This window comes from Oryza brachyantha, chromosome 12, assembly GCF_000231095.2.
Source record: "Oryza brachyantha chromosome 12, ObraRS2, whole genome shotgun sequence".
Classification (NCBI taxonomy): domain Eukaryota; kingdom Viridiplantae; phylum Streptophyta; class Magnoliopsida; order Poales; family Poaceae; genus Oryza; species Oryza brachyantha.
The window spans coordinates 2177182-2249270 of record NC_023174.2 but is presented as its reverse complement, the minus strand read 5'-3'; the positions used below and the strand labels follow the sequence as shown (position 1 = coordinate 2249270).

At 39.0% G+C, this 72089-nt stretch overlaps 7 protein-coding genes across 8 annotated transcripts in view; 3 read left to right on the top strand and 4 right to left on the bottom strand.

Annotated features, from left to right (window-relative positions):
• Positions 1-1313, top strand: part of LOC102705969 (transcription repressor OFP8-like) — a 1351-nt gene extending 38 nt beyond the window's left edge. The window contains exon 1 of the mRNA XM_040529658.1: positions 1-1313. This exon is cut by the window's left edge and continues 38 nt beyond it. Coding sequence (XP_040385592.1) covers positions 31-834 — 804 coding nt within the window. The 5' untranslated portion in view covers positions 1-30 and the 3' untranslated portion in view covers positions 835-1313.
• Positions 1314-9692: 8379 nt separating this feature from the next.
• LOC107305352 (transcription repressor OFP13-like) lies at positions 9693-11343 on the bottom strand. Its single transcript, XM_015842735.2, has 2 exons — positions 10159-11343; positions 9693-9740 (listed from the first exon to the last, which is right to left on the bottom strand). The coding sequence occupies exons 1-2, from the start codon at positions 11224-11226 to the stop codon at positions 9693-9695; spliced, it is 1116 nt and encodes a 371-aa protein (XP_015698221.2). The 5' UTR covers positions 11227-11343.
• Positions 11344-27552: 16209 nt separating this feature from the next.
• Positions 27553-29604, bottom strand: LOC102709513 (protein GL2-INTERACTING REPRESSOR 2-like). Its single transcript, XM_015843068.1, has 2 exons — positions 28555-29604; positions 27553-28387 (listed from the first exon to the last, which is right to left on the bottom strand). The coding sequence occupies exon 2, from the start codon at positions 28363-28365 to the stop codon at positions 28009-28011; it is 357 nt and encodes a 118-aa protein (XP_015698554.1). The 5' UTR covers positions 28366-28387; positions 28555-29604; the 3' UTR covers positions 27553-28008.
• A 5042-nt stretch (positions 29605-34646) lies between these two features.
• Positions 34647-39256, top strand: LOC102705683 (MTOR-associated protein MEAK7). Its single transcript, XM_015842923.2, has 8 exons — positions 34647-34850; positions 34958-35072; positions 35160-35267; positions 36006-36091; positions 36294-36532; positions 37704-37893; positions 38211-38394; positions 38493-39256. The coding sequence occupies exons 1-8, from the start codon at positions 34780-34782 to the stop codon at positions 38796-38798; spliced, it is 1299 nt and encodes a 432-aa protein (XP_015698409.1). The 5' UTR covers positions 34647-34779; the 3' UTR covers positions 38799-39256.
• A 12583-nt stretch (positions 39257-51839) lies between these two features.
• Positions 51840-53910, top strand: LOC102709227 (B3 domain-containing protein Os11g0156000-like). Its single transcript, XM_040529318.1, has 3 exons — positions 51840-52902; positions 53017-53209; positions 53358-53910. The coding sequence occupies exons 1-3, from the start codon at positions 52278-52280 to the stop codon at positions 53365-53367; spliced, it is 828 nt and encodes a 275-aa protein (XP_040385252.1). The 5' UTR covers positions 51840-52277; the 3' UTR covers positions 53368-53910.
• On the bottom strand, positions 53094-60103 carry LOC102708945 (pentatricopeptide repeat-containing protein At5g04780, mitochondrial). 2 transcript variants are annotated; one of them, XR_005812912.1, is made up of 4 exons: positions 60019-60103; positions 57283-59670; positions 56815-56986; positions 53094-53181 (listed from the first exon to the last, which is right to left on the bottom strand). XR_005812912.1 is itself a non-coding variant. In XM_040529317.1 (2 exons), the coding sequence occupies exon 2, from the start codon at positions 59393-59395 to the stop codon at positions 57503-57505; it is 1893 nt and encodes a 630-aa protein (XP_040385251.1). In that variant the 5' UTR covers positions 59396-59670; positions 60019-60103; the 3' UTR covers positions 57203-57502. The 2 variants fall into 2 exon arrangements, 1 of the variants encoding a protein (XP_040385251.1); XM_040529317.1 differs by lacking the exons at positions 53094-53181; positions 56815-56986 and having other exon boundaries at positions 57203-59670.
• A 9455-nt stretch (positions 60104-69558) lies between these two features.
• LOC102705397 (cationic amino acid transporter 6, chloroplastic-like) overlaps positions 69559-72089 on the bottom strand; it is a 7706-nt gene continuing 5175 nt past the window's right edge. The window contains exon 5 of the mRNA XM_040529531.1: positions 69559-70370. Within this exon, the coding sequence (XP_040385465.1) occupies positions 69823-70370 (548 nt within the window). The 3' untranslated portion in view covers positions 69559-69822. The remainder of the gene's footprint in view (positions 70371-72089) is intronic.

Genomic DNA, 72089 nt, shown 5'->3' with positions numbered 1-72089 from the left:
CCTAGCTCCGCCACTAGGTCCTAGCTAGCTATGTCGTCGGCGAGGGCGCGGCGGAGCGGCGGCGGCGGAGGAGCAGGAGGAAGGCATTTTCCGGTGGGCGGGCGGTGGCGCCACGTGCCAGTCGTTGACACCGGCTGTGGCTGCCGGCCTCGCCGGCCGAGGCAGCTGCTGATGAGCTTGCCGTCGTTCCTCCGGCCATCCCTGAAGCCGCCGGTGCCGAGGAGCACGAGCTCTCACTCGTCGTCCTTCTTCCCGTCGTCGGCTTCCACCGCTTCGTTCTCGTCTTCCTCCGCCGCCACCTACACCACCACCTACTCGTCGTCCTCCAACCAGTACCCCTACTACTACCCGAGCGGCGGCTCCCACGTCGCCGGCTACAAGAAGTACCACAACCAGCACCAGCAGGAGGCGGCGCCGGTGACGACGACGACCCACGGGAAGCAGCAGCAGCAGCGGGCGGCGGCGCCGGGGATGGCGGCGGCGAGGAGGAGGGCAAGCAGGAAGAAGAGGTACGAGAAGATGGAGGCGGCGGCGGACGCGGAGGAGGAGGACGTCGGCGTGGCGGTGGAGAAGGAGTCGTCGGACCCGCGCGCCGACTTCCGGGAGAGCATGGTGCAGATGGTGGTGGAGATGGGGCTCTGCGGCTGGGACGACCTCCGCTGCATGCTCCGCCGCCTGCTCGCCCTCAACGCGCCGCGCCACCACGCCGCCATCCTCACCGCCTTCGCCGAGGTCTGCGCGCAGCTCGCCGCGCCTCCTCCGGCGGCTCCCGCGTCTCCGCCGCCACCGCCGCCGCCGCCGCCGGCGTATCACTACCACTACTACCACTACTGACGTGTACGGCGGATCGAGCGCCACGTGTACGGCCCTGGAAGTCTCGAGATCCTGGCACCACCTGGTGTACGCGCGCAGGCTGGTTACCGGGTGGTGATAGGATCTCGAAGGAAAAAAAAATTATAATATATGGTTTAGCTAGCTAAAAAAAGATTAATTAGTATTACTAGCTAGCTTAGTAATAATCTTTGTGTTTTTATTTCTTGCTTCTCTGGATGTAGTTGCTAGCTTTGTTGCTGTGCTAGCTTCAGTGTGCTCTCCTGTTTGTGTGTTTGTGTGCATTCTGGCCTTTGGTTTTGCATGAAGGTCCAGAAGTAGTAGTTGTTGGTCAAGCTACAATATTAGTGCTAGAAGTAGAGATCTAGCTGTTTACTTCATGGCAATGGAACTATAATTTATATTTAGCAATTACAGTAGTTAGTATGATTTGTAGTCCTGCTGTGATGATGTGATGCATGTGTTTAAACTAGCTCCTTAATAACTCCAATCGTAAAAGTCCAGATATATATATATATATATATATACTACTATTGTAGTCATGTATGGTGCCTGACGCTGAAATGAGGTATTAGGGTAGGGAGAATAGCATGCTATAAGCCAGTTATAAACATATTTTAAAAAGATAAGATAAGAGAGAGATGGACTATTAATTTGTAGCTAGCTGTAGCACAGACTTCAAGACACAGTGTATGTATGACATGTGAGACTATGTATTAATATTTTATAGGTAACTATTGTATAAATTGATTATAGATGAATTGGAGCTAGTAGTTAGCTGTTCTATTGTATTGAACTTGCTCTTAGTTAAGGTACATTCATCTGAAAGAGAAGATCGAGGAGAAACTCTGTATCTACAGCCAGAACCTACCAGTAATCGTCAACTACAATTGGTCTTCCCATTAAGATCCGTATCCTAATTAAACGAGCTCACACCTTTCCTTAAAAAAACAATTTCTGGCTATATAAATTTGAACATAGGCAATTTTTAGATTCGCAACTCCAAATTTATTTTGTCGGGGCGATTATTTGGTTTTTTCTAGCATATTTACAAACAAGAAATAATTTATGAATAAAAAACTTTTATATACGTATTTTCTTAACGATCTAAACGACAAGACTAAAAAATAAACTTTGTTGAAAAACCTGCCAATAGCAACTTTAAATTTGTCTTAAAATTTTAATTCTAACTTATAAATATATTAAGATGCGAAAAGATAAAGATATCTAAGAGCATCCTAACTGCTCTTTTATCCTATCATCTATTCTAAAAATAAAGGATGGAGGGTAAAAATAGTGCTCCAACAGAACATCTATTACATCCTCTATTTTTAGATGTTCTCTATATCTCCATCATCTAAAACTCAATTGTCCCCACTTTGGTCACTATAAAACATAAAAACAAATGCATGAGAGTTACATGTATCAATAAAATATAATAGACTAGAATATAAATACTCTAATATGGATAATCTGCTGAAGCACATAAATATATAGAGGATAAAACTATTTTAGATGACCATCCAAACTAAGATATATCCAAACTAAGATATAGAGAATCAAATTTAGATGGGCTGTTGAGGATGCTCTAACCATGGAGACAGAGTATATAGAGAGAAGACAGAGAAAGGACAGACCTTGGCAAGCCCTAGCTAGTGCTGCATCAATCATTTTGCTAAAAAGAAGAAGGATAAAAAAACGCGCGCACGCATGCATTGCATGCACGCATTTGGGCATGCATGCATCGGCTTTTGAGGAGTCCCAAGATTTATCGAGCGAGCAAGCTCTCCTTTTCTTAATTGAAACCCCGTGCTCTCCTAGCTTTCTCGCTGCAAACAAAAGCATGATACACTACAAAGCTCGAAATCCCCCGTGCTTTCTTTAGTTAGTTATCTGATTCTTTTATAAATGTTTTATGATCCAAAAAGAAAGAATTTTTCGGTTTTCGTGTCCAACGTTTGACCATCCGTCTTATTTGAAAATTTTTTAGAAAATTAGAAAAAAAATTAGCCACACGTAAAGTACTATTCATGATTTATCATCTAATAAAAACAAAAATATCAATCGTAAAAAAATTTGAATAAGACGAAGAGTCAAAAAATTGAAGGTAAAAAATGAAAAATCGGTTTATTTTGGGACGGAGAGAGTAAACGATGAAATTAAACACCGTATAATTGAGAATCTACTTTATAAATATAAGATGCTTAACTTCTATATAATTTTTTTAAAAAAACACACCATTTAACTATTCAAAACAGATGCTATCTTATAAAAAAGAGAATAATTTGCGTTATGAAGATGTACATAAAAATATTTTATGACTATTGTGATACATATTTAATAGTATAAATAATAAAATTAAATACTATAAAGCTAAAAATATATTTTAACTATATGTTAGAAACTTTTTAAAAATAAATGTTTAACATTTTATAAAATGCACATAAAAAACCGAGAAAATAAACCTGTGTAAAAGATCACTGAACACGGCTTGTACTATGATAAGATATACATGCATAGGTGGCGTGCTTGCATGTATATATTGGCATTGGCGTTGGCATGATGAGTTATCCGTTCAAATTGGAAAAAAATTTAGGAGGAAGGTTACATCGACGCATACGGTTATATATTTGTATATCAAGAGTAGTCTAATTACAAAACAAATTTTAGATTCTGTGTAGAAACTGCGAAATGAATTTTTTAAGTCTAATTAATCTGTCATTACCACATGTTGGTTACCGTAGCACTTATAGCTAATCATGTACTAATTAGACTCAAAAGATTCGTCTCATGATTTTTCGCATAACTGCGTAATTTGTTTTAATGTTCATATATATTAAATGCTTTATTTAGGTATCGAAAAATTTGATACGATGTTTTTTAAAAAAGTTTTTGGAAACTGAATCGGGCCGGTTTCAGATAGCAGTGTTATCGATAGACCACACCTGCCAGTTGCCCTACACAGTTTAGCAAACACCAGCACACCTGCAGGCCTGCAGCAGTTACCAGTTAGCCAGTAGTAGGGGAAAGTGTTTTCATGCATCCCTCTGCTCTACGTCCTCCTTATGTCACATAAATAGTTATTTAAAAACTAAACATTTTTATAAGATAATTAATGTGTGATATATCACTCCAACCCCCCAAAAATATAAATTTATTCAACTTTAATAAGTATAACAAATATAATTATGATAGAGTGTATACTAGTTTTAGTTTAGTTTTTTTTTCATTTTACAACTTGTAGATCGAAATCGAATTTGAATTTGTTCGTGAAGTAATACACATCTTATAGTAATAGTAATACATCTTATTATATTTTTTAAAATATTTTTATAACTATTTTTTCGAACGCGTAAAAGATTTGCATGTTAATATATTAGAAAAAAAAGTGTTTTGATACACGACGCTTACAGACTTGATAGGCTTAAGACACAAACCTGGGAGGTACAGTCATATAGACAGGACGATTAAACCAGACACGTGACTAAGAAACAAAGCAGCGCCGGCGGAGGGGGTGTTTTGGACAAAAATCCACGTAGAAGTAGCAGTAGTACACGCCAGCTAGCAGTAGTAAAAATGCCAGCCACCAACTCGCAATTGCTCACATCTACTCGATCGACCAGCGCTGTTGGATCTCTCTTTTATTTATGACTCTGACCTGTTCGTTCGTCTCATCGGCTGGCTCCTCCTGCTTTAGAGCAAGTTCAAATGCTATAGTCAGCTCTAATTAATCTATAATCAATTTAATAGTTAATTTATATAATAGTTACATATAAAATATCAATACATAGTCTCACATATCATACACACATTTTGTCTTAGAGCCCGTGTATAGCTGGCTACAAATTAGTAGCTCACCTTCATTCTCTCTCCCCTCTTATCTCTTTAAGGGCCTGTTTGGAGAGCTTTTTTTATTGTAGCTTTTCCTAGAAGCTGTTTTTGTCAGAAACTACCCCAAATGGTCCACAACTTTTGAGAATCTGTAGTTACAGATTCTGGAAAATAAACTAAGAATCCAGAATCTGGAGAAGCTGGGTTTAGTAACTTTTCCAGATTCTCAGAAGTTGACTACCAAGCAGCTGCTTCTCAGAATCTAAAGCTCTCCCAAACATACCCTAAAATATACTTACAGCTGACTTATAGGCTACTACTGTACATGCTCTTATCGTCTTCTTTCTGAGAGAGAACCACATGGAGCCTCTGCTTTAATTAAGTAGTTTTGCAAGTAAAATTAAAGGCATGACCATTATGAGATTTGAGATCGTCGGCCATTTGCTTCAGCTCGCGTATATGTGTTTTTAGATAATCCCGTCTCCAAAACAGAATTAGTTTTTTCCTTTCTTTTTAAGATGAAGCTAACTCTTCTCTTTCTATTTCTTTTTTCAAAAAAGACCGGCTATACTCCTTTCTTCTTTATTACTACCTTCATTTTATATTATAAGACTTTTTAGCCTTACCTAAATTCATTTATTAATGAATGTATATAATTTATATATGTGTCTAGATTTATTAGCATCCATATAATCAAGACAATACTAGAAAGTCTTCCATTACGAATACGAAATAGAGAGAGTACGGAAGACGAGGGACAACTGCCAAAATAACACACACAAAGCGTCAGATCTTTCGGCGTTGATCAGACGCCGGTTTAGCTAAATTTACAAAAAAAACTTATATTTTTCTTTTATTTTACAAAGCATAATATAGATGCAGACGTTTATAACACAAAGTATTTCTTAAAAAAACCCATCATTTTCATTTTTTGATTAATACTCCGTAAAACATAATTATAAATTAATAAACACATCCATCCAAACTACGTCCTATTTCTACGACCACTTTTGAGGAAGGGAGTGGGTATAATTTGAAAATAGCGAATTCATCATGGATGTCCAGTTGTCCATGAGTCTAAATTATTTAACCTCGAATGAACATGTGAAGAAACCTATCCAGCAGTCCTATACTCAAATCGCAGCCCATCTATTCTTTTTAGAGCTTTTTTATTATTATTGAAAAAGTACATTAAGGTATTATATTCTTAATATAAAAATTTAGGGTTTCTTTATCATTCCTAAAAAGTACTTTAAGGTACCAAAAATTTCAAGATACAATATACCTCCAGGTACTAAACTTTCACATAAAAAATGTGATATCTTGAGATACTTTTTCAAAAATAATAAAAAAACTCAAAAATGTAGTACTTTTAGGGTACAATGTATGTTAAGGTACCAAAAAATTATACTAAAATTTTTGGTATAAAAATTTTACACTAAAATTTTTGATACCTCAAGATACTTTATAAGTATGGTAAAAAAAACTTCAATTCATCCTCTTACTCAGGACAGGTTACACATATTTCTTTTTAATTTCCTTTTATTTTGCATATATTGGGTCAGCAGGCTGTAGATAGGCCATATATATAACACATAAGCCCATCAGAGGCCCAATTAATAAACAAACTGGTTGTTGCATTGCATGCCTGCAGGCAGGTTTTCTACAGAAACTGCTCCTCGAGAGGTGAGAAAAGTCACTGCCTGCCTCTGCCTGCAGTGCAGTAATGAAGATTAAGCCTGCATGGATTAATTAATGCACAATTAGTTAAACTAAACACATGCGAGCATGCTTACCGAGGACGATAATTAGGACAAGCACGCGGATAATTAAAAGCCGCACACCTCGTTTTAGAGCCTTCGCCAAATCGAGTAGACCAATACTCGAGCAGTATACTACTGCTAGTAGGTATCGTCCATGCAAGAATCTTTTCCCATAAATTGCTCGAGGATCGAGAAATGTTTATCCTCCCACCGACTTTTTTTTTTTTTGCTTGGACTAGTCTTAATGGGTTGTACGTGCGTATCAGTATAAAAGAATAAAAGAGAATATTTATATAAAATTGTGAGGAGAGAGAGGAAAGTAGTTTTATGGCTATGAGAGCAGTGCCAATGAAAGAAACCGACACATTTGCCATAGTATAAGAAATTATTTATAGAATTTTTACAATAAAGGTGTATTCGAGTAATTGTTTTCTCTTTCTCTCTCTTAACTCTATTTCGGTCCACCAATTATTAGCATGATACGTGCCCCTAGAAACTAGTGGTTTCTTCCTAATGTTGAATTCATGGTTTTTGGTGCATTGGGCGAAGAGAAGACTTGGTTTTTACTCTTTTTCTTCATTAATTACGTTTTCATGTCATCATTTTACTTACGTGGCAAGTTATTTAACGATGATAGAAACCACCATTAATACACCATTGGGACTGCCCTGAAACGTTTTGATACTGCTACCAAGTCCTCGGTAACACAGTGAAACTCGCATTGAGAAGCTTGAGGTGTTTTATGCAATTAAACACTGTCTGGATGCAATTAAACTTTCAGTTGTAATTAAATGTTTTATTTAAATTTAGAATTGATACACTGAAACGTTGCACTGTGAGTAGTTGTTTCATACATCGCTTTCTCGAGTTGGCTGTTTTGGAAACTGTATAGTGAAACTAGACATTGAGACTGGTCTTATGCTTACGTTTATAACCTAAATTTAAATATACAGTTATGTATAGACACACATATATAGTGTTATGTATATATCAATATAAGACCATTTAGATTTTTAGGTTAAAGTTAAGGTAAAAAGAGTTGTAACTAGTTGAGATGAAAAGGTAAGTGCGGATGTTTTTATGATAAATTTTAAATTATAGGGGCTCATTCGTTTTAGAGAAAAAAGATAGGACTTTCAAGGAAAAAGTTCTATGACTGTGATTCGGTTTGCAGTAATGAAATATATGAAAATCAAACTAAAATTTTTCATCCTTATAAGGTATAGAGAGAAAATATAGTAAATTTTACGTCCAACAAACGTCTTAGAAAAATTTCTTCACCCCTAGCGACCATGATTGTGAACCCTCGCAAATTCTAACACTGCGCTTGCTAGCAATGTTAGCTATGACTAGGTTCACAATTTTGAAACTTTGTACTAGATATCAAATATTATGATCCGAGTGAGTACTCCGTAAGTCCTGCTACTAGCAATTACTAACTCTATTTCATAATATAATGTAAGATGTTTGACTTTTTTAGTTACAATGTTTAACCATTCGTCTTATACAAAAATTTAATATAAATATAAAAATGATAAGTCGTGATTAAAGTTCTTTTGATAATAAAGTGAGTAACAAGCAAAATAAATGATATTTTCATAATTTTTAGAATAAGATAAATAGTCAAACATTGCAAGTAAAAAAGTTAAACATCTTATATTATGAAACGGAGGGAGCAGTAGCTAAGGTTGATTTTGAAATACAACTCGAAATTTCAGGTATACTGGTGGTTCCCAGTAGGGTGCACGTGTCTTCAAAATTAATTTAGCAAATTTAGTGCATATATTTTCAAATGTCAGAGGTATCGTTTGAAATTTCTGAAATTTGATCCGGAATTATTTAACATTTAGATATGAGTACATTGCTAGAGCAGTAGCAAAATTTAAGGCGCTATCAATTAAGTGGGCTGTGGGAGTATTTTGTATAGTATGTACGTATGCTTGCACATAAATTCAGGCACATGCAACTACCCAGCCCTCTCCATTAAATATGCCTCAAGATTTGCCCCACACCTACCTATCGGTGTGTGTATTAAATTGTTTAAATCTGAAAAAAAGAAGCATAATTATGTAGTTAAGCTATTCTCTTCCTCTTTAAATTTTCGTCTTAGCAGTTCTAGTTAGGGCATTCCTAACCCAATGACTAGAATAATGTCCATAACAGTAAATAAGTTGTCATCTAGGATAAAAGATAATGTGGCAAGTGAATAAATGAGGAAAGAGAATGAAACCATGTCTTGCATGAGACATGTTTCTACACAACATTCAAGATATCATGATATCATGTGAGATAAGTAACATTAAATTGAAGTATGAAATAATGATGTTTGTATTGGAAGAGTAGTGTCTAGTTCTAGTTTCTTTATGATGTGGAGTTTATGGAAATTACATCTAATGTTATGGGTTAGGAATGCCATTAGATGCCAAAAGATGTACAATACGCATGTGCTTAATCATCATTGACATATTTTTGCTTTATCTTATTTATAGTTAAAATTTAAAATTTTAATCTTAAATTTTAAATTTAGAGTTAATGTTGAGGTTTTTTTCTAGTTCGTTTTTAAGCATTGGCTAGATTGTTAAGAATACGTATAAAATTTTATTCATAAATTATTTTTTATTTGTAAATATGCTATTTGGCTTTTTAATCGAAAAGGCCCAACAATCATCCTAGGTTAATGTTTTTCTATAGTTATGTGTGTTAAGAGCAAATAATCGTTAGCAATTTCAGTTCGAAATTTCAGGCATCCTTACGAATGTAGTAAAAAATTATTAAATATTCTTTTAAAAAGTCGGCTGCCTCATCTTTCGACCTTTACTTATGTTTATAAAAATCAAAACTTAAATTTTCAACCTTTAATTTAAAGTCGATTTTGAGAGTTTTTTATCGTAGTTTATTTTCCAGTTTTTTCTTTTTGACCGCTATAAACACATATATAAAAGTTTTATTTACAAATTATTCTTCATTTGCAAATATGTGGTTTGACCTTTTTCTTTAAAACCTAAAAAGAAAAAAAAGATGATCCATGTTCTGAACTTCCGGTGCCCCAGCATAAATATAATATGCAAAATGAAGTTGCAAACCCTAGAGCAAATTATGTACTGGGGCTATATATTTTTATGTATGGAAAATTGAGATACTTTGAAGGGATATATTATGTGTTCAGAATATTATAAATGGTTTGGGAATTTATAAACTCAACACCTGTGCATTTGAATTGCACATGGATTTGAATAGTCAAATTCACGTTGTCCTAAAAGTCAATTACTAACGTGGGTGCTCCAAATTTGGATCCCATACCCTGATCCAACCTGGCTGAAAGAAACATGGCAAAGAAAATTAATAAGAGGACCAGCACTATTCTTCAACTCCATCATCATTTCGCAATTAAGCAATTAAGCTAGTATAGTGAGCATGATACATCACCATTATGCAAAATCAACATTGCGGAGGAGAGTATCAATCACTAGCTAATTCTGATACAAACCTAAAAATCCAAAGGAAAAAAGAAAATATATTTTGCGTCTCTAACCTTTCACGAGTTATTCTGACTTCTCGTGAAAGTTTAGGGACGAAAAATAGATAATTTTTTTTGCGATATCTAAATAATCTAATTTAATCACCTTGCTGTCTTCTGGCCGATCTCGTCATGGTCATGGTCAGATGCGGCGCAGCACGAGGAGGAAGACGAGCAAGGAGCTTCGTCGCCGCCGCCGCCGCCGCATTGCTCCACTGATGCTGTCACCGCCGCCGGCGTGGCGGCGGCGGCGGCGGCGGCGGCGGCGACAGTGACGACATGGACGGCATTGCTGCTGGTGGTGCTCGTGCTCGCGGATGCGCTGCTGGTGGTAGCACTCACAGTGCTGCTGCTGCTGCAGCAGCAGCTGGTGTCACTCGTCGTCGTTGTCGTGGTGGTGGTAGTTGCTGTGGTGGTGGACTCCGGCGAGGAGGAGGAGGAGGCGAGGCCGAGGAGGAGGTCGACGAAGGCGCCGACGATGAGCGGGTGGTTGTGCTTGCCGTTGACGCGGAGGTACCAGAGGAGGAGCTCCTCCAGCTCGTCCCAGTCGCGGAGGCCGTGCGCCGCCACCATCTCCTCCATGGACGCCCGGAAGTCCCGGTACGGGTCCGAGGAGTCCACCGCCACCGCCACGCTCTCCTCCACCAGCTGCGACTTGTCGGGGATGTGCGCCGCCGGCGGCATCGGGAGGCTGTCGTCGTCGGAGTCGGACAGCGCCGCCGCTGCTTTCTCCTCCTCCTCCGGTAGTGGTGGTGGCGGTGGTGCCACTGCCCTCGCGGTGGCAAGGATGGAGTTGGTCGCCGGCCGGCCGGGCCCGGTGTCGTCGAAGAAGAAGCGGTCGGTGGACGTCCGGCGGCCGAGGCTGCGAATGACCGCCTCGGACCACTCCTCGTCCGCCGCCGTCGTCGTCGAGAAGCCGTCATCCTCCTCCTCCACCACCACCACCTCGTCGTCCTCACCAAAGAACTCGCATCCGCCGCCGTCCTCGGCGGAGTCGTCGAGGTAGACGGAGTTGACCGTCTTGTACATCTCCCCGCACTTCCTCGGCAACCTCCCCCTCCCCGTCGCCACCGACGACCTGCCTCCTCCCCTTCCCGCCGCTGCCGCCGCCGTGCTGCACGGCTCCTCGTAGTCGTAGCACCCACGGAACGACGCCGTCTGCGGCTGGGCCGCGCAGGAAGACGACCACTGCCGCCAAGGCGGCGACGGCGAGCCGGCGGCGACGAAGGAGGAATCGGCGGCGGCCAGCCTGGAGAAGAGGGAGGTGAGGCCTTTCTTGCCCATTGGATGCGGTGGTTGAGGCGATGGATGGATGGAAGAAGCTGTGAAAATGAAATGCAACAAGTGCAATTAAGGAGAGTGGTGGTGGGAAGACGACGAAGAAGACGGAGGGAGGATGGGTCCGTGGGTCATTGCTCCTGTCTATGTACTCCCTCCCCATTTTTATACTGGCCGTTGAATTTTTATACACATTTAATTATTTGTTTATTTAAAAAAATTATATAATTATTAATTATTTATATATTATTTTATTTATTATTAAGTATACTTTTATGCATATATATATATATAACTTTACATATTTTAAAAAAAAATTGAATAAGACAAATGGTCAAACGTGTATAAAAAAGTCAATAACGTTAAACATTTAGGGATGGAGGAGGTATCTTTTATACCGTTAAGTATCAAATCAAACCTTTGACAGTTCATGTTATTCAAATATATAAAATTATAGGTCATACTTAAAATTTTTATAATAATAAATCAAATTATAATAAAATAATTAAAATTATATAATTGTTTAATAAGACGAAGGATCAGATGCAAACATAAAAGTCAACGTCGTGGTATAAAAAATATGGCGGAAGTATTATGTTTGGGAAATTTAATATTACTTGAGATAATACCTATTCATAACAAGCGTAAGATTTTACTTTATGTTTACTAGCCTAAAATTTAGTATCACGAGGTGTATATTGAGGCATCAAAATTCCGTGTATGGATTTTTGTACTTGGAGGTACTTATTCGCAGGCCATGTGCTCATATTTATGTATTCTGTTTTGCGTTGTGTTGTCTTGTGCGTGTACTTATGTTAGGTCAGAGAGCGAGCGAAGTTGGTAGGGTGATGGTAGAAACTAGAAAGAGCAATCTTTTGCAGTTTTAGTTAAAAAAAAAAGGTTTTTTTCGCAAAATCGGCAACATAACTGGCGGTGCTGTCAAATTCCAATCACGTTCGACAAAAATTTGGGGTAAAAATCTTGCAAAACTTAGAATATCTTTAGCGTCTTGCGCTCCAGTGACCCTAGATTCGGCAACACCTTTCCTCTAGATTGCGTAGTAAAGGGTGAAGCTAGATGGACGAGTGGTGCCACTCACTTGTTTTTTATGATTTGAGCATGATTTAGGTTGTTGCGGATGTCTGTATTTGGATTGAGAGTGATGTATATATGGTGAAAATAGATAAATTTTAGTTAACATTTTTTTTCTAAACCAGGTTCATAATATCCCCTCCCTTAGAGTAGCTCCGTCCTGCAAGAAGTCTCAATGAACGACTTTAGGTTTTCAGGCTAGGAGAGGGGTGGGTTCAAGAAGGGGAAATAGGTGAAGTTCTTTGGGCTTATTATGGAGGCTTTTTTACCCTCCTTAAAAAGTATCGCAAGGTATCAAAAATTCTAGTATAAATTTTTTGTACCTTAAGGTATCGTACGTTTTACACTTAAAAAAGTGTGGTACCTCCAAGTCCTACTTACGATAAAAAAAACTCTTACTACGGAGGCCACGTGAAGCGGCGACCCTGCTATAGGTGACAAGGCGGTGAGGCGGAGACCATGCCTCCGGTGAAGGGGAGTCACCAAAAGAAAAAAAAACAAGTGGTTTCATCGAATATAACATAGGCAGTCCCTTGGTTGTATAATTATCTATGTTTTGTGCCGTTGTAAATGATGTTAACAAACGAAAGCTTTTATTTTTATTAATTCTGAATAAATTGGATGCTACATCTAAGATACATAAAGCCATAATTAATTATCGCAGCAGTACCATATTTTGTGGACAATTTTATTTTGTACAATTCAGTTGTTTTATCTGCACTAGGTCTGTCAAACTTTTGACTCGAAAGTCGCTCGAGCTTGGTTCATCATAGGCTTGATTCGAGCTAAGTTTGAGCCCAAGCCAAAACTTGCAATCTTTGTCAAACTGAGCTTGAGCTTCTAATGGGCTTGACCATGCATAGATTTTATTGTTTATTAAACTTGTTCATTGACAAACTAATAAATAAATATACATCAGTATATTCTATACAATAAATTAGCACAATAACATATATTTATATTAATCCATTGTCTATTCTGTTTTAAGTATAATTAACTAGAAAAATAATCATATTTATTCAAAGATTATTATTAAAATATATGTTATATTAGTCATTATCAATTCCGGAGACCAAGTTTGAGCTTGACTGAGCTCGAATCGAGCATTTCCAAGGAGACCTTGTGCATTTGTGCATTTACAGGTGATCTGACGACAGCAAGTGTAGCCATTGATCTCAATCTTATTCATGCACCAATTCGAAGTTTTAGCCCAAATTTACAGTGCTAATTAAATTGCCACTGGAACTGAACTATTTGAAACATACATACGTACGTATCTACGAACTTTGTTCCAAAATTCAAAAACTACGGGCATACGGCCAGGAGGTAAAGGGCCAGGTTCATTGCTCGCGTACGTATTGGTCGATGGGAGAGCAGTAAATTGTTAACTACGGAGGGATTGTTTGATTTTTTTTAGGTATATTTGTAAATGAAAAATAATTTATAAATAAAACTTTTATATACGTGTGTTCTTGGCACTCTAAAAGTTAAGGCTGAAAAATAAATTATGATGAAAATCTCTAAAATTTACTATAAAATTAAGGTTGAAAATTTAAATTTTAGCTTATGAGCGTAAGTAAAAGCAAAGATACGATAACATAGAGCTATCCATGTAAATATGTATCAGGCAAAATCTATCATACTCCTGGTGACTCTAGTACCTGCAGCAAATCAACCGCTCATTCTGTACTTAATTACACTAGTCACCACTTCAATAAAAAAGGGATGTCCCATTCTGAAGAGTGAAGATTGCCTTGGCGCGTTTTGAATAAGCACATGATCCAAAAATCTGATTTTGAATTTCAAATTTTGATTTTACGCTGTCCTTGGTTGTACTTGCATTGGTGATCAATGCTACTCATAACTGTTTGCCCTATGATAGTTTATTTGTTTCTAACATGAAGATAGCAAGCCGACAGGCCCTGCATTCATTTCATCATCGAAATGCATACTCCATGACTCTGTAGTGTTCATAATGATATAAATAATGTCCACAATTAAAGGAGTGATTATTTGGCTTTTTTAAAAAAACCAAACTGACATAAGTGTAAATAAAAAATAATTTATAAATAAAATTTTTATAAACGTATTATTAGAGATCTAAAAACTAAGGCTGAAAATAACTTGTATGAAAAAACCTCAAAATTAGCTCTAAATTTAAGATTAAAAATTTAAATTTTGGCTTATAAGCAGAAGCAAAAGAAAAAAGAGAGCGAAACTGTATAAGCAATTTTGTCAAGGTCTGCGCAGATCGATATAAAAATATATATGCCAGGGATTGACTAACAACAGTTTCTGAATACTTTACTAACTTTGATATATTCCTTTTAATTACTACTTACCTACATATCAGTGCTTGAAAAAAACGAACAGTACTGCTCCAACTGCTACGAAGATAATCTATGGTTCGTAATCGTAGGCACGGGTCGCAGACTTACAAACGGCTAGCTAGTTCAGCAACATATATATTCAGCATATTCATAAAATTCTTGGGAGGAATCACTGTGAAATATTTATATGCATGCATGTTTCCTTGATTTCATTTTTGTAGAGTATGTACTTTTGTGATTCAAAGTATATTTGAGCACTGAAATATGCAGGGGGTGCAAAGCTTCTTCATTTTGTTTAAAAGATACTTTTTCCGTTTTATAATGTAAGATGTTTGACTCTTTTACTTGTAATGTTTAATTATTATGTTATTCAAAAAATTATGAAAATATCATTTATTTTGCTTGTGACTTACTTTATTTTCAAAAGAACTTTAAGCACGACTTGTCATTTTTTATATTTTTACTAAATTTTTGAATAAGACGAATAGTCAAACGTTGCAACCAAAAAAGTCAAACATTTTACATTATGAAACGGAGGTAGTATCTATTTATCTTTTTTTGTCTTCTGTACCTTTGTTAATCGTTTGCATCTTATATATACTTCTATGTTGTTGGTTATATACACCCATGTACTCCATAAACAGAAATGACAGGGCAAAACGTTGATGACATTGGACATAGGTGATGCAAGTATACTAATCTCTAAATTTATTGGATCACACATGTCAATCTCTGCCCTCTTTTTTTTCCCCTTATTCTCTCTATACAACAGGGAAAGGAGGTTGTTGGCGGCAGAGATGGAGGTTGTGGAGCTGTGGCACATGTGCAGAGATTGGAGCATGTGTGCAAAGGAGGTTGGAGAGTTGCAACAGTGGCATAGGTTGTGGAGAGAGGCCATGATCGATGGATGTTGAAGAGCAGCAGTGACCTACTTCCTTCATAGTGCAGCTGACATTGAAGCTCGAACGAGCTCAGTGGTGGTGTGACAATGTTGCTACCTCTGAAGAGTTTCTTTGGTACGAGGGAGCACCTGGGAGGAGGTAATGATGGCTAATCAGATGTCTTTGGCAAGCTGATTGGTAAAGCTGTTGGAAGGTTTTTTTTTTTTTTGGCCCATAGTTGCTATATTTTGACTTAAAGAGTGAAACGGAGAGATGATTGGAGATGCTTTAATGTTAGTTTGTTCCAACTCGGTAAAATTGTTTAGCACAATATTTAACTTTTTTGACATAGAATATTTTGTTAAATTCAACCAATTACATTGAGATGATACAATTGAACCGATAACACTCACATTCTCTACACAACAAGATGCATCATTATGAAATGAAATCACTTATTTGTCATTTAGGCCATAGTAATATGTATTAGGACATTCATAGTGCACCTATGTGATGAGTGGCTTCAACTCGCCACGAAGGGATTGATTTTGTGGAGGAGAGTGGTTTTAGCAAGATTCTTATTGCTTTTGCAGGATATGAATGCTTTTCTAAGAAAAATAGCAAGAGACAGTTTTGGGCACACGTTGCCTCGCCTTCTCGGCCCCTATTGAGTAGAAGGAAGAAGATGCTGCTGGGGAGACCGATATGTTCTCTACCATTGTTGAAATTGTCTACATGGGCAGTTCACTTTCCAGATCCAAAGGTAGCTGAGGGAAAAGTGGCAGCATCAGCCAAATCTTGATGAATGGAGGAGTCAGGGGAGACGCGAGGCTCGTGTTACTTCTGTGGATCTTATCGGACAAGTGGCCTTTATTTACGCCAACTTGTGCCACCTTGGCCCATGCCGCTATGGAGTGCAACTTTTGTTTGGGAATGAGGATAAGAGGAGGAGGATGGCGGTAGATTTGAACCAGAGCTGATGGATCTAAAGTGGCAGGGACCTCAATGACCTTTATTGGATCTAAAGTAAGGAAGGGGCTCCTCAACAACCGGTGTGACCCCTCGACCCGTCGTTGTTGACATGATCTAGTGAGAGGGGGACGGGAAGGGGCAAAGGGATGTGTGGCGACAATGAGGATGGGGGCGGCGCTAGCAGAAACGGAGTGGGGAGAGACATCTTTAGTGGAGGTGAAGGTGCCTTGGCTAATGGAGGAAAGGCGATGGTGGAGGATGGATGTTTGCGGGAAAATTGCTATGTGTACAACTCAACCATCTGACTTATATACAATCCAATCAACAGCCGCAATGCCACTAACTTGACTTCTTTTGTCTAATCAATGGTTGCAGTGTTTCAGTCATACACAGGTAATACAATTGGGTCATACGTATAGCGAGACTGATGTCTGCGGGGAGGGGGCAGAGAAAGAGTTCATATTGATTTTTGGGTTATGAGGTGTTATGTGTAAAATTTTGGATTCCTGAATAAGTTGAAAGACATATGAGATCTACCATAGTGTTATCGTAAATTATTTGTTCCATGCTTTTAAAATGCCTTTTTTTTTCCTAAAAAACATTATTCTATCGCATTGCCTAAACCACTTGTTATAAGATATTATATTAATTTCGTTAGGTTTGAATATGCAGTATTTACTTCCTCTTATAATCAATTAGACAATCCATTATCTTTCGTCAGGAATAATATATATTTAAAACGCTGCGTCATTTGTGTTCGAACCAAATAAATTTATTGCAAATTGATCCAGCTATCGTGAAATACGGGGATACCTAGATATAGATGCACATTTGAAGGGCATCACGCGGAAGTGGTGATGCGATCGATGGATGTAGTGCGGTTGGTCATGCAGTTCCCATGAAATTCTGGCGATTGGCGACTCTGCAACTAACATTTTCGGCATTTTCTGCCCAGTTACATCGTCGATCTGGTGTGCGTGTCTATATATTCAGGTGGCCATCGTGGCCACCCAGCAAATTACAAACATATATAATCGTTCCAGTTTCATGATTCTTATTACTTTAGATAAATATGGGATTTAAATTCTAAAACTTTAATTATTAATAGCTTCTAAAATATTTTGCTTAAAAACACTACAAAAACATTTAAAATAAATAATAAAGAATCATTTTATAAAAGTAAATATTTGTTATATATATATATCTATATATATAAATAGAAATAGAAAACCATAGTCAATGATATAGTTAGAAGACCATATTGTTGTCTAAAACAACAACAATTATAAAACTAGGGGAGTACGGTCTAAAACTAATATTTTTCTTACTCTCTTTGTCTTAATATGTAACGACTTCTAGAGTTTAAATTTGTCTTATAATATAGCTATTTTCCTACATCAATCAATATTTCTCATTTAATTTTTTCATATATTTTCTTATTTGAATCTTAAATTCTCAATCCATCTAAAAATGCACCAATAATTATTAACCTCTGTATATTCCATCAATATCTAGATTTATATGGATATTAATAATTTTGGGCATATTCATAGATCCATTGATAAATTTAGATATGACCAAAATATCTTAATTAATATAGTATACTTTAAGACGAAGTGAGTGATAATTAAAATCTCTAATTAAAATGGTTTAGGAACTGTGTAGTTATGATTGCCTAACTAAATAGTAAATACCAAAGGAAAAAAAAAAGGCAGAGACATGAGTATATATATAATAACCCCAAATAAAAACCTAAAAAGAGGAGAAAACCTTATGAATGTACTTCAAGGAATCAGTTAGTATCATGTAAAACAATAATTACACATCATCTCCGGCAGCTAGCATTGTACCACGATGGAGTATGATGGGATCAGCGCATGCATCGACATGTATAATTCAGATGTCTCCCTGTGTCCCACAGGATTACGCATACTCGGGCCCTCCCCTCTCCTCTCGGGTCCACCTGTCAACCTCTCCTCTCTCCCCCTCTGTCACCGACAGGTGGACCCCACCCGTCAGCACTCTCTTCTTGCTGACGTCAGCAACCTATTTATTACGCAATAATTAATTTAGAATTTTTCTGTTAAATACACAGTTAAACTTCTAAAGTTCATAACTAATTCATCCGGTCTTGTTTAAGTCCACTCAAATTTCATTAAATTTATAAAATTGTCAAGAATCCCCTCTATGCCCATTTTATTAGTTGACCATCAAATGACTATTAGATTTTATTATAAAATAACTATATTGCCCTCTCATACATGTGAGGTGCTTAATATTGTATAAGCTAATTAAGCACCTCACATGGATCATAGTGCTTCTTTTCCTTTCTTTTTTTTTTTGGTGCAACGAAACATATGGTTCATAGTTGAAAAACTATTTTAATTTATATACTACTCAATACAATATATGCAAGCTAGTGCTTAAATATGATAGGTACATGCTTGCAAAATAGCATGTAGCCTAGTGGTTATAATGATTTGAGTAGTAGGTAGGTTTAACTCGAGGATTGACGTGTATGTGTTTGTGTGCTTTCTGGTTTCTATCCTCTCAAAAAAAGAAAATAAAAACTAAAGATAACAAAAAAATAATAATCTGAATCGAACGCCTTGCCTTGCAGGCAAAAAATTAGAAGGAAAAAAAAAACCATAATTGGGCATCAGCCCATTATGATGGGCCTTGATGAAATGGGCTCTGCCCTTTATGGGCCGAAATGGATTTTACGATACGATTTCATAATGGGCCGGACATTATGATGGGCCTTTCTGAAATATCGAGCCTGGCTCGAACGTGTGTATATATATTATGAGAAAATCTAACGAACGTCATTTATAAACACTTAATTTTAAGAAATGCTATCGACAAGCGTGAGTTTTATAAAATGTCATCGTATAAACGAATTTGTCTAAGAAATATCGTCACCGTTAGGGTTCCGTCAACTTTTTATGTTAAGTTCTATAGTATGAACAGTGTATTTAACGGTAAAAAAATAGATGTAAACCTAACGGCAATAGCATTTATCAGACATATTCGTTTGTGTAATGGCATCTCTTAGAACTCATGTTCGTCAATGGTGTTTGTGATATTTTTTAGATTTTCTCGTATATTTTTTATCCTACCCGAACTGAACGCATGGGCCGAACTAATTTAATACTAAGTAACAAATTGATTTATTCGATGCATGCCCACGTACGTATACGGTTCGGTATTAATTACTGTTATTATTATTATTGTTGTTGTTGTTGTTGTTATTATTATTATTATTATTATTTCGTTTTTTTAAGTATTTACGAGTATAAATACGGTAGACATCACGCATGCATCGGATTTCGTTGCGGTACACGTACGATTCGATACAATTCGTTGCAGTATCAATGCTGCTGCGACCGACGCCCATGCAGACATCGTAGGCCTACGTATATACATCGTCGCTACCTAGTAGCTTAATTAATTCAATACTAGCTTCGTGCTTCCGTCCACCGAGTTACTCACCACATTTTTTATTTAACGTCATTAAATTTTGGTTCGACGACCGTTAGTTTTATTTAAGAATTTTATTTAAACATGTAGAATTGTAATGCATGCTTGAAATTTTTAAGTAATAAATTAAATCATAATAAAATAATTAATAATTATATAGATATTAAAATAAGATGAATGGTCAAATGTAGACTAAAATCAACGGCGTCAAATAAAAACACGACGTATTTCGATATGTGTGCCGCTTTTGTACACGTACGCGAGCATACATACATTCTACTTGCATAAAAGTATATAATCGGCCACATCACAGTTCTATATAATACTGCCGTCCCAAAAAGAGTTTATCTCTATAGCTTTTCATGTTTGTCCCATAAAACATTATTTTTACCAATTATTACATTGAGGTTTCATAAATTAGGGAACAAATATGTTAAAATTTGAAAAATAATTAAAAATGTTACGTATAAGATCTTTTCTTACTATCCTAGTACGATTGTGAACAGATGATATACGTCACGGGTACCTACCTCCTCCCAAAAAGAGTTTATTTTTAGCTTCTCATGTTTGTCCATAAAGACTTTTATTTTTAGCAATTATTTCATTGAAGGTTGATAAAGTAGAGAACAAATGTATTGAGTTTGAAAAACGAAAATGCTATTTATAAGATCTTTTCCTACGATCCTAGTATGATTTGTGAGCAGATGGTAGATGCCACGGTTACCTAACATTGGGCTTATGCTTTTGCTTCACTGGAAAACGGATGGTGGACGCCACGGACGTTTTATCGTAAAAGCATCGTTTGTAAAAAAAGTCGTATATGTATAGCAATGCTTTTTAGAAAAGTAGGAGACAAATGTATTTGTCTTTGAAAATAAAAGTATTGGTTTATCTTGTGCCTGTGCAATATTGATTAATTTGGCATTGTGAAAATTATAAATTATTTTATAATGAATAACCTAACCCAATATAAGTATTGGTAACCACAGGAGGAAAACGATATTATGCACACTGATGTCATATTTTTAGAATTGGTAGCGAAAGATCTCTTGTTCCATTATGGGTGGTGTAACACATATAGATATATAGGCTTACTTATTACTCCCTCCATCCATAAATAGTTGACGTTGTTGACTTTTTTATATACATTTGACTATTCGTCTTATTCAAAAAAGTTACATAATTATTACTTATTTTTTATTATTTCATTTATTGTTAAATATAGTTTTATGTATATATATAGCTTTACATATTTTAACTTTTTTTAATAAAACGAAAGATCAGACATATATCAAAAAGTTAACAATATCAAATATTTAGGGACAGGGAGTATCATCTTTGTAGTGCGCTTAGCCTTTCAATTTTTTTTTACTAGTTAGAGATGTGCCACATAACTCTCTGTGTTGTGTTTTCATTTCACTGGAAACTTGTTATCTGTGTACCTTATGGCAGATGGTGGGGTTGTAAAACATTTTTATCATCTAAAAGGTACTACATATTAAGATCCTCTTGCATATATATCTTCTCTTGGCGTGGTCATAGTTACTATGACCGGACTAGACTGGTTGGCGTGGTCATAGTTAGGCCTTGTTTAGTTCCCAAAATTTTTTTCAAAAACATCACATCGAATTTTTGCACACATAAATAAAGCATTAAACATAGATGAACCAAAAAACTAATTGCATATTTATGGAAGAAATCTTGAGACGAATCTTTTGAGATTCGTCTCGCGGTTTCCAGTCTAGCCGTGAAATTCATTTTTTTATTAGTGTCCGAAAACCCCTTCCGACATTCGGTCAAACATTTGACGTGACGATTCTCCCAAAAAATTTTCTCAATCTAAACACCACCTTAGCTAGAACTAGAGGACTTGACATGCAGTCCTGTTCAATTAAAAGATCACTAGGTGATTGTTTTCTTACGCTATAGGTGACCACCCCTCTTGGTTTTTTACCGGATTCTTTTTATCATTTGCTCCTCTAAACCCTATAAACCGACGACAACCCCGGCCCACGTTGGTTCATCAGGTGGAGTTAATTTTTTTACTTGTTTTTTTAATCTTATGCCACCCTAAAACCCCCTTTTGTACCTAGCTATTTATCCTTGTCCCTCCCTACGAAAACTCTGTAAATCAATGACATCGACCATTTATCCTAGGCCCAATATTCATAATATAGAACCATTTGATCGTCTACAGGTACATGTGTTAGGAACCATATTCATATGACTTTACGTCAGAGCATCCCGGTCCGTTACGTAGGATACACACTTTGGATTTGTGAAAAATTAGCAGAAATTAACTAACAGTGATCAAGGTTAATTAGCTGATGATTGCAGGCATGTGTTAGGGTTCCTTGCGCAGGATCACGGCAAGTACAAATGATCTTATACTTCAGTACTACCTGTCGTTCCATAGAGCCCCATAATTAATTGCATTCTGGTGCAACTTTGATCACGGTAAGTACATGTACTTGCATAAGTATTACTACTGCTGATCAGATCGACGCATGGCTGCTGGCTTGATGATATATATATATATATAGGTACTACTACTGATCACATACACACTAGTAGGGTATCCTCGGTGCATTCTATTGGCAGTAGAATTTAATCGATCTCGTTAATGTATTTTTATCGGATGACTATAATTAAACTATACTACCAACCATGCTAGGTGTAGGAAAAATTTGAAGGGTAAAATTATCATTTTTATTATGATCCTAAAGCCTAGTTCTTTCAGAAAATTCCATCATAATCTCAATAGCTAGCTACACAACTATCATAAATCCAGTGTAAGACAAGCTGAAAGATCCAACAAACTTGATTACAAAATATTAATTAACAAAATACTAAATTATCCTTTTTAATAAATGGCTCAGATTAATTCTACCGGTAGTTTAATACTTAATTAACAAGGTACTAAATTACTCTCTATAATGAATGATTTAGATTAATTTCACTGATAGTATAATACTACTAGTAGAAATGTACCGAAGAAGGTCTTAGTTGCTGTTAAATTCAGAGAGGTAACAAGGGCAGGCAGAGGCAGGGAGGCAATGCAACGACTCTGCAGGTGGCTTTTAAAACCGCAGCTATAGCTCTTCAGCTCCATCAGCTAGCCGGCCGACGAGAGGTGTAGCAGTTGCAGTAGCAGTAATATTGTGTGTGTGTGTGTTTATGCAGGGCAGAGTGGCACACATGGTACATTAACATGCAGAGACGCATGCAGGATGAGATCAAAGAAAGAAAGAAAGAAAGAAAGGATATATGTCCTGTCCACTGGACATTAAGTTACTGCTTGCTACCTAGCTTTATTATGATCACCAGTGCTAGTGCTAGTGCTGGCTAGCTGCATTTGTATGCATGCAGGCCTTGCAATTCATGGCAGCTTGAGGCCTTGAACAAGCCCTCTTCCTTGATTCATCATCAGCATCATATATCTATCATCAAAGGGGATGTTACGTACTCCTCTACCAATCTTTTCATTTCGGTTTAATTATTTTATAGTCTTAGTTTTTAGATCACTAAAAATACATATATAAAAATATTTATTTATAAATTATGTTTTATTTGTAAATATGTGGTTTGGCTTTTTCCACCGCCTCCATTTCTGAGATAGATAAATAAATCTAACGCTGCTACTGCATGCTGCTACAGTTAATTATGAACTCATGGCATGCATCATCAGTGGATCGATCTCACGGCTGCTAGTTTCCCACCTGATCTCTCCTCTCTTCTTCTTCCTCTCAACCGAGCGAGTGACGCAACGGGCTGCCTCTGCCTGGCTAGCTAGCTTTGTTGCATATGCGTTGCGTTGCGTTGCGTCGCACCGCATATGCGAGCCATTACTGCAACGGGCCGGGGCTCATGCATCTCTCCCCCCGCGGGCCAACTGCTTGCATTCATGCTGATTTGTTACTACTTGCAGTGCATGCGCATGCAGCAAAATATTGCAATGGTGTGTGTATCGATCGATCTCTAGATTTTTTTTCAAGTCTATCTATCCTCTAGCTACATCTGAGGTGTATTGTGCGCTTCTTTTCTCATCACATTAATTATAGTTTTATGCAGTTCTATGCACTACCACAGATCCTATTATTATTTATAATGGCTAAAAATTATCATATATGCAATGGTTGTGACAGCTGTTACAGACTTTTGATCACAGATGTAAAAAGTTATATGTGACGGCTAGCCACCGAAAATCTTTAACAGATTAAACAATGAGCCATCACTAGTAGAAAAATTATAGACAGAAAAGCCAAAAAAAAAAAGGCTGCCATCGATGATCTGAATGATTCGCCATCCATAATCGGGTGGTTCCACAGCACACGTTAGGTACAAGGCTAGCAACCAAATCCAAATCCGAGAGGGGGTGATCGCCTCCCTGGCTACGTATCCACCTCGAGCTCGTGGAGGGAGCAATGGCTATCATGCTCGGATCGAGGAGGAGAAAATGTGCCGCCATTGTTGGGGACGAGGGAGAAATAGTCGCTACTAATGGGGAGGGAGCCATGGGAGGCTCCCCTTCATCATCCTTTACGACGCCCTCCCTTGCTGCCTTCCCAGCTAGATCTGGTCAGCCCCCAGCCATTGTCATCATTGTCTACCTAAAAAGGGAGGGGATGGAGTCGTCACAGATGATAGCCACCTCATTTGTGACGGTTGTCCATCAAGAGCCGCTATAGATGTTATCGTCTACAACTGCTCACTTTGATATGTTATAAATAGCTCATTACATTTGTGAGGATATGTGCTAGTGATGGTTTCGTGGCCTTTAGTTAACTTGTGATGTGTCTTTCATTGTTTCGAGAGTGTTGGATCAACATCGACGCACATCGAGCGGTTAGGGTCAATAGAGCAAGATATTATTTCAGAGATGTGTGAACCTTTATCTCTTATTTTTTTTCAAATAACCTTAAGCATTGAATTCATTTCCTCGGACGAGGTCTGACATCCTTTTCACCCCTCTATGTACAAATACAAACCATATCTTTCTTTCACACCATCCATTTCTCCTTAATCAAATATAGGTGGTCGTCTAGTAGTGACAGTCGATAGAAAAGGTCCCACCTTGTATGTTTATACAATTAAGTTAGTCATTTAAGTCATTGCAATTCCACCAAGCATCCCCGTCATACACCATGGGACGGTTTTCGTTATGATGCCATGCTATATTAATACTCTCTTTAATAAAAATCTCTCCCAGTCAACTTTGTGTGTGTGCATGTATATAGGGGTTATTTAGATGGGGCTAAACTTTTTAGCCCCATGTCACATCGGATGTTTAGACACTAATTTGAAGTATTAAATATAGACTAATTAAAAAACTATTTTTCATAAATGAGAGCTAATCCGCGAGACGAATTTTTTAAGCCTAATTAATCCATAATTAGCAAATGTTTACTGTAGCATCACATAGACTAATCATGGATTAATTAGGCTCATTAGATTCGTCTCACAAATTAGTCCAAGATTATGCATAAGTTTTATTTATAGACTATGTTTACTATTTATAATAAATGTCTAAACATCCGATGTGACTAGGGACTAAAGTTTAGCCCCTTAAACAAACACCCCCATAGTCATTCGTGTGCCAACTCAGCATTACTACTTATTGATTGATTGATCAATGCATAAACTTCCGTAAATGATTCCTTCACCTAAAATGAAGGTAGTCTCTTAATGGATGTTCTTCATGGCACTTGGACGTGTTTGCGATAATCAATATAATGTTGAGGTTTTCCGTTACCCTTGAGTTATGCTGACCTTGTTTCCAGCCTATCTTAGTCATACTATAGCTGACAAAGGTCAACTCTTATGTCCTACTTATGACTCATGTCCTACTCAACCTCATTGGTTCGTTGAAATTCAATATAAGCTATAGAGCTTAGTAACGACTAAAAATAATTTATAGGTAAAATTTTTAAATATGTATTCTTAGCAATTTAAAAGCAAAAAATTGAAAAATAAACTATGATGAAAAACCCTATAATTAACTCTAAATTTAAGTTAATTTTAAATGTATTCGTCGAACTACCAACTTTCGATAGGGCTGGTAGAGGAAGGCTACATTGGGTGTGGGCCCGGTTGAACTTCACTAGTTCGATAGACCTTATCATTCGTCAGTGGCCCAATCCTATTTTCATTTTTTTTCTCACATGATGCCTATTGTTGAAATTTTCTTTCAATAGTATTATTAAAAAAAACTCATCACAATAGACAAGGTGGTGATACACCATGCTCGTTTAGCCTATCCTTTTACTTGGTGTACATATATAGCCCGTTGATGTGCCAACTCATCTGTTTACATATGTTGTTTTATGTCAACTTATTCTTGGCTTAATCTTTTTGCCAAGTAAATGATTCAATATAATCACCCATAAGAATGACTATTGTTGGCATTTGAACGCATTAGAGACTCTTGATGATATTCCCTGTTATCATTGAGCCTCAGACGTATTACGACCAAGAGAGGTCAACTCTTCCATCCCAGTCTTCGGTTACTGACGATTAACAATGCACTGCATTCAAGTGTAGGCTACATCATCTTCATTTGATTTGCTAGCAGGCCAAGGGTATTTGTGCAAATTAACTTTATATTCTCGATTTTAGCAAAAAAAAATTCATATTCTCGATAGAGCCTTATAACATGACTTGGATATGATTTATGTTCTTCTAGAGGACCTACATGTAAAAACCTTCATACATTCTGGGCTTATTTTGTTGATGCTCTGGCACGAGAGCCCTCACCCATACATACGCATACAACAACACACGTACAAAATTGGACGTCTGAGATTACTGCCCGACTAGGCACAATTTCGAGAGCACCAAGCAAACAAGTCCTCCGTCCTTTGGGTTTGATCCTTGAATAAAGTTTCCCTGCAGATTATTTACTGGTCCAGCTGCACAGGCATCAGATATCTCTGGCATTTGTAGCCTTGATGCTGGAGTAAGCTCCCTGACTGTTTCTCTGCACTTGTCATCAACATATAATTGGGTAATGATGCCCTTGTTTATTTCTTCTCTCCAATGCGTAGTAACATCTGCGGTGGTCACCGATACCTGCATGATCTGCCAGAGATGCCTCCTGCCGCTGTTGCCAACCATCTCTCTCACGCCCACCGTTGGATTTCGATCGGGTGGCCACTTTCTTCTCAGCCACCTATGGCAGATCAACACAACTACACTAACCACAAAATTACACATTACTACCTACGTCTCAAAAATATAGGCTATGTATTTGTATAGCCAAAATCTCTTATATTTTTGGAAGAGAGTTTGTACTTATTAACGACAGACAACATATGCCCTTGCAAATTTGCTCGAAAGGAAAATTATACTGATCCCATGAAAGTACATAGGTACGCGAGAAGAACACCCACAAATACGTGTGGTTTGTATTCTTAGTGAAGATGTACATGTAACCATGATACTGAATTGGAATCGGATGTGCGGATGTTGCATGCGTTCCTAGTGATTTGCATGTAACAAAAAAAAATGATTCATTCTACTGTTCTTGGTGCAAGAACAGGACAAGAACAGAGTCCACCAGTCACAAACAGATACAGGCACTCTTGACTGAATCATTGCTGACTTGCAGTACAGGGGGAAACACTGTTTGATTAAGGACAACGATCACCTTCTTAACTAAGTTTATCCATTGCATAATTGCATTTCTTCAATGGAAAAGGGGGATTACATTACAACTTACTGTTGCTACAAGAACCATTAAGCCACCACCACCACATAATTAATCCCCCCTTACTAAGGACACCAACCCATAAATAATAAACCCAACATAGGAAGACACTAAACAACTTTTTTTCTTCTTCTTCCAGTTTTTGATGAGAGACGCTTGAAAGGCTACTACTAGCAATGAAGAAATCCGGCACCGTCCAGTGGATGATCCAACGGCTGTCACCCGGCCACTCATGCATGGAGATGGAGGCTGAGCTGACCATCCGTGTGAGCATCCACTGGACGGACATGTCCGGCCGGCGGCAATGGCGTCGTCGTCGTCGTCGTCGTCACTTGCGCTTGCCGCGCTTCTTGTCGGCGTCGGCGGCGGCGCCGGCGTCGTCCTGGTTCTGGAGGAGGTCGACGAGGGAGGGTTGCTTGCAGTTGATGCAGGTCGGGTAGTCCTTCTTGGCCACCATGCAGTACATGAGGCACCGGGTGCAGGCGCCGATCACCATCGGCGACTTGTCCCCCGGGCTGCCGCCGGCGGAGCTGCGGCCGTCCGACGACACGCAGGAGGTCGGCGACGACGAGTCGCTGTCGTCGTTGCCGTCGACCTCCATCCCCACCGGCGGCGACAGGTTCAGCTGCAGCTCCAGCCTCGCGCCCCTCGTGCTCCCGCCGCCGTTGCCGTTGCTCCGGCTCATGGCGCTTCCTTCCCTTTCCCCGCTACACAACTCAAGATCACATATAGCAAACACCATTATATACAACACCAAAAAAAGAGGAGAAAAGATCGATCTTTTCTTCTTTCTCTCATCATACATGTCACATGAGAACAAGTGAACAACACGTCAAGAATCAAACAACACATGAGCAAGAGCAAGAGCAATTACCTGAAGGCTGTGGAGAAGAGAGGAGAGGAGAGGAGGAGAAAGAAATGATGAGGTCTTCTCAAGTTTGGTTGATGGCTTTCAAGGGCCCCAAAAGGGTCCTTATATAGGGGGGTTCAGTAGGGAGAGGTCAATGCTTCTCTTAATTTGGTGTTAATGCAATGCAAAACAACAAGACCCCCCTTCGTCCTCTTCCCCCCCTGCTCTCTCCTCTCCTCTGTCTTTCTTACTATCCTAGTTCCTTTCTCTGTGATCTTGTGATTAATTTTAAGATTACTAACCAAATATCTGTGGTTTACAATGATATATAGAAAGTACTACATCAGACGTTCTATACTTGAAAGGTTGTATATTTTTCAATTGAGCATTTATCCATAAACAATTCTATAACAAATCATGTGTGCAAATGACATACTATTTTTCTTTTCTTTTTACTTGGCATCTAGAACATCGACACATATGTTTGATCATTACTTTATCAAAGGAAATTATTAAAGACCTGACTACACATAATGACAAATCTTTATAATTAAGTGCGAATTAATGATTTAGGATTTCGATGTTTCACCGCACATATAAATTGCAGGACGTCATCTCCTTGTAGATACAAAACTCCCTACTGAAATGTAAAACATGAATCCTGTGATATGAACTTAAGACACTTTCCTGTCATACTGTTGATGGTGAGCCCCAAATCAACTTGTCCCGCTGGTGATTGCGCCCTCTGCGTATCCATTCCACCGTGCCATTGCCAATGCCAATACCTGTGAGCATGTTTACACCATGCAGCAGTTGGCAATAGCTGTATGACAGTGTTAACATCTTGAATGCCCTTTATGAACAGAATTTATGGCCACAGCTGATTCTATCTAGCAAAGTAAATGTGCATCAAATGTGTCACTGGTTATATGAATAAATAGATGTTAAATAGGAGATGTGCTACTTTAGGTAAATAGTGTCTTTAATTGAACGGCGAGGTCGTACATATGTCTTTGCAGCCTCTCCTTCAATGCTCTTTACACTTCAATGAAGTTATAGGAAACCAGCAGCCCATTTACTTCAATACTTCATTTGATGTTTCACAAGGTGCAGCTTGTGAAATGACATCTCACCAGCAAGCTCTTAGAACCCTATCGCATCTATGCTTGATTTCTTTTACTGCTTTTTAGCTAGTTATTTATAAATATACTGCTTAAATTTGCTGATGTAATTGGGGGCTCTGCTCGTTTAGTCAAGGAGGAGTTTATTCTTGCCAGTTTGCTCTGACAAGGAAGCTCTATAGCATTGTAGGGTTGACTCTATATCTTGCAGGAACCTGGGGGAAACACTCTAAAAGAGAAGCAGAAATACTAGTACTCTGAATAAACTTGTGCTTACATATAATATCATGCATTTGAGAAAAGAAGTAAAATTAAGATCCTACATATTTTAAGTGAAGTGTATCTGAACTAAAAGTTGTGAAACGCGAACAGATCAATACTATCGATCACCATCTTCGTAAAGAAAAAAAAAAGAAGTATCTGCTAGCCTTTAGCAGATAAGCTAAATTAGGCCCAATTCAAAGGTGGGGAAAATGGCCCATTCCTAAGGAAATTATAATTCTGTGCGTTCCAAATGTTAATTCAAAAGAGAAATACTAGTAGGAAGACTAACTGCCCTCAAACATAACAGACTAATCCATGATGAGCATATGGGGTCAAATTCTGTTCATGTTATATATGTGATCTTCTCGGAAACTAAGCTATATATGTGATCCTACGGTGTAAGCATTAGAGGGGGTGATTGTTTATCTTTTTCATAAAAAAATCCAAACAACATATTTACAAATGAAAAATAAATTATGAATAAAATTTTTATATATGTATTTTTAGCGATCTAAAAGCCACGGCTGAAAAATAAACTTCGGTGAATAAAACCCAAAACCAACTCCAAATTTAAGCTTGAAAATTCAAAGTTTGGCTTGTAAGCATAAGAAAATACGAAAAGATGGGGTGAGATAGCAAAAGAAGCTAACAGTTTACAAAAAGTTCAAAATTGTGGAGAAAATATGCATATAGGGTTTGATCTTAATTATTACATACATTTAAAAGGAAGTTCCCGAAGAGACAATGTAATTGTTTTGATGGTAAAGGATCACTTTATACATGAACTGTGCACCAACAGTTGACGATCAACGAATGCAGCCTTATATGCATTGCTTTCCTTTTTCTTTCGAGCAAATTCTATGTACATTGTATAATATCAGAGAATTTGAATGATGGTACTCAGTACTCACTACCCATGGGACTTGATTACTGTACAGACCACATGTGGGCCTTCAACAAGCATGGACTATTATTGCACATGACTTGAATTATATATTAGATGGGGATTAAGGTTTTAATTCAAAATATATTGTGGTCCATATTATAGACCATTTATTCATAGATTCCGATGTTTCCACAAGCACGACAAGTTTTAAGACTTACTCTGATATGTGCAACTAAGAAAAGAACGATGACATGCTGGATTCTGATGAGTGGCAAATTTGCTTGCAGGCTGATATGTAATGCTCAGAATATAAATCAACACAAGGCAATAAAAAAATCATACCTTCACAGCTGATGATCACTAAAAATTCAGAAGATTATTGTACGAAATCTCGGACACGGGTAAGATTACTGATGTTACCTGAAAGCCTGAAGCAAGCTCTGAGAGAGTTGATTGCAGTAACTGAAAAATATGCACAGAGCAATGTACAACAAAAATATGTGAGGATTATACATGAAATATACATTCTATTTCTATGTACTCATCAAGTGTTTAAAATATAGAAATTAAAAGTACCATAATTAATCAGATCATTCAAACTTCATGTTTGCTGCTGTCTTGTGGAAGGAGAGAAACAAAAGAAGGGCGACCGGACCGCAGGTGAGGACTAATCAGCATAACTGGTGCACCACAAAGCTAAATCCTTATCAGAAGATAGAGCAAACAATCTACAAGTGGTAGTTGTTTATCCAACGCCCTGATCCTGTTTTGTTATTAATAACATAATAAAGGAATTATTCAATCCCTCGACTAACTTTGTATATTAAGTTTTTTCATAAGAAAAGAAGAAATAAGTACTGCCATTTGCCATTTTGTTGGATTATGGCATTTCACACTCAACAGAAAATATACAAAATAACATGATTGGAATGCAACGCTAACTGCAGTTCCAGTGTGCTAGGGAATTCAGTATGTTGAGGTTTATTTATATTGATTTATAGTTACAAGAAAAACATCGACTGGATTACCACGCAATGGACCATACTCAGAGAGTAACAGGATTAGATACGGCAGACTCTGAAAGAGTTGGCTCACATTCTTATTGTACTTAAGACAGCACCAAGTCAAGTGATCAACAGTGAAGACTGACCAGCATGTGGACCCACATAAAGCAATACTCCCAATAAACCTGCTAGTTCTATGTGCATGTGGCATTCCATTACAATGATTTTGCCATCGATACCACTCATCTGTTTGCCTTTAAGTTTCTGAGGCGAAAACTATTGCAAACCAATTAAAGGACGCTAGGACAGTCAGAGCTTGCATTCTTATGCAATAAAACCAGCTACAGTTGTGAAATAACTGTTGTAAATCAGAGCAATTTAATGTTCTATCTTGGTCACTTTAATTTCATCAGAGTACACATTTCCCCTACGACAAGAATTATCACTTTTTTATCACATGAAAGTAGAATGTGATATATATCTCATATTTCTCAAAGTAGAAATGCATAATTGTAGCTCTTGTATTCTTTCAACAACAATTGCCATTCTTGTGCAAAATGGTTGCAAACTTTAATTGAAAAGGGAAGAGTTAGGTTCTTCCAAGATTATGATGCAAACCATATTTTTAGCCTTGTACATGAGTACCTCTCTGCGTTCTTTTGTGGCTGAGGGATGAAACATGAAAGATTATCTGTTTTTTTAATATCTATTTAATTGTATAAATGATAGAATTAATCACTGAAAAGTTGAAAATATACCCTAGAAAGGCAAGAATTATCACTGAATGGATGACACATGGAAAAGCTCGGGGGTGGAGCTAGCTCCGTTCGTCAGGGTCAGACGACCCTGATAAAATTCCTAAAATCTTTATGAAAACACTATCTCGAACCATGGTTTATCGTGCTATACAATAGAGATGACCCCAATGATATTTTCGGTTAGCTTCGCTGGAAAAGCTACAAGACATCTAATGATGCTTTTGTTGTATATATAGGCTCTAGCTAATTAATATTATCAGCTTGCAAATCCAGCAGGTTTTAACTCATTTATCCATTAACTAGTCAGGAATCTTTCCTACATTTATCGTTTCTGAGCGAAGGGATACTAGTATTAAGTTGGCATCGTTCCTCAAAATGGGCTACAACCTTTATGAGCTCAGAGCCTTAAAGGCAGGTGTAAAGAGAGACTTGTCTAATCTTCGACCACAAAAAAATAAATTAACTTGCTTCAAAAAAAAAATAAATTAACCCAGCAACCAGTGCCATCGTGGATAAATGAATCCCATTGACAACTCTCCAACACAGGTAGAAATAACTCAAGGAAATAACAGGGTAGTACTGTGTACTCTACAAACGTAATCAATTCATTATGGAACACAAACTGTTTAAGACACATGTACTATATCATTAAAAAAATGAGGTGGTCAGAAGTACTTCCTTCTCAAAACTGTCTAGGCGATCTGATTTCCTGAACAAGATATGTTATTGTTCGTACGTGATACGTATAGACATAACTGAACAGTTGAAAAGTCAGGAAAGAAACAGAGTAACACACCAAAAAGGGGCCAGAAGCTAATCTCCTGATGAACCAAGATGCAAGAAACGGGTTAGACAAACATGTATTTTTGACACATGAAAATGGGTCATCTCACTAAGTAAAATCCTGTCCAATACAATTATACAGAGGTGTAAATATAGCCTGCAATCAAGTAACAGCAATGCACAGGAACACAGATGAGGTTAAGCTTGCAGTTGAGTTACCTTCTTGAGTTTCAGCATGAGACAGATGATGGTGGCATCTCCAGCCATGTTGGCCAACATCCAGTGGTAGAGTACTGGGGGGATCGAGTAGGGGACGCAGAAAGGTGTCAGGGAGCACAGGCAGTGGATGGTGGGCGTCCTGGATGGTGCCTAGCTTGTTGTCGTCCCGTCCCGTCTCGCCTCGCCTCCTCCGGGCAGATGTGGCTGGAAGCTCCAGTCCATGCCGCAAACACGAGCTAGGCACGCTCCTCCTCCTCGTCAGCCGACCTGGATGTCCTCCCAACTCTCCCTGGCGCTAGCGGGCGTCCTCGTTCAGGTGCTGCAAGTCCGCTCCAGCCGCCTCATCAGTGCGGCATTTCGTCGAACACCACGTCGCCATATGCCCACTGGCCAGCAGCAAGCAGCCCTCGAGAAATCGGAGCGCACCAGTACGTTCGCCGCGACGGAGGATTCGGCACCTTCTTCCCCATTAGCCCGTCGAGCGCACTCACGCACGCCGTCGTCCGGTTGTACGGCGGCGGCGGCGGCGCGCGCCATCCTCTCACCCAGAGTCCCAGACAGACGGAAGAACGGGGAGGCGAGGCCATGGCCCATGGGCCGCATCTCCACCATCCACCGGTTCATGGGCCGTGATCCACTTAGATTTAGGCCCATTTGGAACGTGAGATGTTTCCGCTCTGTAAACTGAAAATTAGTAAAATTCAGAAAACTACGCAAACTCCAATCAAATAATCCAAATCTATATACATATTTAAAGATCTAGTAACATTTTTTTTCCGAAAGCTATAGATTAAAACTATCATATCGTAGAAATATAGATTTTACACTAATTTCGTCACAAAAGCTATGCTTTCATAACTTAAAACAATAATAGTGCTATATATATATACTCTAAAGTTTATATTTATTTAATAACGCCACCGCTAAATACATAATTTTGAAGTATACTAACTAAGATATATATTTGTATAGTTAAAAATTGATGGTGAATATATAGTTGCGGTACATATTCTGTTTTTCATAATTTAGTCAAAGTATAGTTTGGTGAAATTTACTCAAAAAGAAGAAGAAAGAAAGAAAAAAACAAAAAACCAAAACAAAAGCGTCCCTTGGTGGCGTGGCGGGCCGCGCAGCTGCGAATCAAAGAGAGAAGGGAAACGAATCGCGAGAGCTCCCGGCCGCCACCGCCGCGACGTCGCCGGCGGCGAGAGGCGATGGGCAACGCGCTGGCTTCCGCGCCGTCATCCTCCTCCTCATCCACCTCCCGCTTCGCCATAGCCTCCAGGTACTCCCAGCTACTCTCCCCCCAACTCGACTCCCGCGCGCGCCTCGTGATCTCACTGTTCCTCTTTCCCTCTCTCGCTCGCTCGCTCTCGTTGTCCCATCGCGCAGGGCCTTCTCGAAGCAGGAGCTGGACGGCCTCCGCGCGCTCTTCGCCTCTCTGGCGGCGCAGTCGCGGACCACCGCCGGCGGCGGCGGCCGCGCCATCTCCCGCCCCGTCTTCCTCGTGAGCACACCGCAGAAATCGAGGTTCTGGATCTGGATTCCGGCTTGTGGAGAGCCTGACCTCGTTGGCTGCTGCTCTGTGTCGCAGGAGTATTTTGGGATACGTGGGGCCCTAGGGGATCGGCTGTTCCAGTTGGTGGCGAGGGAGAGCGGCGGGGGTGAGGGCATCACCTTCGAGGACTTGATCGTCTCCAAAGTTAGTAGCTCGCCTTGATTTCCGTCCATTTTGGGTGTACAATTTGGTGGCTCAAGTGTGAATCTTAGTTGACTGGACAAATTTGTTGCTATAGGGCATGCTTACTACTTTGTAGTGTGCTATGGACGTTTAAGGTCTGAATGCTAATAACTCTCTGCGTTGAAAGGCACAAATGTGCTTTGTGCCATATATTCTTGGAAATTTATCACTTTTCTAGGGAAAAGGCCAAACGACATATTTGCAAACTGAAAATAATTTGTGAATAAACCTTTTATATGTGTGTTCTTAGCTATCTAAAAGCAAAGGCTGAAAAATAAACTACAATGGAAGAAAAATCCCAAAATCAACTATAAATTTAAGTTGGAAATTCAATTTTTGATTATAACCATAAGTAGAAGCGAAAAGATGAGGCTGCTAGAATTTAGAATCGGTTTTTGTCTGTTTCAGTTTAGCCTTTTTGCATGCACTGAACCGTGCTGACATGGTATTAACGGTGCACTAGAGCCTTGGAATATATTGAAACACAAATTTACTATTCTTCTTCCACTATATGAATTTAGTCTATGAGGTGTAGTTTATAAAATTATTTCTTGTTTTACGTATATAACTGCAATATCATTACCCAATGTTATAGCATAAAATGGATAGATGGCGCAATTTGTTATGGCATACCAAGTGCTTTTAAATGTTCTATTTTCATATTTTCCCTGGTTAGGTAATTTTTTTTATACCATGTAGGCAACATACGAGAGAGGAACTCGAGATGAAGTTGATGAATTCATTTATCAACTATGTGATGTTACAGGAGATGGAGTTTTAGAAAGGTACTGCTTGACTGTTCTTGTATAAACCAGTTTTCTCATGTTGGGTACTACCTGTAAATTTTATGCTTTCTTTCAAATTCTGTGACATTAAAGAATTTATTCTTTGAAATATTCTAACCAATATTCTAGTTCTTCTCTTCTTCCTTTTTTTTTATTTATGAATGGTCATTTTACTTTTGTCTTTGCTCTCCTGGATTGCCAGGTCTGATCTGGAAACTATCTTGGCATCTATTCGTGAAACCATATTTTTAGAAAATAAGGAAGCTGGAGAAGGTTCAAACAACAGGACATTCGAAGCATTTATCAACTCTGCAGTGTTTTCAAAGGACGCTGGAGGGGTCGCAAGGAAGTCTATGTCACTATCAGACTTTAGGAGCTGGTGTACTCTCATTCCATCATTGAGGAAGTTCCTTGGAAGTTTGTTGATGCCACCTGATTTAGGTCTGTTTTTCCATTCTGCATATTCCCTACAGCACCAACTTGAAAAGAAATATGTTGCTTTTAACGCTTTACTGCGTTTTATTAGACTTAACTTGCATAGTATAATCAAATTTATGGTCAAGTCTGATAATTGTGATATTTGGACTGCCATGTGTTTTCTCATACACATGTTGTTCCTCATTCTAAGAATTTACCCTGTTCCATCTTCACCCAAATTGTGAGGGAATCTTGTGTGCACACTGCACACAGGGTTTAGGGGACAAGCCTCTGTTTCACAGGTCCTACAATAAGAATTTTACATGATCCTGCAGCACAGCAGCATCTCTCACGTGTAATTATGTGTAAAGGCGGAACAAAAGATTACAAGAACCCTGAGACAATAAAAACCAAGAGTCTTCAGAGATCACACTTCTATCCTGTCTATTTCTCAAACATGTGTTGGTTTCAATCATACTTGGAACAACATGTACTAGTCTTACACTGCAATTGTTCCCTGTCTAAGTTGTCTTGGGGTACATATATGATATCTGAAATTATATAGCCTCTGTACTGTTATTATCAGTTTGAGGGAGATTAATAATGGATATGTTGCCAAGAGGTCGTACAGTGATATGGCACAACCCAGAGGTAGCTTGCCAGAAGCTCATGGATTTTTTGGTAACACCCCAATATCACAATAACAAAATAAGTTTAAAATGGATCAACATTCAATCAATTACCGAGTTCAGTAAATATGAGACCTGCAGATTTTCATTAGTCTGTGCAACAAAGTCAAGTCCTGCAGCCAAAATGAATATGCGAGTTAACATAGATTTCTGTTCACTTCATTTGGTAATTCGGCAGTTTTTAGTGGCCATGTGACTGTTAGGTGTCAACTAGGGACGTGCTACTGACATATTGGCATGACTGCGCCAGTCTGCTGGAGCAAAGATGGTCAATGGGCGTAGACCGTAGATGGCCTTCATCTTGGAACTTTGCACAGTTGTTCAAAGTGAACCTTCGATTAAAATAACCACAATGCTTGGTATTCCTGATTGATATGATCTACTGTAGTCTTGCTTGTAACTTTTGAAACAGTTCCTCTATTGGTTAATATTGTGAGCACTTAAAAAACCATTTCTAACCTGGATACATATGATGTATCATGAGCATGTTTTGTTTTATGCTGTAGGCAGACCAGGCTTCCAAGTTCCAGTACTTCATTATCCAGAGAACATCTCCCATGACTTGCTGCTTTTAAATAAAGAGTACGCTTGGCATATTGGAGGTGGTTTCTCACAACAGGAGGTTCAAGAATGGAAGCTTCTGTATCACAGTTCTCTTCATGGACAAAGCTTCAACACTTTCTTAGGCAATGTAACGTGAGTACTCTTAAATATTGTAGATGAGATGTATAAGTTTCCAAGTCTCATTTTGCTTGAGTCTTAATCACAAAAGCTTTTTATGTAATGTACAAAGGACGTCATAACAAACTTCCACACACGTTACATTACTTATAATTCTCGTTACTCTTTTCGATATAATGAATTACTCATTTTGATGCTATGTAACTATAAATATCAAACAAACTTTACGGACTAAATGTCATGACAATCCTTTTGCTTGGTCTACCATCATGAATATTCTATCATGGTTTGCAGTATGTGAATAATCCTTTGGAATTTTTGTCATTTTATAGGAATGGAGATGCACAGACTGTTATAATTGTTAAAGATACTGAAGGATTTGTTTTCGGTGGATACGCGTCACATCCTTGGGAAAGGCACAGTGATTTTTATGGCGATATGAAAACATTCCTGTTCAAGTTATATCCTGAAGCATCCATTTTCCGCCCTACAGGAGCAAACAAAAACCTACAATGGGTACGCTCTATTCAATCTAAAATACTCTCATGCGTATTAATGCTCGCCATGTCAAAAGTTGATAGTTTAAAGGATTAATCTTAGTAATTCTTTTCCAGTGTGCCATGAACTTCAGTTCAGACTCCATTCCAAACGGTATTGGCTTTGGAGGGCAGCCGCACCACTTTGGTTTTTTCCTATCTGCAAATTTCGATCAAGGTCACTCATTTACATGTACAACATTCACCAGTCCTGCCCTTTCAAAGACAAACAGGTTCAGGCCAGAGGTAATTGAATGTTGGGGCATACAAACGAAGGGAGCACTCGATGAAAAAGCAGAGCTTGTCAAGGGGACAGTCCTAGAGAGATTCAAGGAGGATCGGAACATGCTGAAGCTAGTCGGTTTAGCCAACGCCAGTGATTGACGACTGAAAGACACCACCAACAGTAAACACTCAAAGGATCCTGTCACCATGTACAGCACGATTTTATAGAAGATGATACTCGCTTTGTTTCGCAATGTAGGTATTTATAACATTGCCTAGATTCATATGGATGCTAATGAATCTAGACACATATATAAATTATATGTATTCATCCGTGAATGAATTTAAGTAAGGCTAGAAAGACCTAAAGTATGAAACGAAAGTAGTAGATCCAAAGACCACGGCCTTGCGTTGCTTATATACGAGTGTTACTAGCTCTCTACTTATTTGATCCAAACTGAAGCGTGTTTAGGTGCATGGAGTTGGTCTGCTCCTTTTGTAACTGTTAGATCAACTTTTTACTGCCGGCTTCCTGAATGATGTGAGAGCGGCGGAACTGATTGTATTTTGAAGCATTGTTTGTTTGTCAATATAATGTCGGCTGCTGAATACAGATATGTGACATACTGACATGTAGTTCAAAAGGATAATTGGTGGCACCTTTGAAATCGATCAGTCCAAAGAAACACAGAATACCAAAATAAGATGAGAACAGGTGCATCCTGAAACAACAAACAGCATAATGGACGTCGATGGCAACATAGCCTGAGGTATGCTCTATGCTTGCTTGACAATGACTACTTGTGCAAGAGCATGTGTATGTATTTGCCTGCAGATAGTAGATGGCATTTGGGCCATGTTTTGGACCTACCATTAGGGCAGCTGCTAAGTAAAGTATGTACTGGGCCAGATTATTGGTGGATCAGGATTTAATCTCTTCGTCAATTGGCACAGGGCAACTTGTCCACTTGAGAAAAAGAAACTGCGATGTGCATTTAGCTTTTGAGCAAATAGAAGCCTATCCTATTACAGGTGTAGCTACTTCTCTTCACATCTAAGGTGTAGAAATACCTCTATACATATTTCTTCTCTCTCTTTCAATAGAAAGTATAAACTCTATACATGTAGTTATCATTCACATGAGATTTAATAGTGTCTATACTTTCTGTTGGGTGGGAGCAGAAACAGTAGACGTGCAGGGAGTAGCTACACCTGATAGTAGGATCTAATTTTTCTCTATACATATTTCTTCTCTTCCAATAGAAAATACAAACTCTATACATGTAGTTGTATCATTCACATGAGATTTAACAGTATGGATCCATACTTTCTGTTGGGTGGGAGCAGAAACAGTTATGAAAATGTTTTTCATCATGAACGTGCAAGGAGTAGCTACACCTGATAGTAGGATCTAATTTTCATATATATACTCCTTTATGAAAATAGTATATACGTGGCGGTGAATCTCGCGCCTCACCTATTCTTATGGCAAATTTTGCAAATTACTTGTTGAATTTCTTGATATTAAAAAAACAAATCTAAATGCATAGCCAGAAATAAAATAAAATTGAGGTGAATGTTTCGCATAGATAATAGATGGCAAACAATTTTTTATAGAAAATGCTTTTATTTATATTAGATAATATTATAATATATTTTGTTTTGTCTGCGGTAGAGTACGGAATTTAGTTAATCAACTTAGAAGCCCATTCCTGCTCAGAAATTGGCGTCTATATAATTATTTCGACCACCAGAGGCCATAGCATAATACCAGGCAATCACTTTTTATTTGTTATTTCCTCCGAAAATATTTTCTTGAGGATAGGGATGGCAACGGGTAAATATCCATCGGGTATTGCTATCTCATACCCATAACCACTAGTAAAATTCGTACCATTAAAATACCCATACCCGTCACGGGTAAAAAATTTTTCCCATACCCATACCCACTTGGGTAAATCTTACCCGTCAGATTACCCATATACCCGCAAAAGTTCAAAAAATCTAAATATCCAAGTTCCATATAGTATATGCATAGATGCTAGATACTTAGGACATCACACATTCATATAGCGTGGTGAAAAAGGTATGGATGGTTAAAATATCTATGGTTTTGGTTAATTAGGCTAGCCCAATATGATATTAGGCCATGACATGCATTTAAACTTGTGGGTATTTATTACTCATGAGTAAACGGGTATGGGGATCATAAGAACGTTTTCATACTCACGTACCCATCGGGTGAAAGTATTTGCCTAATTACTTATCCACGGGTAATATATTTAGCTCATACACATATCCTAATAGAGTAAATACACATCGGGTTTCGGGTCGCAGGTTCCCGTTGCCATCTCTACTTGAGGAGCACATGCAGCACCATGCAGATCTCAGATTATCCAATAATAAGACCTTGATTTGGTTTGAATTACTATGTTATGTGGGGTCAGACACTACTACAATGAAGATGGTCCAGGTTCAATCACTATGCCATATTCGGGGATAAGATCAATCTATTCCTATTTCACTCTGATAATTCAGATATATATGTTTAACAACTAATTGAGCGTGAACTGTCAAACAAAGCGCAAATCTGAATATATCACAATAATTTAGAAGTCTGAATAGAGCAAATCATAATTACATGGATCTAAAAAAATTGTGCTCCACATGATCAACTACATTCATCTCAGGAACACAACCAGGGTTCCCCTTACCGCGCAAGCCACTAAAACCACGGTACCGCGCTCCCGCGGATCTCACACGGTAACCGTAAAAACCGCAAAAACCGTGATGAATTTAAATCCAAAAAAATTGAATTTAAACTCGTGCGGTTTTCGCGGCTTACCGCGCGGTAAGCCGCGAAAACCACGGTAACTACTTGCTGGAACAACACATGAGAACCGCGGCTTACCGCGCGGTTTTTGTAGCCAAAACCGCGGTTACCCCGCGAGGAGACTGCGGATGTGATGTCACATCAAAAAAAACTTTAAAAAATCTAAAAAAATACATGAAAAATAGGAAAATATTTTGTGACTATATTTATGACAATAGGACATGTTATAGAGAAAACAAGAAAATTTCACATGACATTTTCTAAATTCTTGATATTACAACATACAAACATACACCGGTATATCACCCTTCACCAAATAATTCACTCCAATAACAAGTAACGACAACTTCATTTTGATTAGTGCGTCACAACTATACCTACTACTCATTATTACAAATAAAACTATTATGTATGTACTAAGATGCACGTATAATTTTTCTCTATATATATTTTTCATATATCCATCGTTGTATATTTGTATTTGAACATTATATATCGAAGTGTCTAGTGTAAATTAATAATGACTCAACACAATATATTTTTGACCATCTTCCTATAAAATATTACTTGCAATAGGCTATTTTTTAATTTTGTTTCCCCAAAATACTCGTTTATGATTTTTAATTACGCCGGGAATGCATTTTTTTCATTAATTTCTTTAACAAAACTACACTATATATCAACATATGCAACATATATTTTTTTCATTAAATTTCCTCAAATTTTTAAATTCTCCTCAAATTTAAATTTGGTTACCGTGGCTTACCGAAGCCGTGCCTCGGCGGAGGGCGCGGTTACCGCGGCGATAACCGCGGTAACGCGAACCTTAAACACAACAAAGTAAACAAAAATGCTGCCGATTTTCAGCTATGAACACAAAAAAGTAAACAAACAATGCTGCCGATTTTGAACCATGCAGGCTCCTCATGCAACCGAAGGAGATCTATCAACTTGTCATGAATCAATGCAAGGACCACCAATCAGGAGGGCATAATGTGCAGAAGAAAGTTCTCTCCCAGCTAGCTAGAGAACTTGATGATATATGACCTCCTAGCTACCATATGTGTGAAAGAAATTTGCAATGCATGTGAGAGATTCATGATAGAAAGATACTTTGCATATCGGCCAGTTTGAAAGGGACAACAGCTAAGAAGATCACTACATGCTAAACCTAAACATGTACATAGTCATACCATCGATGTTTATTTGTGCCAGCATATCGCGTGAAGCTTGTATTGCACAATAATAACTCATCAAAGCTTAGTACTAGTTCTCTCTCAGAACCAACAAAGCCACGTTCTCAATAAAAACTCATGTAGCTAGAGCCAGGGCCACTGCCTGGGGCTGAGCTCGATCAGTCCGATCTGACCCAACTCTTCAATCATCACTGAAACATGCATATGCTCCACATTAATAATAAGATGATGGACCCAAACACACAGAAATCTGAAGGAAAATAAAACATGCATATATTTGATCCTTTCACATGTAGTTTCATCCAGTTTAATCTCCTTTTTCCCATTAAGGCCCCCATCTGAAATTAGTTTACAGAAGACGATGCGTTTCAGTTATCTAGAACCAACATATTTTCTTCCTGCCATTAGTTTTCCATTATCCTAATAATCTTAAACCGAATTATGGATCGAAATTATCTACCTCATACTTTCTTCTGCATGATTTATCTAGAATTCTAGATAAGCCAGATCGAGTCGGGACATTACTCTCAATGCTTGGAATGCATGCTCACACACACATTGCAGAAAAGACATGCAGATGCAGTGATAAGAAAGTGGTGAGTGGCATGCAGGCAGAGTTTGGAGCACCAGCACCTTCCATCTGGTCCCTCACCCTTTATTTCATCTGCGTCATGAGAGTGCCAATATGATGAGGATGAATGCATAATAGATAGCATCATGGCAATTTGCAAAGCATCATGCATAGTAATTTTATCAATTAGTTGGATATTCACTCCTTTCTCACATGTCACCTAAATAGTTGTTGAAAAAATAAAAAGTTTCTACAAGATAGATTAATATAAGATAGAGGGTTTTTTTATCATCCTTGAAAAGTATCTCAAGGTACCAAAAATTTTAATATAAAATTTTGGCACCTCAAGATACTAAAATTTTATATAAAAATATGATACCTTGAAATATTTTTTCAAGTATAATAAAAAAAGCTCTAAGATATATGATTCCACAAACATGTAAGTTTAAATTTGATCTCTACAAGTTATAAAAAAACACCAAATTTAACTATGAATGTGGCGTACTAGTTCTGGTTTAATTTGTTATTTTTGTTATAACTTATAGAAATCAAATTTGAAATTACATATTTGTGAAATAATATATCTTACACTACTTCATCTCATCAATTTTTTTCAGATATTTTGTGGCAATTTGCAAGGACAGAATTGGGTAAAACTGCGTGGTATTGCTTTGCTAGGGGACCAGGGCCGGGCAATGCCATGCGGGCCTGCCCTGACAAGGTGATCTGCATCGGCAAAGCCCAGCCAGAGTCCAGCAGTCCAGACTCCAGAGAGAGGGAGAGGGGGAGAGGCCCACCTTGGGGAGCCCCAGCAAAAGGACGTCCGTCATCAGGCACACGAGGTTCAGGTGTGTGTCACCGGATTGAGGGACCCACCCACCCACCTGCAGTGTGACGAGAATCATTAGTCCCAGCTGGTCCGGGGCTTCACCCAAACTACGTCACTTTGGAGCAAGTTCAATAGGATAGTCAACTACTCGCTCTGAATTATTTATAACTAATTCATAGCAACTTATAAAACATATACTATTATGTTTTATATGTCATACACACGTTATGTCTTATGAGTACGTGCTACAGCTGACTATAAATCTGTATAGCTTACTTTTTTTCTCTCTCATCTTTTATCTGATTAAAATATATTTATAGTTAGGTTATAGTCTGTTATACTTGTTCTTAAGATAGCTTCGAGGTGAAAGAGAGGAAGAAGGCAGTGGTTGATCCGTGGAGCAGTCTGCCTGCAGGTTACCGATTGGGGGCAGCAGCACGCAGAGAGAGAGAGAGCGCGCGCAGTACAAAAAGGGATGACGTAAGTACGTGCCCCATGCATCCAGCTGACAAGATCCAACGAGGTGTGTATCGTGCATCAGCATGCACAGTGCCACAGTATACTGTGCTGCAAAATGGGAGATCTGATCAGCATCGATCATTGGTTCACACGAGTATTATATTGATATCGATATTTTTATTTACAGTAGCAGTAGAAACAAGCCAAATGGGAGGAGACGTAAGCATGCACGTACCGGTACCTCCTACCAGCTCGCAGGTGAGCGGGTGATCAGTGTGGAACATTTGGACAAGCACCATCGATCGCCTGCGCAGCAGCAGCGGCATTATGCGTTAGGGGCTGTTTAGTTTCCAAAAATTTTTACCCAAAAACATCACATCGAATCTTTAGACATCTAAATAGAGTATTAAACATAGACAAAACAAAAAACTAATTGCACAGATATGCAAGAAATCGTGAGACGAATCTTTTAAGCCTAATTAGTACGTGATTAGCCATAATTGCTACAGTAACCTACATGCGCTAATGACAGATTCGTTAGGCTCAAAAGATTCGTCTCGCGGTTTTTAGGCGAAATCTAAAATTTGTTTTGTAATTAGACTATATTTAATACTTCAAATATGTGTTTAAAGTTTTGATGTGATGCTTTTGCAAAATCTTTTTGCAAACTAAAGAAGGCCTTAGTTTATCATATTTTTCTCCAGGTTTTTTCTTGGCTTTTGCGTACTTTTCAAATGGCTAAACGATGTTATTTTAAAAAAAGCTTGTATAAACAAGTTTGTTATTTTATATTTCTAAAATAGATTTTTAACATTTTAGAAGTTAACTCCATCATTTATATGATTCAGTAGGTATCACAAAAGTTAAAAATCTTTCATATCTTTTATCTGCATCCATAAAAAGAACATAGCTCAGCTGTGTTCATTCGCTGTACACTGTGCCAGCTGCATGAGAGAAACTTGATGGCGTTTTGCTCCTCTAGCTTAGCTAGCTAAGAGGTCCACATGTACGTACAGCAGGAGAGGCTGGACCTCACCTGTGGGCCGCGCGCGTGGAGGAGAGCGGAGCTAGGCTGGACCGCCGGCTCTCTGGTCCGGCTGGGGACCCTGCCTCCGGCGCGCCGGCGCGGCGGCACGTGGACACCGGCGCCGGCGGGTCCCAGCCGGCCGGCCAGCACCAGCGCCAGTTACAGCACGCGCGCCTGCGTCGTCGATCGTCGTCGTCGTCGACAACGCGCCTAACAATGGCAGCAGCATGCAGCCAGCCGGCCCCTGCAGTGGACCACAGAGAGATAATGATCAATATGGCCATAGTTAAGCACACAACATGCAACTAGCTTACCTGTGCGTGCCGAACTGTTACGGTGGGGAAGAAGAACACGACGACGAAGACGAGCATCAGCAGTGAAAAGGACCAGCTGCTGCCGCTGTGGCTGGTGCGGTAGCTGCTGCCACATGCACCGGCGATGATAATATGATAGGAATGCTATGATGCATTGCATAGCTATCTAGCTAGCCAAGGCCCCGTGACAGAAACTGCGATGCACTGTGTGAGAGGGGGTGATGCATCTACACAAGTTCTTCGCTAGCTTCTTTTACCTGCTTGCATCGCATTGCTGCTGCTGCTGCTGCTGATGCGTCAGGTTCGTCGAGGGACAAGCGGCTGACTCTTCTTGGTACTGATACAGTGCAGCTGGGTACGTCCCGGGTGCTTTTCCATAATGCTCGCTCACCCTACTCGATCTTTCCTTCAGGTACCCCTTGGAGGAGACTACTAGGAAAAACACAAGTTTGGTGTTTTCTGTTGCTTATATCACGCAAGAATGTTAGAAAGAGATGTCTCATAGGTTAAAAAAAAGATCAGGCAAATGGAAATTATTAGCAACAATGTTCAGGCCCCTTTGATTCAAAGGACAATCATCTTTAAAAAATCATAAGAATTTTAGAGAATTTTATTCCTATAGGAATTTTTTCTTAAAGTCCTTTGAATCAAAGGAATAAACCCTATAAAATCCTATAAAATTCCTATGAAATGCCTCTTCCCATGCAAGTTTTGGAGGAAATTTAACAAGAGGCAGAACCTCATGAAAAAAATCCTTTGTATCTTTATCTGTGCTTAAATTTCTGTGTTTTTCCTGTGGTCCACTCAAACGGTTATTCCTACGTTTTCCTTGTGTTTTACAATCATCTGTTTTACACTTACATTCCTGTAAGAATCTTATATTTTTTTCTATTTTCCTGTTTTTTCATTCCTGTGATTCAAAGGGACCTTATATTTATTGAGTTTAATACAACAACTAGCTTATCTAGAGGATTAATTAAGCTAGTGATAATGCGAGCCGCAATTTTAATCTTGATATCTTGTCTTTAATACCAAATGTGACCATATCGACAAATAAATGAAGGATAAGAAGAATGAACTTGGCGTCTATTTTATTAAAAAGAAGCAATTATCTAATTTGAGTACTTGAAAACTGAAGTTCAAATTGAGTTCGACTGTTCAGCCACACCTTTCATTCTTAATTAATTCCTCTTAATACATATATATCGAGACTAGTACACTTAGAAATTGATATGTCAGGATTATGCTAGTTGCAAAGAGATAAGGCTTTAATTTTTAACATCATCAAGAGACAGAAACAAGCTTAATAGACTGGTTAGTGAAAAACAAAGATACTGCATGCTCCTTTCGTTTTAAAAAAAGGAGAATTCAAGCAATAAGCATATAAAAATTAGTACTATAAAATTACCTAGATGCCCCTATTTAAATGTATTGGTAGTATTAGTACTTCCTCCATCCCATCTTGTAGTATCAAGGACTTGTTTGACACATAGATTATGAGGTGGGATTGAAAAATGAAAAGTAGTTAGGGGTTTAAATGGTCTGGAAAATATAGATGGCTAGAATTTAACGTTGTCTTTATGGGTGGGATATTAGTTTCCTATCCCATTTGCCAAACATGCTCTAATAACTAATGTGATGCGACAGAGCTGGACTCCATTGTTCTCCACGTCGATTCAATCATGCAGTTACTATATCACCATTAATACAGCCATCACTCCAGATTAATGTACTTAGAATTTGGCACGTCAGGATTATGGCTACACTCAACAGGGGTGATTATATTTTTTTAACTTCAGCAAGCAAAAATGGAAAAGCTGAATATACCGGTTAGTGACAAAACAAATGTATTACTTCTTCCAGGGGGCGGCATGTTCGCGACTAAAAAATAATTTATGAATTAAATTTTTATATACATGTTATTAGTGATTTAAAAATTAAGGTTGAAAAATAAATTATGATGAAAAAATATCAAAATCTACTCTAAAATTAAAATTAAAATTAAAATTAAAATTTTGGCTTCGTAAACTGAAAAAAAAGATGACTTGCCAGTAAAATTTACATGACGTAAATAATTGTAAATAGAGGGGTACTTAACTAACATGATGCAATTGAACTGGACTCCATTGTTCCTCCGTCAATAATGCAATTATGTCACTATTAATACAACTGCAACTTCAGAGTTTGAGTACGCTCACCTTACGTTTCAGATCGAAGCCCTTAGCGTACGAGGAAAAAAAAAATCCTCGCTCATCACACCCTGCAACCTGTGTGTGCTCATCCTTTTTAGGGCCTCTTTCTTTCTCGTGGTAATCAGGAGGCCTTGCTTCCACTTTGTCTGCCTTCGCTAGAGAGAGTAGAGAAACCTCTTTAACGCTGACAGAAAGCGAGTACTAACATGACAGCATGCAGGCCCTGCGAGGGGTAAAAAGGCATCTGAAAACATACCAGTTTTTCTCTGCCATCATCTCTTCCTGCCCTTCTCTATCACGTCAGTCAGTCTTTCTTCAGTGCGCCAACAGATAGAAAAAAAAAGCTCCAATCTAGAGATCGTCTGCACCTCTCCTTTACGCATTCCCACAGCACACACCAAGATCTGTTCAAAAGATCTCAGATTTAGTCGCACCTGCATGGTACAGAAATTTAGGCAGTCGTCACAACACTGCAACATGACCATGCATGCATATGATCTTGCAACAACTACTGTGATGCTATGATTAACCTGGGAAATCTTACAGAAGAATGCTAATTATGCTGCTGCTGCTGCTGCTATACTTGCCTAGGTCCAGAGGACCCATCCAGATCATGGCGCTCCAGGCAATGAGATCTTACAAATAACAAAAGGTCCCCATTGAAACAAAGAGAGGCCAGAAACAAACCTGGATATATTAGTAGCTCAGGACATGTGTGCATTAGCCACAGGCCACGTAGAATAGACATCACACTGGGTATTAGTTTACACCAACCAGCGACGAACCACCACAAAAAATATTTTCGAAGTTCGTACTACATCTTAAACTAACACCGGTCCTAAAGGTGTTGTGTATATGCTTCCCATGTCCATATATCATGCCGTTCAAGGCTCTTGGTCATACACCTGCATGATCCTGGCATAAAAACGTACGTGGCCTCATGGAAAGGAACAGAACCACGAGAATAACATAATGAGGAGCATTAGCATGTGTCCCCTTATCTAGAGATTATCTGAATAAACAATTCCATAAGATACCAATTCATTCATGTGCATGGAGAAAACCAAACCTGAATTATCAAACAATTGGGCAGGTGAGCTGCATGATTGAAGTTGTAAGATGAACCTGCTGCGTGGCTCCCTAGCTCCTCATTGCCACCTTTAAATATGATACACTTGGGGCACAATTCACAGCCAGTGCATGCACTGTCCAGATGTTGCAGATGGGTACCAGTTTAGGAGTTCTGATCTAGTGCGTTCCTCCCCTCTTGAACAGATACCCAGCTAATACAACTGAAGCACAGCAGACTGTATCATTTTTCTTGGTCAATGTTTTGACAATAATGCAATTGTCAATGACTATATTATGTGTATATGTTTAACTACCATCAGAATCAGAGGCCTGTTTCAGAATTTGCAGGCAAATCCTTCCAGTGATTTAAAAAGATGCAACGAGACTATTCATGCCCTTTCTTTATTTCCCAGGAGTCTGGTAATTTCACAAGAGAGTAGAGATATGCACGCATCAGAAGTTCAGAACAGAGTACAGGGTACAGACATGAACTACTCACCTTTTGTAAATTAGGCTCCATCATTTGCATGAGACTGTAATCGAGTAACCTCCATGACTTTTCTTGACAAGATTCCATAACAAAACGAGCAACTTGAATTTAATCACGCATGTTTTCACAGTCCAAGAGATGCTAAGCATAGGCTCATCATGCAGACAGGGAGATATACTACAATTAGTTTAATAAAAGTATATGCATCAAGCATGAGATTAACTAGTACTCCAGTATACTACTCACTGTCTGCAGCAGATAGCCGTGTAGGTGGTGATGTTTATTGCATAGTACTAGTATCTGATACTCTCTCTATGTACGAGTACTGGCAAAACAAGAGCAGAATAACTTCTAGGGATTAGTAGTGACTACGAGGACCAGGAGTTGTACACGCAACAGCAGAGGAGGTGAAGGAATTGGGGACAAAAATCTGCATCAAGCTTATTGGAAATTGGAGAAGGGGGATCTCTGCGCAGGTCCAATCTTGATCCTATTTCCCATTTCAATGTTAGAATATTTTGACATTTGGGAACTTGGAGCCCCGGCACACCAAGGCAAGACAGGTAAGGTAATGCCAAGGCCACGTGAGATAATTATAATCAGATATTAATTCCCATTTTCCTGGCTCTAGTTAATGCCAGGGCAGAAGAAAACATAATGTTTAGCTGTTAGTATTTGACAATATCTGGATGGGTGATATGGTGCTAGAAAATATGAAGCAAATAATCGAATTGATGGAGCAATTACCTATGAGATCCGTTAAATCACCGTTATGATTGGATTCTGGACAAAACAACGCTCCCTCTTGGCCCCCTCCGGTTTCTCCAAAGGCTGACAAACTGAATAATACTTGGCATTAGTATACATTAGTGAGCACACAATGTATCTGACCATGTGATGGAATACTTGTCTCCAAAGAAGCAAGCAAAGCGACATTGCTGATTTTATCGTTAATATTTTACAGAATCTGATACAGATCTGTCGTTTAAAAAAATAAAGAACAGATCATCTTATGTTCTGTATTCCAATCCTCCAGCAGCAAGAGGTGCCCCCACAGGCCCCAAATGCCCTAATGAAATGATAAAGAACCAGTGATCTACTGTACTTATTACTAAGGTCATCATCCAAACACAAGAGCAGAGTAATGACCAATGGCTTTAGTCCCACGCAAGCAGACTCCTTCGGCGTCCTCAAGAGTGTCCCGGACGGGATAGGTTGTCCTGGGCCAAAGGTTTGAATGGAAACAATATCTTGCAGCCAATTCAATTCATTGTGTAAGAATCCAACCAAAACCAGCTTGTAACTTGCAAGTCTTGTCCTCTTAAGGGGGTGGTCAGCACACATTCAATGAGACAGGTCTCCTGACAAAACCCCTTGATTGTGTTGAATCTGAGATCAAGAAATGGCTGGTTGCTAGTAGGAGTACATGAGTAGTGCATGATAATAAGAGCACACAGCCCATACACCTCAAATGTCACATCTCACAAGACCTCCACCCTGAACAAGTTATTGCCTACTATCAAGTGGACCACCGATATATAAACTGCTGCCAATATATCAATCCATCCCTTTCAGCTAAATCTATCCCTAGGGAAATTTATGTCTCCACAGGTTTGCAACAAAGCCTCAGGCTCGTTTACTTCCCAATTTTTTTCAAAAATATCATATCAAATCTTTAGATATTAAAATAGAGCATTAAACATAGATAAAAAATTAATTGCACAGTTAGAGGAGAAATCGTGAGACGAATCTTTCTTAGTCATAAGTGCTACAGTAACCACATGTGCTAATGACAGATTAATTAGACCTAAAAGATTTGTCTTGCGGTTTTCAGGCAGCTATGAAATTCGTTTTTTCATTCGTGTCTGAAAACCTCTTCTCACATCCGGGTCACGTGACACCCAAAAATTCTCTTTTTATGAACTAAACAGGGCCTCAGTTCTAAATGAACAGTGGGTTAGACTCTTATTGGAAATTGGGTTCCTTACCAGGCCTTTCCTGCACCGTCCCAAAGCCAAATCGAAATTTGATGCCCTACAACACCAGGAACCTGGACCTCTACAAGTTAAAATGGAGAGTTAAGGACAGTGGTCATACATAGGCCCCAACCACCCATGCACATGGAAAGCAATGGTAGGGTCTACTCCACTGCAGCCCCTGGATGGCTGTGATTAGGCCACAATGGCCAGGCACCAACTTTTAAGTACCACCACCTGATCATTCCTCATCACCTACACTCAGACTATATATTCTAACCTCAGCACCTTTGAAGCCCTTCACTTTGATTCTTCCTGTCTACCTAGGTTAAAATACTCCCTCTCACTCTCCTTTCTCCCTCTCTATCTCCCCCTCTCTATATATAGATCTAATACACCAAGGCCTCGTATACTAGCAAATATCAATACATAAATACATGTTGGCACTCCCAATTCCCAAACCGTCTAAGCTCTACACTACTTCTCTACTAGTTGGAAGGCTATAAATGCCTGGCCATGATATATGCATGGTTCTCTACACAACACACCATCATCACTGCAACTCCTCTTCCTCTCCACTACCCAACTTTTGCCTCCAGACAAGAACCTAACACTCATCTTTGTTTCGATCGATCGCTTCTTCTACCCCTAGCTCACCTCCAGGCTCCAGGACAGCAGCAATGGCCATGCACCCTCTCGCCCAGGGGCACCAAGCCTGGCCATGGGGGGTAGCCATGTACACCAACCTGCACTACCACCACCACCACCACGAGAGGGAGCACCTCTTTGAGAAGCCCCTTACCCCGAGCGATGTGGGCAAGCTCAACAGGCTGGTGATCCCCAAGCAGCACGCCGAGAGGTACTTCCCCCTCAGCGGCGACTCCGGTGAGAAGGGCCTCCTACTCTCCTTCGAGGACGAGTCCGGCAAGCCGTGGCGGTTCCGGTACTCGTACTGGACGAGCAGCCAGAGCTACGTGCTCACCAAGGGCTGGAGCCGGTACGTCAAGGAGAAGCACCTGGACGCCGGCGACGTCGTGCACTTCGAGCGGGTGCGCGGCCTTGGCGCCGGCGACCGGCTCTTCATCGGCTGCAGGCGCCGCGGCGAGAGCGCGCCGGCCACCGCCGTGGCCGCCCCGCCGCCACCCGCCGTCCGCGTCCCGCCGCCTACACTCAACGCCGGCGAGCAGCAGCCCTGGAGCCCAATGTGTTACAGCACGTCGGGTTCGTCGTATCCTACCAGCCCTGCCAATTCCTACGCCTACCATCGCTCCCTAGACCAAGATCACAGCGACATACTACACGCGGGTAATCATACTATATGTAGTAGCGCTCAAGAACAAAGTAGTGTGATAACATGCAGCTACATGTAATTAAAGATCGTACCTTTCGCTTACACCATCGCCGGTGAACAATTTGCAGGGGAGTCGCAGAGAGACGCAGACACCAAGAGCAGCAGCGCGGCGTCGGCGCCGCCGTCGACGAGGCGGCTCAGGCTGTTCGGCGTGAACCTCGACTGTGGCCCGGAACCGGAGGCAGATCAGACGACGGCAATGTACGGCTACATGCACCACCAGAGCCCCTACGCTGCAGTGTCCGCAGTGCCAAATTACTGGTCAGTATTGTCAGCCATCAAAGAGTACCCGAGATGTAGAATTAAGCTAGCAGAGAACTAGAAATCGAATGAGATATAGCATTGAGATCAACATTTCTTAGATGAAATGTTCTAATGTGTTCAAATTCTCTTGTTTTTTCCTCAACAGGGGCAGTTAGTTCATGAGATGATGAGGAGATCTGAGGCCATGCTTGCAGAATCCTAACCACCAACAGTGAAACTAGTTACTACTACCAGCCTACTACTACTGTGAACCCAAGTGACAGGTTTGAATTGACCTGTGGAAGGAAAAAGAAGGAAGTGGGGGAGATCCCTTGTTTCCCGGACAATCTCCTTCCATGCATCATCCCCAGAGTGCCCCTTTTTTTCTGGGTTTTTTTCTTCTTGTCTTCCAGAAACCCTACTTACAGTACGGGGGGCCCTTGCAGCAGGTGGGAGGTTTCAGGAAACATCATGTTGAAAAGGAGAGGGAGAGAAGGAGAGGAGAGATGGTGACACACATGAGAAACAAAAAGGAGAGAAAAAAATGACATGTTTGCAAGTATGTATGTGTCATCTATGTATGTGAGTGGGTCCATGAACAAACTGTGAAGTTGATGTATCCTCTCCTACCTCCCTGAAGAAACAAAGTAATACCCCAATGGGGATTTTGTTCTCTTCCCCTTTCTCCCCATCTTCTTACACTGTTCTACATGCATATGTGACTCTTGTACTGTTCTACATGCATGAGTTTTGTTTTTTCAAAAAAAAAAATTACCTCGTGCAATCGATTCATTCAATGCTTTCACCTAAATGAGTATGCAAGGAGGGGCATGTGCAATGCATTTCTCCTTCTCTAAGCAACAGGATGGTGGTGATGCACTATTAGAGTAGTGTAGCGTTATGGAGGAAAATTCATAGATGCTCAAGAACCATTAAAGAAGTGATGTGCCACAAGCAATGCCGACACCTGGGGATTTTCATGTCCTGATCTTTTACTAGTCTATTAATGGACGGTCTCCACCTTTCTGTTCCCTCGGGAAGGAAAGACAAACAAAAGTTGAGCGTACAAGTGGGCTCAATTTGCCCTAATAGGATACAAAGAAAAAAGGCTGGCTAAGTTGATGGTCTAAGAGGCAGGTTCAGGCACACAAAAAGGCCACTAAGCTCCAATAATCCGCAAGATTCCCCTACAGCAGGTATCAAAAGAAAAATGGAGATCTGTCTCCTGCTTTTGTTGCCTATGTTAGAAAGGTTTGTACGAGGCTAACTACAGGTTTATTGTTCTGAACCCGGTCAATAATCCAAAGCAGTAGATGCCTGGAGAAGCATGGCCTAATTGAACTGACGTGGTGCTTAATTAACTTCAGGCAGTTAATTAGCTGTAAGAAGGTTTGCCCTCGTGTCAACTAGTGAAACACACCTATAGCTAAAACAATGTACCTGAAGAATCTAGAGCGAAAGCTTGTATACCTAGCTAGGTCACAAAGGTATTACCTAGCTAGGTCACAAAGATAATTTGGTGGAAGGAGCACATTTTTGTATGACAACTGAGAGAGTGAGAGCAGCTGCAAGTTGCCCTGAGAAGGTAGGCACACAATTTCTACGTACAGGACAGATTAAAAGTATATATAGAGCTAAGGTACTAGAATACCGATTTGATTAGGGAAATAAAGAATGAGATGCAGGCCTCAGATTCATCCGAATCGGGCTTCCTCGCGGCAATTGTGCTAGTGATGGTTAAACTTATAGGTTAACTACCGTATCAACAGCAAGATTTCCTGTCTGCTTGCAAGAACCGTAGCCATGTGCAGGGGGACGCAGGACGCTCTCCCTAATGACAAAAGATGAACCTTATCCGAGGCAGGCACTCCAGGGTTGCATGATTAACGCCTTTGAACCCAAATAATATATCTTAGCATTAGCAGAAAAGAGTCATGTGAGTGCCATAATGATAAAGTAGACCCTCACTTAGTCTATTTAACGCATACCGAGAAAAAAAGATTTGTTTTTTTATATAATGGAAAAGGAGGAGTTGTCAAAGGAGCAACTGCTAAGTACAGACCAATCACGTCATCTAAGTTAAAAAATATGCAGCTGATTGTGCATCTCTGTCTGGAACTATACCCCTGCTCTACCTGCTTAATTTTAGTATCTACTATTCAATATTTCAATGTCACTGCCTAGGATAGGAATACAAGTTTAGGAAAAAAAATAGGAGGGATAACCAAAGAATACTGTAGATACAAATGATGCATAGTGGTAAGCAGGCAATCAGTAACTACCACGTGATTAAACGGTTATACTACGAGATGAGATTGAGGATGCGTCACATGAGTGACTCTGTGACTGACCCACACCCCTTGGCTACTGGACTACCAGAACCTGACCCAAAAACTGGATGCAGCCATGCAGGGGCCCAACTAAAACCGGACCTACAAAATGCTATGATATATCCACCATGCATCACTGCATCAGCCACAAGGCCACAAAGCCCGCAAGATCCCTTTTTCTCTACAAGAAGCGCCTTCATGTAGATCATGAATGATCATGGTCCACAAGAGATGGCTAACGAGATGAATGGTCATCTCTTGTAGGCATTATTTGCCCTTTCCTGAGTACCCCTACCTGCTAGTAGTTCTAGACGCCAGCTTTTGTACACAAACAGTACTTTCCTTGAAAAACAGGTGTATCATGCGCATGGTGGACCAATGCCGACTTGTAAGGACCAAAGATATGGCCGGTTCTACCATGATGCGGAAACTATGCACAGCTAGCAAGCTGGTAAGGACGAGAAATGACAAGAACAAATATTTTCACTCAATTATTTTATTTATACCTCAAGTTATACTGTAAGTATATACAGGGAAGATATGTCAAATTGTTGATGATAAATACCTTGAAATTGTAACACCTAAAGTAACTCAAAATCATAATCAAGAAGATATGACAGATTGGTATGTTCAATAGTAGTACACTTGTCAAAAGGAAGAGGAAGTATCAGATAGATCATGTATTATTTGTCCATTTTCTTTTACTCCTATAAAAATGAGTAGTGGTGATTCGGAGTGGTGGTGAATTTGCCATCTACCCTACCACCAACACTCTTCTATTATTTGAAATGAAAAATAATTGAGACATATATATCGAATAATTTTATTAAATCTACTTTAATTAGATGCTAATGATATATTTTAATAAAATCACGTTGCAACACATGGATAATATGCTAGTTTACACAAAAGAAACTGTGATGAACATATTAGAGGTATATAGGCAACAAAAAACAGAGCCATTGTGCCGGACATTTTGTTCCAAAATATTCAATGACTTACCAAACCGGAGCCAGGACTAGATAGTAGAAGAATACTACTACGAAATTAAGAGATAAAAAGAAAATATTTATTCTCCCCACAATATGATTTAAGTCCCAGGGGGACTTGGTTGTTAGTTGTAAGCAGAACAAAAGAATTGCAAGAGCAAACTACAGATTCTTGTATTTAAGGCCAAAAAATGTTGGATACAATTATGTGCAATATAAATTTAAGTGTGGCACAAAAAAATATTGTACAGAAAATGCAAAGAACATGACAGGTGCAATAGAAGAAAAGGAGAGTGAAGAATACCACTTTTCAGAGTTCATCATTTTTGGAGTGGAGAAAATGATGACAAAGATTCGATCAAGGAGCCATAGCCAAAATGTTCATCAAATGGTGCACTTCTCACTTCTCAGTAAATCTACTGCTCCTGCGGAGCACTAGGACAACCAAATAATTCATATTGTGACTTCTTTAGGCACTGAAATCAGAAAATGTTGAGGTCAGTAGAAATCCACTTCTGACGCAGTATTTCTGACAAAAGTGTTGTCCTACAAATTTTCCGATATATGTTTCCATATAACAAATCTTGCATCTACTTCCATGAAGGCCAATACCAAAACCAAATCATGCTCGCATCTACTTCACATGCATGTCAGTGCAAAACTCAAATCATGGATTTTTAAGTGGCTTGCAATGCATGAAAAAATCACTGTACAAGATATATATCTGTAGGTCACACAATCTATTTAGAATTTCTTATAAATAAGGACTCACATCTGTGCTTCCATTTGTTGTGCACAATTCAGATGATAATGTTGATATTACACCAGATGGGGCCAGCAGCATGACATTATTGACTTGAGTGACAAAGAATAGCAATATAAGTCCTGACACAGATCTTTAGTGCGGCAGCGCCACTACTCACAGGGCAATAATTTGCTACATGATAAGGGTAGCACTGGTAGATAATTGCTATTCCTCATTCAGTCCTAGATCACCAGAAGTCCCCACAAGAACATGAGCCATCCTTAAAATGGTGAAATCGATTGATATCTCTGACAATGATTTTGCGTTCTGTAATACAGGATACAATCTTCATAAAGGAATGACAGTCTCCGCAGATCCTAAGGTTCTTGTATATAGTAATTGGTACATTAGGGGGCAAGCTGATTAAACCAAAAGCAAATGCTAGTTTCTCGCTGTGGTCTTTAAGTAACTCCTCTTTTTGGTCGGTATGCACATCATGCAGATCACATTGTGTGTTGGGTCTGTAGGAAATCCTTCTCATCTCATGGTAAATTTCCTCCAACTTATTGTGTACATCAGTTATTCCTGGGTGCTCTCTCTCTCCAACGACAAAAACATGAACATTTCCCTTTGCTTCAATCCAACTCCTGCCCATCTCCTTTTTAGCACCACTACACCTCAAGTATTTCCTTGCCATCACAACATTCTCCCAGTTTCCACTGGCAGCATATACATTTGAAAGCAAAACATGATTCCCTCCATTTTCAGGCTCAAGATGGAAAAGTTGTTCAGCTGCTATTCTGGCTAATCTAACATTCTTGTGAATCCTGCATGATCCAAGCAAAGATCCCCACATAGACGCAGTCGGTTCAAATGGCATTTTTTCAAGTAATTTCCAGGCCTCGTCAGTCTCCCCAGATCGCCCTAAAACATCAACCATACAGGAATAGTGAAGGACATTAGGCTCAACAGTCCGATCAGACGTTAGAAGGTTAAAGTAGTGACGACCCTCTTCAACTAAGCCTGTATGACTGCATGCTGACAAGACGGAGAGATAGGTAACTTCATTCGGAGATATCCCTACCTGCTGCATTTTCTCAAAAAGAATCATTGCTTCCCAAGAATGGGCATGCCTAGAAAAACTAGCAATCATTGCATTCCATAAGACAACATTCTTTTGCTCCATATCAGCGAATACTTCATAAGATCTTTCAATCTGCCCACATCTTGCATAGACATCCACAAGAGACGTTGCCACAAAAAGGTTACTATGAAAACCACTCTTAACAATAACTGCATGCACCTGTGTCCCTTCAATTATCAATGCTAAGCTTGCACACGTGCTGAGGATAGATGAAACAGTAAATTCAGTCAACTGAATTCCTCCCCTTTGCGCACTCCGGAATAAACACAACGCCTCTTCATGGAGACCATTCTGCACATATCCTGCAAATAATGAACTCCATGTAACTGAAGTTTTCTCAGGCATCCTTTCAAAAATCGAGCAGGCATCCTTAATCATGTTACACTTTGCATAAACATCAAGAACTGCAGTCCCAACGAAACTGCTAGAATCAAGTGCAAGCTTGATGGCAATAGTGTGTAACTGTTTGCATTCAATAATAGCATATTTTGCGGCACATGCACAGAGAGTGCTGGATAAGGTAAATTTGGTCATCTGGGTCCCTTCTCGGTGCATCCTTGAAAAAAGCTTCAGTGCTTCTACATCCTCTCTGTTATGAGTATATCCAGCAATCATGGTATTCCATGAGACTATGCTTCTGACAGACATTGCATCAAAAACACGACGAGCACAATCATTCTGACCACATTTTGTGTACAAGTTGATGAGAATATTGCATGTGACAGTATCAGTTACAAGCCCAAAATGAATGGCTAATCCATGGCAGCTTTTCCCAACTAAGAGGGACCTACTCTTCACACATAGCTGCAAGAGATTGTGGAGCGTAATGACGTCAATCAAATCCCTCTCAACCCTACTAAGATTTTTATCCTTGTGGACAATCTTGTGGTTCAGCTTGTTGCAGAAAGCACGAGTAGCAAAATAAATTCCAGAGCATGCCACAGTAAGAGATTTGGTCCCTTGACATAGAAGATGGTAATGAAACCAAATGCCCATCCATGCAAATCAACTGCTCGTATGTTCACAGTTCTACTTCAAGCTAACCTTTTGCCAATTTACTTGGTTTGATCAGATGCACTGATGACTCACAGAAAACGGCAGCTGATAAGAAAGTTTGGATGCTTGCCTACTGTTAAGAGCACAGGATTTGTTGTGGACACATGATAATTTTTTTTGTAGTTCACCTTCAAAGTTTGAGAATTTGACAAAACCTCTGGTGGGGAGAGGACATCAGCAACAATGATGTGGTATTCGCCATACATCATTCAATCCTGTCACATGATATTTGATCAGTAAAAGGGTAGAAGTTCTCATGAAAAAGGAACTACAAAATGTTAAAGAAGTTCACTAAGCACCATAGTTTAGATATAGAACGGATAAAAGCACAGGGAATTAATGGCTGACGAGATTCTTGTTTAGCATCGATGGCAGACAGACATGGTTTGCATCTTACTAGCCCTTGAAAAGAAGTGGCATCACAACAGTGGTAGGAACCCAGAGCAAATTAGCTCCATGTTTCAATCCCAAATGTTCAGCATCACGTTACGGTTTTATTCATCTGATAAATAGCACGCAGATACCACACGCAAACACAGTGTAGCGAAGAGGATTATGCTTACACAGCTCTCGCTCTCGCACTCTCTCTCTCTCTCTCTCTCGATCGGCAGGGCATTCCGTCGAACACCTCCCGTGCGCCCCCGCGCAAGAACACAGACAGCAGCACAACCGCCGCCGGGAGGCCGCACCAGCCACCGCACGCCTCCACTCCAGGGGGGCGGGGGTAGCGGGAAGGACCTCCGGGGAGCCGGGGTGGCGGAGAGGGGGGGGGAGGGGGGGATAAGATGGGTGATCGGCGCGCGGCGTGGAGGCGGGGGGAAGGAGAGAGACGAAGCGCGGAATCGCGAGGCGACGTGAGAAAGGATTAGAATTTAGGGGCGGATCTGGGGTTATGTCCCAGTAATGTTATATGGGCCGAAATTCATAGCGAGACCAATACAGGCCTGATCGAGTAAGAAGGCCCAAAACAAAGTGGCCTTTGGAGGTGGGCCATGATTTTGGGTTTTGCAGCTCCTCGGAGTTGCTTTTCTTTTGCGAAATTCAAAGTACTCCCTCCCTCCGTTTGTCTGATTTTTTTCTAGGAATATTTGATCATTTATCTTACTCAAAAAATTATGAACATATCATTTGTTTTGCTTGTGACTTATTTTATTATAAAAAAATTTTAAACATGACTTATCATTTTTTATATTTATACTAAATTTTTGAATAAGACGAATGGTCAAACGTTGCAACTAAAAAAGTCAAACATCTTACATTATGAAATGGAGGCAGTACATAACTATACTTTTTGTTTGCAAAAATATAGGTGCTGAATCTCTACCACTGCCCTATCACCAACTCTCTATTGTTTTTGAATGGATAGAAATGATACTCCCTCCGTTTCATAATGTAAGATGTTTAATTTTTTACTTGCAATGTTTGATCATTTGTCTTATTAAAAAGTTATGGAAATATTATTTATTTTGCTTGTGATTTACTTTATTATCAAAAGAACTTTAAGCACGACTTGCCATTTTTTATATTTGTACTAAATTTTTAAATAAGATAAATGGTCAAACGTTACAAAAAAAGCCAAACATCTTGCATTACGAAACGGATGTAGTAGCTTGGGACTAGGAGGCACATGTCAACCACTATCGTCCACTCTATATTTTTATAAAAAGAAAAAAACAATGTGGAATGAAAGAGCTCATATGTTATTAATAAATATATACAACAACTACCTAAATGTCCATGCTTTTTCATGGATAAGTAAAAAGCATATTTTCCATAATATATGTTGGCTACCATTTCGCTATAGGAAATCCCCACCTTAAATTAATTTAATATGTAATATTGATAAGAGATAACATGCAAAAGCTACTATGTGAGTAGGTGGGCTGGTAGATTCATTTCCACCACCTTTAGTGTCATTTTGAATAAGTACAAAATGATAGTAATAATAGGTTAATAATTTTCTTTAGTTAAAAAATTGTGTCGCAATACACATGTTATATGCTAGTTTTGAAAATGAACCTGACTTTTGTGGGTTTCTTTTTTGTTGTGTTGTGTTGTATTGCATTGTGCTTGTCCTTTATAAATTGTTGTTTCATATTTTCAAAATTATAATGTTACTGTTCCCAACAAGGTTTCATATTAAAACAATTTACCAAACACTGAAAAATATCAAAAATCCATTTGTACCAAATCTGTACTGAAAATAGGGAGAAACGAATCAAACTAACTGAAACCGAGATACCGAACCAAACTAACCGAAACCGAAATGACCGAGACCGAAATTTTTGGTTAGAAATATTCAGTCATCATCATTCTTTAACCAAAATGACTGAACCAACTAAAATTAGAAAAAAAAAGTCATATAACTATAGTAATCTTGGTGAATTAGAGCATAAATTGGAAGTAAGATCTAGTATGGTTGATGCTGTCTTGGTAAATTATTACACTATATATTGTTTGTTATTATCATGTGCTATAATTTATAAAACATGTCATAAAAGAGGAGAAAGGCCACCAAAATATTATTGTAATTTGCCTGACTTTTTTATCTCCTCAAACTTTCACATATTTTGGTCATGACGGAAGACTGAACTAAACTAACCGAAAACAAATTGCTCGGTCTTGAGTTTTTTTTAACGTAATGCGGTCTTGAGTTTTAGGTAACCGAAACTTCTTTAAAAACGAAAGACTGAACCGAATAGACCGAACACACACCTCTAACTGGAATTGATCAGGCTGTGGTGCCCTAATTATACAATATAGTACAAAGATACATAGAGTTTTACCTTTCCAACACACATTTTCATGGTATAAGTGGAACGTTTATGTTTTTTTCTAGTTATAGATATTTGATGTTTACAGCATGATTTTGCATGGCTTTGATCGGTTAAGCTGCAGCTGGTAAACTGTGAAAAATGGTAAATGAAGCAACACAAATTCATTTATGATTAAACTATCTGTATACCCTCGTTTAAAAGCCAAGGCTGTAGAGTAGACGACTATTGCTACTAGTACAATAATACTTTAATAAAAGGACCAAAATCAATTCAAGTTTCAAGACTTAATTTTTGCTGTGGCTCAAAACTAACAAGTAGACTATAAGAGCCCAACCATAAATGACTTGTGAAATACTTGGTTAAAAAATGAAAAGGCATAGATTTTTCCTTGAAAAATTTGATGGTTAGGTTTGAAAAGTTTGACCGAACCTTTTTTGCCAAATATTTATGAACGGATAGAACAACTGAACAAGTACTCCCTCCTATTAGACGTTGGTTAGTTTAAATATGGAGGGAGTACTTAAGAAAGGGGACCGAGACTTTTTCTTTTTGAAAGACAATGCATGCTAAAGAAATTACTCTTGAAATATCTCCAGAGACCATAGAACATCGCACGCACTACTATCACAAACCTTTTTTATTAAAGGGGAAGAAACATACACATACCACTGAAACTTCGTACGACGCACACTGCTAGTTCCTGACAGTTTTTCATGCGATGGTGAGGCAAAGTACACCTGATGCAGTGCATGATTAGGCTATCCTATTGCTTAATTTAATGAAAGCTAAATCCATTGCCCAAATCTTGCCTTCTCTCTCAAGTCAATCTGAAAAAGCTTGGATGGATGCAGGCATAAAGTAATATCTGTTTTGTGCCTACTGAAGAATCAAGAACAATTTCACCTGTCAAACAGTGGCAACATTCAGATCAGAGTCAGCAAATCAGGTCAATGAAGTTCCTTGCATGGAATGCAATCTGCAGCTTACATACAATACACACGAATTTGGTTAGGAGTTCGGTATTGAGCACTTTTTCAGTACTATTTCTTGATGTCTGCCTGACACTTCAAAGTAAAAAGCGTCCTTTTGCATCATTCATTATGCAGACATTGCACTATCACCAGCATACTGTAATACCCGATTGCGATTTGCACAGACTGGTATAGACGTCAAAACTTGCAAAACATGTGTCATATATATATATAGTCAAACAGCATATTTCATGGCATATGATCCATTTTTTTCTACAAAACAAAGAATGCATTGCAGAACTTGTTTCTATCACTTTCACTGAATTGCAAATCTCTGAACAATTCAGAAGACAAGACTCTGAACAAATTGCGTTTCAGTCAGTGCGCCGCGCCCATCAGAGAGTATCTATTCTTTCTGAAGGTGCAAAGTAGTACAGTGAACCCAAATACTAACAACCAGCTGCATTATTGCAGAGGCAGCCCATAAGATTTGGTCTAAAGCACAGGGAAAAGGCTATGATCGCTTGCCTGAAATGGAACCAATCCTCCTTGCCCATTGCTGGCCGCTGTCAAAGCTCAGGCAAACCTCAAAACGAATCTGTCGGCAAAACAAGACAAACACCAGCCGAAAAAAAACTACTGAACAACAGGATAGAGTGCGTGCTGTATCTGTCACTCTGCACTGTGAGAAGTTTCAGGTTAAGTGGTGAATTGATGGAGGTGGAAGAAAAAAATTTTGTTTCTTTCAGCCGCCCTCTGCTGCTTAGTGGATACTGGATTTTGATTCTTGCACTGATCATTTCAGATGGAAAGAAAGGGGTTTATCTGGTGGACAATTAGGAGCTTTCAGGTTTCCAGAGAAGAGCCCCGCTACGGTGTTCTCTGTCAGTAGAATTGAATCTAAATCGTTGATTTATTTTTATCGAATGGTTCAGATCTATTTCTACTACTACTACCTCACTTTACGGTAGTAGAAGCATTCTGGGTTGATTATCCAAAAAATAGGGTTAGAGGGGTCAAATTATACATTTGCGTGTGTGAGAAAGGATGCGCCAGAGAAGAGCCCCGCTACAGTGCTCTCTGTCAGCAGAAATGAATCCGAACCATTGATCTATTTTTATTAAATGGTTTAGATTTATTTCTATTACCACCTCACTTGACGGTAGTAAAGAAAAATTGGAGATGATTATCCAAATAATGGCTTAGAGGGGTCAAATCATATATTTTCCTGCTTGAGAAAGGATGCGTCACTAAGTATGTGTTAGGTATCGATATGATCTGATGAATGGATAAAACCTCTTACAAAGAATTGATAAAATTATAAATATCAACATTGCCCTTAATCATTAAGTTAGTAAATTATTAGAATACTCATATGAACCAATGGTCCAGATCGATTATACTAGGAGTATATAATACAAACAGAGTAACAGTAGAGAGTAACATGGAGGATCTCTTTAGAGAAAATTCAGAGCATTCTCAAAAAGAAAACCACATAGTAGTTGGCTGATGTTATATCCCATGCTGTATCAATACATCATGCAGGACAATCGATAGCTACATACATGTACATGATATATCTCGTTATCTTTCTTCAGTATTGACCCTAGTCTATCCTTGTGAGTTATTAAGGTAATAAAGCTCTCTGATGCCAAATACAAAAGTTATGCAAATGCAGACAAAGCCAAGTAACTGAATTGTGTCATCCATTTCCTGAAGAGATCAGTGGAACGTCTGCTCAGTGCTCAGTAGCATAAGGATGATTTTTGGATAGTTCTTTCTTCCAACATGTATTATCAACTTTTCGTTCCATCCTAAGACAACATCTCCAATCCTTACCCGAAAAACCATCTTACTTCTTCAGAGCGAATGATTCAGAGAGAAAAAATGTGACATTTTGATCCTTCGACGATTGGTTGGTTGGCTATCTACCAGATGATCCATGGAAGGTGTTGCTACACCACTAGCCATCATCATTTCGATTGCTATAGCATATTTCTATGCATAAAAAATACTACCTCCGTTTTATATTGTAAGTCTTTCTAGCCTTGTCTAAATTCATTTATGGATGAATATATACAATTTATATATATGACTAGATTCATTAGCATTCATATGAATCCAGTCAATACTAGAAAGACTTCCGTTGTGAAATGGAGGAAGTAACACAGTGTGGCGCCAGTGCAGTGAGAGGATGATGCAAGCAGCATGAAGAAGAAACAGCAGCACAGCCCCCCATTTTGCACGAGCGTCGTTAGCACGAATCCAACTGAAAAAAAGCAGCCGAATCCATGCATCTGATGCATGCAAGATGCATATATGCACGGTCCCTTATCTCATCATCAAGATGATCCATGGAAGATTAGCATCGAGATAGTAGGTAACGATCGCTACGATCTTAATTAGTAAAATGGCACATAACCCAATCAGGTAGCAGAGAAATTAGAGTTTTACTCACATCCTTCTTTTGTACTGCGAGATATTAGTATCGTGAGGTACTAATATACTTACTCGTGATATTTACCCCTTGATTAAACTGGTATCTTGAGGTACGATGCAACCATGATCCATGATCGTTCGATCTATCATCACCAATAGTTGGGATTTTAGCACCAACTTGACCGTGAGGTAGATAGTACGAGTGAGAATTTTAATATCTCGTAGTACAAAAGAAAGGATGAGAGTAAAGTTTAAAAAATTAAGATGGAGATGTGTAGTAGAGCCAGCTCAAACTGCATACATAACATTCTTACAAATGGACGTCTCTGTCTTGTGCTACCGGCATGATCAGCTCGTGACAAATGTGTGTGCAGTAGTAAGTAAAGCAAGCACAGTGCAGCAATGGTGGAGTCTAGATTTGGGTCTATCCTGAGAATCTGAACGAGGATGGATGTAATCCAGTTGATTTGCTTGTACGGTTCGATCCCTTCTTCTCCGAAGCTGTGCAAAGCGTCGTGCGTCTCTGTTGACAAACAGTTCTTGAGTCTTTCAGATTGCAATGCTTGATTGTCGGTTACAATCATGCAGCTTACTCTGCTTCGGTGCTTCCCTTTGTATTTTTGTGAAAAAAAGGTGTAATTTGCTGATCATATCCTTCTAATAAGGATAATATTACCTCTGTTTCATATTGTAAGTCTTTTTGTCTTTGTCTAAATTCATAGATTGATGAATATATATACTTTATATATGTGTCTAGATTTAAGCATCTATATGAATACATCTATATGAATACAGACAATACTAGAAAGATTTGCGTTGCGAAACGGAGAGAGTATAAAATTGACAAGATAATTTCATGGTGCTGACGGCTCTCAGCTTGCACTGCCCACAGCAATATAAATTGGACACACAAGAGCATGAAGATACATCTCATTATATTTGTCCATTTTATCATTGTGATTTTTTCGAAATGATTTCCCATTAATAAATCTCATTAGTGTAGTTATTGTAATTGTTTGCTCTCCAATTAAGCGATTTGAAAGAGACATTCAGTTGGTTTTAATGCGTCACTTAGGGTTATTCCCGGTGGCAGTACCGTTCTCATTAAATATGGTGTGTCATGTAAGCAAATTTGATAATTACGAAGAGGAGGAGGGAATAAGTTTTATCTACATGAAATTGGGTGTAATTTTCAGGATTACGAAACTGCTTGAAACTTGCATTGGAGGCTAGAGTGTTTCGTTATAGAGATTTGCTCCGGTTCAACAAATCGAGGTACCGGTATCTAGAGGTACCAAATCACTTCTCACCATTCGATCATTCGATCTAGCTGAGTAGGATGTACACTGTAAGATCCAATGATCAGAAATGATTTGGTACCGCGAGGTACTAGTATCTCGAGATAATTTTTGTTACTTTTTATTGAACTGAAACAAATCTCTTCATTATATATGCATCCAACCAATCATATGCAACACTATTAAATGCTATAACTTGCCTATATATGAAACTTGAAATGAAAGTGTGCAATTGATTCAATCAATCCAAACCTATTTAGTACACATAATATTCTTGGAGAGCGTGAATTAGAACTCTCCAGTAAGAATCACCTTAACATGGGCAAGCAATGCATGGTCTATTATTAACTTTCTTAAGAATTCAGCATATTTTTGTTCTAGATAGTGTGCTATAGTCATTGTGAAACAGAAATTCTGTCTTAATGCACTACCCACACTTCCTTCCGTTTGAAAAAAAATATAGCAACAATTTTAACTTAATATATATACCATAGTAATTTAATGAATGGTATTGTGAATGTTAGTACAATTTTCTATAAACTTGATTACACTTAAATCGATTGACTTAGGACAAAACTAAGATTATTTATAATATGAAATGGACATACATCCTTTTCTTCTTATTTTTTCCATTCCTGATGCTGACATTGTGACACTGCCACTTTCTTCCTCTCCCAATTCCCCTTTCCACCGAAGACAAAGGAATATATCTTGGTCCTTGGAGCAGATATGAAGGTTAGAAATTTATATGATTTTCCTTCTGAAAGTTGATTGATGTATAACAATTTGTCTCTTTAATTAACTAACGGATTACTTGCCGTTTAGATAGGGAGGTTTTCTAATTCCAGATTTTAAAGTAGGAAGTTGGATGGAGATGCTCTTGGGTAATATCCACGCTTGTGCATACTCCAAAAATATTTTATAACGAGACTGCATAGTTCTCAGTTGCCTTGAAATAAAATAATTTTTAGATAAATTTCTGATGGTTCGGATCACACCAAGATTCATGGAGCTACAAGATTTTTTTTGAGAAATATTAGTATTTTAATAGAAAATCGTAAAATTGGAGGCCGTCCGTGGAAAATCACAAATTTAGCGTTATGTCAAACTACCATAATTTGATAGGCCCATATCGAACTGCCCCTGTTTGATAGGCCTTGGACAGGTGCCTGTCGAACTGGTGGTGTTCGACAGGTGGTCTGCACCAGTTCGACAGGGGTGGTGGGAGAGTCCTATCGGCCGGCAGCACTTCGATAGGCCTCTAGGCGCCAGGTGGTGGGCCTAGTCGAACTGCCGTAGTTCGATAGGGTACCTTGTTAAACAACAGAAGTTCGACAGGGACCAATCGAACTACGACAGTTCGACATGGTGCTAAATTTGTGATTTTCCGCGAACGAACTTTAATTTTACGATTTTCCATTAAAATAATAATATTTCTCAAAACATTCCAGCTACAACACCCTTCCCATCTTATCTCTTCTCTCCTTCTCTGATTACTGGGTCCCACACCGTCCATACTCCATAGTCTCCTTTTAGACATGCATAAAAATATGTTGTTTACCCCTATATTTTTTTAAAAATGTTTAAATGTTCATGCAAACATTTGTTAATGGTTTCACTGTGAAAAAGCATTTTTTTCTTAATTACTCCCGGTGCATGCATGGACATGTTAGAGAGTGAGGGGTAGTTTAGTCATTTCAAGTGTTCTTATAAGAAAGGGATAATCCCTTCCATGCATCTTAAATTTTGGCTAATCTCTTCCATGCCTCCGAATTTTGCTTACTTCCTTATATACACCCAAAAATTAGCTTTGATCCCTTCCATACCCCTCCCTATTAGTTGGCCGTCTAATTTCTATAAAATTGACCATTTTACCCTTTAGATAAACATATAAATTTATGAATTATATTATTGAAAACATAAAAGTTTATTTCATGAGACTATTAGTAGTTATGAGTTTGCTATGCGCTACATTATTTATGAAAAAAATATTTATAGATAATTTATAAAAATAAGGAGTATTCATATAAAGACAGGACTACCCATGTTCACGGTATTTTTTAAAAGTGTTCCTGATAAAAAATATATTGTCCTATTAAATTTCAAATAAAAAAATGATTTATTATATTGTTTTATTTTAAAATTCATGTCAAATTTTTTTCACTAATTATGTTTATCTCATTAGTTACGTAAAATGCACGTACTGTGCACTTAAATAAAAATTTCAATCGTTTTTTAAACTTATATTCAAACCTAAATCATCGGGCATTGAAGTCATTTGTCACAAACTTAACAGTTAAATAAAATAAAACCTAACGGCAAGGGTATAGAATGGATAAGTTAAAATTTCAGGGGTACAGAAAGGATCGAGTAAATTTCAGAGGTATAGAAGTAAGTTTGCATGTGTATACGGGGAATTTACCCTATAAGAAAATATAGAAAAAAATAATCTATTTTAACAGTTATGGTTATTTTAAAGGTATGTCACTGGTTATAATATTATTTTAGCGAAGGCCACAGTTCTAGGACTATTGTCCGAAATAGCAAAAAGCTCGGTTGAAGGTGTCATTTGACATCGCAATTCCCTTTGAGAGTATTTTGAAGAAATACCATGTACATTTTCTCAAGGGGATTTTGCACGTTGCATATTGAAAGATCCAGTTACATATCGCTCTTCATTTTTCTGTCTCACTTGTCTATTTCCTTTTTTTCATGTCACCTTGTTAGCTTCTTGAATTTCTTTGCACCATAAAAAAAATACTTTGAACCTGAAATACTACAGCAAAAAAGAAAAAGAAAAAGAAGAAGAGAAAAGAATACTAGATACACTTAACCAGCTGTCCCTACATGTCAGCCACCCAACCCTAGCTAGCCAGCCAAAGCTACACCTTGCAGTCATCGTCGAGCACCTTGGCGCCGTCGAGCGCCGCGGCCTCGCCGCCCTCCTCGGCGTCGTAGCTGGCGTGCACGCTGTAGAGCACGTAGACCAGCAGCGCGGCGGCGGTGAAGAAGCCGAAGCGGACGTAGGAGGGGCGGTCGAGCGAGCCGAGGAGGAAGACGTTGAGGAACACGGACGCCGCCGGCACCCACGGCATGGCCGGGACGCCCCACAGCTCCGGCCGGTGCGCCTGCGGCACCAGGACCTGGAACGCGCCGACGGCGGCCACGGCCACGGCGCCGCACGCCACGAGCAGCCCCGTCCTGGCCCCGCCGTGCGGCGCCAGCTTCCACAGCAGCGTGAAGCAGAGCGCGGCGAGGGAGAAGGCGAGCAGGAACGCCAGCGTCCGGCGCGAGGAGGACGGGCCGGCGGCGTACCGCCGGTAGACGACGGCGTTGGCCACCATGTAGAAGACGAAGAGCGTGCCGATGCAGACGAGGTTGAGGAGGATGTCCAGCTCCGTGAACAGCGCCAGCGCCGCCGTGAAGACACCTGACGACCACGCCATAGGACCAAACTGTCAATTCCCAAATCTTAACAGGGGTCAAAGTGATCAAAAAATTTATACTCACTCTTTTTTTTATTAACAGAATTGACTTTTGAATATACGTTTGACCATTCGTTTTATTTTAAAAATAAATTATTATAAATTATTTTACCATGATTTGATTTATCACTAACGTAAATTTAAGTATGATTTATAATTTTACATATTTGCAAAAAAAAATTAAGTAAGACAAAGATCAAGTAGATCTAAAAGTCAACAGAGTCACGGAGATACTATATAGTTATTCTTACCCATAAAAATGAAGACTGAAAAATAAATACAATTTTGGTTTAAAAGCGAAAATATGGGCGTGTAATATCGTGGTGTCAATGTCTTGACAACCTGAATTAATTAGCTAGGAAGGGTGCAGTCCAGAAGTCAGAAAAGGGTCACGCGGGTTCAAACTAATTTAAATCACGGAGGATTTATGAGCAGAGGCTACATAATTAGTCCCAAATCACGGGATAAGAGTGGAATTCAAAGACACGGGGGGACTTTCAGCGTCTTCTCGCTGATCCTCCTGCTAATCACCCTACACATTCCCAAACAAGGCCTATCAAAAATCAATGGCAGAGCGACTTGCAGTTGCAGTCAGCGTGTCGTTATCCTGTACCGTGAGTTTGACGGATTAGTTAGCTTCTCTTAATTAATTACTTACATCTTTGGCTAGATCAAGATCATTTGGCTTTTCATGGTAAAACTCAAATAGTTTATTTGCAAAAGAAATTGTAAATAAAAAAATATATATATATATGTATTCTACTATTCTTAGTGATATAAAAGTTAATTTTAAAAAATAAACTTTGGTAAAAAAGCTCTAAAATAAACTTTAAATTAAATTTTAGCTTATAAGTATAAGCTGAAGCGAAAATATAAGAAATCGGTAGATATGACGTAACAGAATAAGAGTGACGTGATAGTTGATACGTCGATCCATAGAAAACCAAGAAAATTGTTATACGTCCTACCTGACGTACGACTCGTGTATTATAGTGAGTTGTGATATACGGTGTAACGAGTTAGTATATGGCTTAGTCGGACGTATAGCAGCGTCCAAAAACCAAATAGATCCTAGGTCAAAACGACGTGATGAATGACACGTGGATCGTCGTAACACGAGGGAAACTCTGGCCTCTCACTGCGTGGCTGGCTGAGTTGGATCGGTGTGCGTACGTTGGCGCGGCTGTGCCCTCGATCGATCGTCTTCTTCCACGCCGATCGAGCAGCAACCACCTCCAATGTCTTTTATCCCGTGACACGAGAGTCCCATGGTTTTCTGGTTGGTTGGTTAGCTTCCCTGGCCGCAATGGCTACCCGCCAAAGGCGACTGTTAGTCCCTGTGTGAACAGGACCACCTCCACGCCACTTGACCCAAAAATAAAACCACCAAAAAAACATCTCCAAAGTTTTAAATAACTTTGCTCTGATATATATTAACCGTGGATATAAAATTTGTAAAAGACGGACACAGAAATATTTGTCGTTTATGATAAGATTGGGTTAAATTTCTAAAATTTCGTTCATCAATAATTTCTTAAATGCTTAGTTTAAAGGTAAAATAAACAATATACATATATTCTCCTTGAAAAATACTATCATAATATCATAAATATATCATATTTTATAAATTTATTTCAACCCAAAATTGTTTGCCAGAATTTTAA

Coding starts and splice junctions, on each gene's coding strand:
- LOC102705683 (XM_015842923.2), top strand. CDS start 34,780: ATGGGCAACGCGCTGGCTTCCGCGCCGTCATCCTCCTCCTCATCCACC. Junction 36,092..36,293: donor GGAGATGGAGTTTTAGAAAG/GTACTGCTTGAC, acceptor CTGGATTGCCAG/GTCTGATCTGGAAACTATCT. Junction 36,533..37,703: donor GTTGATGCCACCTGATTTAG/GTCTGTTTTTCC, acceptor TTTATGCTGTAG/GCAGACCAGGCTTCCAAGTT.
- LOC107305352 (XM_015842735.2), bottom strand. CDS start 11,226: ATGGGCAAGAAAGGCCTCACCTCCCTCTTCTCCAGGCTGGCCGCCGCC. Junction 9,741..10,158: donor CGGCGGCGGTGACAGCATCA/GTGGAGCAATGC, acceptor TGTTTCTTTCAG/CCAGGTTGGATCAGGGTATG.
- LOC102708945 (XM_040529317.1), bottom strand. CDS start 59,395: ATGGGCATTTGGTTTCATTACCATCTTCTATGTCAAGGGACCAAATCT.
- LOC102709513 (XM_015843068.1), bottom strand. CDS start 28,365: ATGAGCCGGAGCAACGGCAACGGCGGCGGGAGCACGAGGGGCGCGAGG.
- LOC102709227 (XM_040529318.1), top strand. CDS start 52,278: ATGGCCATGCACCCTCTCGCCCAGGGGCACCAAGCCTGGCCATGGGGG. Junction 52,903..53,016: donor CAGCGACATACTACACGCGG/GTAATCATACTA, acceptor AACAATTTGCAG/GGGAGTCGCAGAGAGACGCA.